The 72,089-nt window shown below is 42.4% G+C and overlaps 2 long non-coding RNA genes across 3 annotated transcripts; one reads left to right on the top strand and one right to left on the bottom strand.

Moving 5' to 3' along the window:
- Positions 1-13,580: 13,580 nt before the first annotated feature.
- LOC134299255 (uncharacterized) lies at positions 13,581-55,974 on the top strand. Its single transcript, XR_010006439.1, has 4 exons — positions 13,581-13,679; positions 14,655-14,755; positions 54,943-55,007; positions 55,822-55,974. It is a non-coding gene; the product is annotated as an uncharacterized LOC134299255 (long non-coding RNA).
- On the bottom strand, positions 18,129-21,996 carry LOC134299256 (uncharacterized). Of its 2 annotated transcripts, none has more exons than XR_010006440.1 (3): positions 21,331-21,996; positions 18,612-18,809; positions 18,129-18,212 (listed from the first exon to the last, which is right to left on the bottom strand). It is a non-coding gene; the product is annotated as an uncharacterized LOC134299256 (long non-coding RNA). The 2 variants fall into 2 exon arrangements; XR_010006443.1 differs by lacking the exon at positions 21,331-21,996 and adding an exon at positions 20,079-20,162.
- Positions 55,975-72,089: the final 16,115 nt, after the last annotated feature.

The raw sequence follows: 72,089 nt of genomic DNA, 5'->3' as shown, positions 1-72,089 counted from the left end.
CTACCTAAGGGAAACTTGCTAAGAAAACTCTCTGATATGTTCACCTTAGGGTCACTATATTACACTATGTTACACAAAGGCACACTAAAAAAAATGAACTACAGTATATTGATTTAAGAATTCCGTCCTTCTCTTTTCATTGTCAAGGTGAACACCTTCAACAAAGCCAGCTGTCCAAGAGTTTTATCTGTGGGTAGATATTGAGTAATTGTTAAATAGTCAAATAATTACTATTTTTATTTGTTGGCTATTGCCTCCCATGTTACTGCCTCCACTGTGCTTCTCCATGCACCAAACTCATTATATGTGACATGGAGTGGTGATACATTAACCCAAGATGATAATCTCTCTTTCTCTCACCTGCTGCTTGGTTCAGCGAGAATAGATGCCTTTCTTCTTCTTTTTTTCAGTCTTAATAGTCAAGATATTGTGAGTGTAAGCAGATCTTGTGATGATGGATCTTTGCAGCTAATTTCATCTCTGTTTTATGACTGTATGAACTTTAAAAGGTTGCAGTGTTTCCCAAAGTGGATCAGCATAATTTTTAAAATAAACCTGATTCCCTTTGTGCACCATTTTGAGAGTGAATGTGACATGGAAGTGGATGCATACTCCCTCATATACACACACACATTTTGGTCAGATGGACAAATGTTGAGTGTCTACCTTGCTGAGGAATATAACAGACAACAGGGAGACAATTGTGAGATGATACAAAAGTGACAAGAGAGTATTGCAAGCAAATGCCTTAGCACACCACATTCATTCATAGGCTTTTATCATTTTGAGTATGGCCAAATGTGAATACACAGCTCTGAGGCCCCTTCCATACAGTTGAATAAAATCCCACCTTATCTGCTTTGAACTGGGATATATGGCACTGTGTACTCAGGGGGCTTCCACACAGCAGAAAAGTCCACTTTGATTTGGGTTTAAAAAACCTGGGTCGGGGTGGACTGTAGTCCACACACCAGCCGCAAAAGCCCGCACTTTTGCGGCTGGGTCTCCAGAGGTTCTCCTTCTGGGAGAACACCCAAACACCATAACCCCCTCCCCAAACCCCTTTAAAAAGCATAAAAAAAGTAAAATAACTTACCCAGCTGGCATTTCCCTTCTGCCATCCCTCTCCTGGCACTTAGAAGTGACGATTAGCAATTTTCCTCCTCCTCCCCCCTTCTCCTGGCGCATCACTCCTAAGTGCCAAGAGAGGGATGGCAGAAGGGAAATGCTGGCCAGGTAAGTTATTTTACTTTTTTGATGCTTTTTAAGGGGGTTTGGGAAGAAGGTTGTTGTTCTGGCAGTTTTCTGGGCTAATTTAGCCTGGAAAATCGTGGGACAGCTGTCTGGACTGCAGTCCAGACAGTGGAAGTAATGGGTTTATCCCACACCTTCCTGGAAGGTGCGGAATAAACCCACTATCAAATTAATTCACCACAAACCAGGGTTTTCCTGGTTTGTGGTGAATTAATTTATGGCTTCCGGAAACGTCGTCTGGACAGTTCCCTTTTTGATGCAGGAAGTCCCGCATTAAAGGGGCTTTCTGGATGGACCCTCAGATAACCAATTTCAAAGCCGATATTGTGGGTTATTCTGCCTTTTTATTATTTATTTATTTATTTATTTAAAATATATTTTTATTTTAGGACATACATAAACATACACAACATTTACAATTTCCACCACCACCACGAGAATTATTTCTTTTGCATATTAATCCTGTTTGAGGCAATCCTTCTAGATTTACATACTGTATAACATTTGTATCATATTTATTATGGCCTGATCTCTAGACTTATTCAAAATATAATTCTTGACCCAGTTCCATTTTTCTTCTTGTATTCTATTTTCATTACCTTTTGAATCATTTAATTTTACATCCATAATTTCAAATTCCATTTGGTCCACCATATACTGATACCATTTATTTACTGTCCACCTTGATTTATCTTTCCATCCCAATACTATCAACGCTTGTGTGCACTCAATTATTAATTCCTTTATTTCCTTGTAATTTCCCATTCCCTCTCTTTGTACTAAGACTGCCATTTCTTTTGTTATAACCCAATCAGTTCTTAATATTTAGTTTGACACATTTTGTATAGTCTGTCAGAAGTATTTTACCTGCTTACATTCCCACATCATGTGCGTAAACCGCCCTTTCTTTTGACATCCATGCCAGCACTGACCAGCACTGCCTTGATATTCTGGGATATATGGCTGTGTGGAAGGGTCCTGAGGTTCCAGGAAAACTGAACATCATCATTACTGTCATCATAATTTTATTTCCCTCATCTCCCTGTAGCTCTTATCATAATTTTTCCTACTTTGGGGGTTTTAAAATGCTAAAGAGACTTATACTGAATGGCACATGCTAAAGATCTGTAGACCAACTTATTTCTTAACATAAGTTTATGTGAATGGCTTATAGCCAGTCTTCATATAATTGCCATTTTATACTTGCATTCTGTTACCACTTATTATAATATGCATATATACTCAAAATCTGAGAATAGTACTATATGTAACCAGAAAAATGGATTGTGATCCATGAAACTCCAAGTCAAAATAAACCTTACATCTGATGAAGTGGACTGAGTCCACAAAAGCTTATTCTAGACCAGTGATGGCCAACCTATGACACGCGTGTCATCACTGACATGCCTAGCCATTTTTGCTAACACACGCCGCATGCAGTTTGATTGGATGACTGTGTCTTTTGTGGCCAAATTTGGTGTGATTTGGTCCAGTGGTTTTGTTGTTTACTCCATGGGAATTATACACATTACATTGTAGTATATTATCATATTATTACTATTATATTATATTATTATATTATTCATTATTCATGACTACATTGAAACTAGAATAGAGAGAAATCAGCGTGGAAATGGCAAGAGGTACCATAGATTGTTGTAAATGGAAATAATGGTAGTAAATAGTTTTTGTTTTTTTAAGTACAGTTATATATTACAATTATACATTTTTGTTATTTAAACTATACATATTGCGAAATTATGGGTTTTTTCTTGAAGTGACACACCATCCAAGTCATGCTAGGTTTCTTGGTGAATTTTGACACACCAAGAGCAAAAGGTTGCCCATCATTGTTCTAGACATTTCTTCCTTCTCACTAGACTCAAAGGTGTTCCATCATTATGTTTTATGTCAAAATAAATCTGTTACTTTTAAGAACATTACAAGACCCTTTGTTGTTATATCTTGCTCTTTAGCTCAGGAAGCATGGCCACAAATCCTCTTTCATAGAAGACATTCTTCTATTGCAATGGTTCCTAACCTTTATTTCACCAGAAATTCCTGACTGTTGGCCAACCCAACTGGGGCTTCCGGTAGTTAACATCTTAAACACCTAGTGGATCAAAAGTTGGGAAACGTAACCCAGCCTTGAAGCCCAGTTGGAGGAAATGGCAAATCACTAAGGCCCTTCTACACTGCCAAATAAAATCCTGATTAATTGTTCTGAACTGAATTATATGGCTCTTAATGAGACATGCCGCATTATCACAGGATGTCTACACCTCACACCACTGGAGAAATTATACTGCTTAGCTGGCATTGCACCACCTGACATCTGCCGGGAAGTAGCAGCCAGTAATGAAAGGTCCAAGGCAGTGACATCTCTGGCTCATCCCCTGTTTGGATATTAGGCAGCACGCCAATGCCTTAAATTAAGAAACAGTTTTCTAAGATCAACAGAGATACTTGCAGGAATACCTCAGCAAGTGAGAGTCCAAAAGTGGCAGGCTAAAACCTGGAACCTCAAGCCAAAGCTGATACCGAATGAGAGACTCCCTCCTGGGTACACAGAAGACTGTGACTTGGAAGGTACTGAACAGACTGCACCCTGGCACCACAAGATGCAGAGCCAACCTTAGGAAATGGGGCCACAAAGCGGAGTCCATGACACTGAATGTAGAAAAGAGCAAACCACAGACCACCTATTACAATGCAGTCTGGGCCCTGCCACATGCACAATGGAGGACCTTCTTATAGCAACACCAGATGCACTCCAAGTGGCCAGCTACTGGTCAAAGGACATTTAGTATAATGCCAAGTTTGTAACTTTGTTTGCTTTTTTAAATACATTACAACTGTACCCTCAATTCGCTTCTGATACAATAAATAAATAAATAAATTAAAAAATCTGCCTTGAACTGGATTATATGGCAGCGTAGACTCAAATAATCCAGTTCAAAGCAGATAATGTGGATTATCTCCTTTGATAATCTGGATTATATGGTAGTGTAAAAGGGGCCTATATCTGAGTAAATAACTATTGCAAAAGATGACAGAGGATAGTTGAGTATTTGATTGTGTCCTCTGAAAAAATGACTTGTGTGGAACCATAGGAAGTGACAGCACAGTCTAGAAGTCTTTCTCCCTTTTAGCTATTTCTCTAATCTCTGAGGATGGGGGGACTCAGAGACAAAGCTTTAAGGCAATGTGAATGGGCAGTAGAGGTAGGTGGGTGTAACTACTGACCTAAAAGACATCTGTATTGAATTCTACATACCAGCATTGTATATATACACCTGGTGCCATGTTTAACAAAGCTGGTAAATGGTGAAACATAATCAAACCTAACAAAAACGAGAGGTCTCATATCTGTGAGACTAGTATCCATGGTTTCACATACCCACATTCAACAGAATATGGGAATTTTCTAGGTCTTTCAAATGATTTTATAGTATACCTCTGACAGAAATTACTATACATCTCTTGGAATTTTCGTGGTCCTCCCACAGGTGTTTATGGTAACTTTTCACAGAAGTCAATCATTTTGAAAGGTTTGCTGTTATTCCAGGTTTTCTGTTTCCACAGTAAGGTCAGAAACATATCCCCCACAACTAAAAATACAGTACACTGTTTTTGGAAATTATAGTACTTCTGTGCATCTATTTTTCCTCCATTACTGTTGAGAAAAGAAAATCAGTACTGTCTTGTTATCTGGGCAGAGACCACTAGGGGGTGCTAGAGAGAACAGGATAGTCCATTTTACGGGGTGGAGGGTGGACTGAGAGAGTTAACCATTTTCCCCTTTCCCTGTTATTTCCCCCACCCATGTCCCCATTGTAGAAACAACCCTTGTTTCTGATATAGGAAGTTGGGAGGAGGAATATCCTGCAAAAACAGGGGAAATGGTTTTCCTCCTTCAACTCCTCCCTTGTAAAATGGCACATCCTTCTTTCTCTAGCACCCTCTAGTGGCCTCCATCTGGATAATGTAACAGTACCAGAAAATCAAATCATTTTATTTGGTGCTACACTCAAAATCAAAATGACTTACATCCTTATTTGCTTAGATTATTTCATTAATCAATATAGCTGAGAACTTAACCCAGTCTTGAAATCCAGTCGAAGGAAATGCCAAATGACTCAGAGGATGATCTATCTGAATAAATAGCTATCTAAGAACCTTTGAAAAAGAATAATTATATGGCACTATTTCATCTGTTACTTTATGTTCATATGTTTCTATGCACTGCTATTTCTTAGAAAGACGCCCTTAGATTCAGTCAATGTGTGCATGGTATCCCACTGCATACTCGTATCATTATGAATCAGAAAGTTATACTTCTATCTGTTGCCTTTGATAAAGCTACATGCAAACAAACTTTGTTCAGTTACCTTTTTTTTTCCTTTTAATAATCCTACAATACTCGGTCCCGAAAAGGCTATACCCTGTTTCCCCTAAAATAAGACATCCCCAGAAAATAAGACCTAGTAGAGGTTTTGCTGAATTGCTAAATATAAGGCCTCCCCCGAAAGTAAGACCTAGCAAAGGTTTTGTTTGGAAGCATGCAGGATCGGTAAATGTATGTACCATAGAGTGGTGTACATGGAAATAATGGCAGTAACAAGAAATTCTTGATAGGATTCACAGTTGGTCTGGTTATGCTGGTTTGTGATGACAACTACTGTACAATATATAATAAATGTTTATTTTTTTGTTTAACAATAAATGTGAATTCTTCTTCATGGAAAAATAAGACATCCCCTGAAAATAAGACCTAGAGCATCTTTGGGACCAAAATTAATATAAGACACTGTCTTATATTATTTTTGAGAAAACATGGTAGGCTCTTTCATGCTGCAATTATGTCTCTACTGTAAATGTCATTGTAACATTCTATGGAGTTTGTAAGTAAGTAAGTGAGTAAAAGTTTATTTGTATACCGCCCTCTCTCCCAAAAGGGACTCAGGGCGGTTTCCAATATAAAATCAGCATAAAACATTGTACAATAAAACACTGAAAACACTATAAAAAGCTATAAGAATTTAAAAAAACAACATAACAATTGACTAAAACAATCACATAAACAGAAGCAATATAATCACTCAAATAACATATGAATCAGAAAAGAAGAAGAAAAAAAAGACCACTGGGATGGAGGAGAGGATGGCCTGGAGGGGCCACTAGAACTAAAGTGCAATGTTATATTCTAAGATGCTTTGGAGCAGAGGAATAAAGTGCAGTGTTTTGAGTCAAAGAGATGGCCTGTGCAACTATTATAGCTATGGGCTCGGTTATCCAAAAGCGCAGCAGAAGAGCCAGGTTTTAAGCAGCTTTTTGAAGGAAGCCAGGGTGGGTGCTTGCCGGATCTCCTCCGGAAGGGAATTCCAGATCCGGGGAGCAACAATAGAAAAGGCCCGCTCCCTCGTCCCCGGCAACCGAGCCTGGGATGGTGGCGGGAGCAATAGAAGGGCCCTACCGGATGAACGAAGAGGATGAGTGCGTTCATAGGGGGAGATGCAGTCACAAAGGTAGGCGGGTCCCAAACCGTTTAGGGTTTTATAGGTAATAACCTGCACCTTGAATTGGGACCAGAAAATAATCGGTAGCCAGTGGAGCTCCTTAAACAAAGGGAGTAGATCTCTCCCTGTAGCTTGCACCAGTTAACAACCTGGCAGCCGCACGTTGGACTAACTGAAGTTTCCGGGCCATCTTCAGGGGCAACCCCACGTAGAGTGCATTGCAATAATCCAGTCTAGAGGTGACTAAGGCATGGACCACCATGGCCAAGGTATAGTCGCAAGTTTTAATTGTGCAAAGGCCCTCCCGGCCACAGCCGACACCTGAGCATCAAGTGTCAGTGCGGAGTCCAGGAGGACCCCCAAGCTGCGGACCTGCGCCTTCAAGGGGAGTGTGACCCCGTCGAGCACAGGTTGCCACCCAATACCCCGATCAGACTTGCAACTGACATCGAGGACCTCTGTCTTGTCAGGATTGAGCTTCAGCTTGTTCGACCTCATCCAGGCCACTACAGTGACCAGGCATAGTATCTGAGGAGCTTCCTTGGAGTTAGGTGTAAATGAGTAGTAGAGTTGAGTGTCATCTGCATAGAGATGGCACCCAACTCCAAAACTCCGGATGACCTCTCCCAGCGGTTTCATGTAGATGTTAAATAGCATGGGGGATAAAATAGAACCTTGCGGGACCCCACAGGTCAAAGGCCAGGGGTCCGAGCAGGTATCACCCAGCTTCACCAACTGGGAACGGCCCTCCAGGAAGGACTGGAGCCACTGGAGCGCAGTGCCTCCAAAGCCCATCCCAGAGAGCTGTCCCAGAAAGATACCGTGACCGATGGTATCAAAAGCTGCTGAGATGTCCAGGAGAACCAGGAGGCACACACTCCCCCTGTCCAGTTCTCTGCGGAGGTCATCCATCAAGGCAACCAAAGCCATCTCAGTACTGTGACCAGGCCTGAAGCCAGACTGTGAATGGTCCAGAAAATCAGTGTCATCTAAGAATCCCTGGAGCTGAGAAGCAACCACCCTCTCCAGTATCTTGCCCAAGAAAGGGAGATTGGAAATTGGTCTATAGTTGTTAAGAGTAGAGGAATCCAGGTATGCCTTTTTTAGAAAGGCCCTAATTACTGCCTGTTTTAGGCTAGATGGAAAAATCCCTTGCTCCAGAGATGAGTTTATAATTTTCTCAAGACAAATTAACATATCACCCCTGGTCAGTTTGATTAACCAGGAGGGGCAAGGATCTAGGGAACAGGTGGTCGCTCTCATAGCTCCAAGGAACTTGTCCACAACATCAGGGCGAACAAGCCGAAACGAATACATCAAGACTGGACAGACAGATGCCTCAGGCACCTCACCTGGCATTGCACTAACCCCAGTGTCTAACTCAGAGCGTATCAGAGCGACTTTATCTGCAAAAAAAGTGTGCGAAATCGCTGCACTGGGTTGCTGGGTTGTCAGGGGTCTCCTCCCCCTGAGGAGGGTGGAGGAGCTCCCCAACAACCCCAAACAACTCCGTTGGTCTATTAATTGCAGATGCTATGCGGGCAGCCGAGAAAGCCTTTCTGGCTGCCCGCAAGGCCGCAGAATAGGCCTTAATAGCGGTTCTAGCCCGTGTTTGGTCGGATACCCTACGAGTTCTCCCCTTCTCGACCGCTTCATCACGGCTAGCTCCCTTGTGAACCAGGGAGCCCTGGTGCATCAGCGGGTTGAGAGGGGACGTTCGTGGGTGATCATGTCTATCGCCCTGGCCATCTCCCTGTTATAATGATCGACCAAGACGTCGACAGGATCATCAGCCTCAATGACAGGAAGATCCCTAAGAGACCTCAGGAAGCCATCTGGATCCATTAGTCTCCTGGGGCGGACCTTCTTAATGGGTCCACCACCCCTGCGGAGGTTAGTGGTCACGGTGAGTCTTAAAGTGACCAGGTGATGGTCGGACCATGACAATGGAAGAATATTTTGCTCTTCCACTCCAACCAATCCACTAGGTCAAGGGTGTGTCCTGCCTGGTGGGTGGGTCCAGAGATGACCTGGGACAGTCCCATGGTTGTCATGGCAGCCATGAAGTCCTGAGCTGGACCAGTTAAAGGGGCCTCCACGTGAATGTTGAAGTCCCCCAGCACCACCAGGCGCTGGGAGGCCAGCACCATGCCAGAGACCATTTCTGCAAGCTCAGGGAGGGAGACTGCTGTGTCGCGGGGTGGACGGTACACCAGCAGAATCACCAAACTGTCCCGGACACCTACCTTCAGGTGGACACACTCAAAACCCGAGGCTTGCGGAACAGCGCACCTGGCCACGGCGATGGATTGCCTAAAGACCACCGCAACCCCTCCTCCCCACCCCCCGGGCCTGGCCTGCTGATGCACCTCGAAACCAGGAGGACACAGCTGAGTGAGGTTAACCCCACCCAGCTCATCCAACCAGGTCTCAGTGATGCAGGCCAGGTCCGCCCTCTCATCCAGGAGTAAATCCTGGATGACGGAGGTCTTACCATTAACAAACCTGGCATTCAACAGCAGGACCTTAAGCCCGAGGGGACTGTCATGAGGACTACCATGCCTTTCCTTCTCCAGGGTCGCAATTGTTCTATTGCACTTCTCCCTGGGATTTTGGTGACCGCCTCTCCTTCTCCCCCACATGACCTCAATCTTCCCCCCCCCGGGACCTCCCACCCCCTCAGTAGGGTTATGCGAGATGAAACTGCCTTTTAACGGGCCTAGTCAGCTCTCCAGAGCAGGAGAGCCGTGTTGGGACCTATTGTGCGTAGTGGCTAGAGAGGTATCTTGTGAGAACAGTAGAAGAGAGTCCTCTAGGGTGTTAGGTGGAGTAATAGATGGACTATAACAAGGAAGCATTTGTAGGGGGAGTTGAGAACATGAATGAGCAGAGAGATGGGGAACTAGGGGGGTCCGTGGACATGTGGCTGAGATAGGGGGGGTCCAATCTAAAGGATTTGGGAGAGTATGGTTACTAATAGATGTTAACTCTAGGGGATGTAATTGTAGGTCAGGGAACAGGGGGCAAATCCAGGGGGCGAAGAAGACCCTCCTAATGTGGATGCCCCATGCTTCAAGACGATCTCTAGAGCTTAGTAACTCCTTAATGATGGAAATGTCTTTAAGTGTAATCAAAAGATGCGTAGAGCAGTTGAGAGATTGGAATTCTCTATGCAGCCAATTGAGAGATTGAATGTTAATATCTACAGGGTTCAAAATAGGATTTGGGCAAGAGACCTTAAAACCGCTATCCTTGATCCCCATTTACCCCTATTCTGCATCAAGTCTGCTACTTCAAACACCAGTTGGTTTGGAGATAACAGGCGGTGTGTGGTGGTAGGTGGTAAAGATGATGCAGACTCGGGTGGTACCAATGGATGGACCTTTGATTGACCTAGAACCTTATTCTCATGCCCAGGCTTCACTAGTCCCTGTACTTCTCTAGACAACTCTTCTTCTCTATTGTTCTCCCTAATTTCTAATGGGGTCACTATAGGGAGTAACTTTAGTTTCTCCTCTTCCTCGCCGTCTATATCTAATGCGCACGCCTCCACGGTGTGGTTAGAAGACCCAGTGGATTCTTTCTCAAGGGGTACATAATATGTCAGATGTTTCAGACTGAGAGATATTCCTTTAATCTTCTCATTGAATGTTTTCAGTTGTGATAGCACCAGATTGAAAGATTTCTCCAATAATTTGCACAGCTGTAGGAGGCCATTTACATTTTCATTTTTCCCATGGTGTAGTTTGGTGAAGGAAAAGAAACTCCCTGGCTGAGAATTCTAAACACTATGCCCTAAACTACAAACTGAGGAATTTCATAGGATGGGGCCATGACAATAAAAATAGAATCATAACATTATATTTGTATATAATGGAACGACAGGAAAGTGGAGGTGCTAGGACTATCTGTTTGGGAAAACTACCATTCAGATCTTTGAAATATTATGGTAAACCATGAGTGGGCAGCTGTAGAAAATGTGGGGGTTACATTGGTCGTCCTAAAAAATTGCTCATTTTGTTGTCCATACCTCTTGAATAATAGGCAAGATAACACATGAATAATGCTTTTGGGGAGGGATGCTAATGAATGTCTTTAAAATGTGTGCTGTCTTTGAAGGATCTCCCCTTACCATCTGCAGGATTATCCCCTGCATTGACAGGAGATAACCCAGTCTTTCCTTCCTTCCTTCCTTCCTTCCTTCCTTCCTTCCTTCCTTCCTTCCTTCCTTCCTTCCTTCCTTCCTTCCTTCCGTCCGTCTGTCTTTTCTTCCTTATTTCTTTGCTGTGCTTAGAATTTTCACTGACAAAGATTTCACTGAAAACAAGGTGCTTGGATGCTCCTAATGTATCACAAGCTGACCATATATCCCAAAAGATACTTGCTCCTAGCTGAGATCTTTAGAATACTGTACATTTTAAACTACTGAATAAGGGTTGGTCTGTATATATTTTTCTAAGATTGGAGTCTTTTGGCTATAGTAGCAGGATGCAGACTTCACTCACTCTGGTCATCAGTTGTAGTCTCAACAATAGGCACTAGTTCATCTATATCAGTACATATGTATTGTTTAAGAACACATGTACGTATGCATATATGCACCACATCTATCAAAGGTTTCTCAAAATATAAAATAATTATATTAAAATGTATCCAGCCAGACAGGAGTAGCCTCTTGGCATGCTCACAGCTCTGCAAAAACGAAGAATTATCCAGATTTATTTATTTATTTACATCAATTTTACCCCGCCTTTCTCCCCGAGGGGACTCAAAGCGGCTTACAATAAATAGGCAAAAATTCAATGCCTAAAAACAATGTAAAAACAACAATTCATATAAAACAATCTACAAAACAACAATTCATATAAAAACAGATACCATTATAAAATAAAATTACATTATATACAATTTTAAGCATGTCCACAATTAGAATCTATTCATCCAGAATCCTCAATAAGTCTTCGTACAGGTCATGTAAAGTCCATGTTCTTATTCATTAAAAGCTTGCATGCACAACCATGTCTTTAAGGCTTTCCTGAAGCCTAGGAGAGTTGGTATCTGCTGTATGTTGCTGGGGAGATTCTGTATTAATAAAAGTTACACATGTATAGGCATGTACATATTCTTTTATTTCCCCCAAATTTAGCATTCGGAAGTTTGTATGAGCAACTTACACTTTCCATTTTGATTTCTAATTTTTTTCTGAAAGCCGTATGTCTGTGAGTAAAGATTTAATGTCAGACCACCAGGAGAAGAGGCAGACAGCAGAAGCAGGAAGTTGAAGATGAAAAATCAATTTTTATGGAACTATTGCTTTTAACAACTCCCATCATTCATGTACCAAATAATAAATTATTTTCCTGCATTAGTCATCTGGTAAGGTAAAAATCACCACATCTATTCTGATCTATACCATTTTAGCTTTCTCTCCTGAAACTCAATGCTCTGTAGAACTACTGTACTTTAACATAGAAACAAATTGTGAAAGGATTTTTTTAAATATTCATTATGTGTGAATATAAATAACAGAACAATTATATGCATGTTTGCTCAGAAATGTCAGCAGGACTTCTTCCCTAACAGCTGAATATAAATTCTTAGTGCAAATATCACTAATGTAATATAGATTCATTTTATTTACTTTGATACATTGTCTTTTTCTATCTTTACATTTTCTATATGGACATAACTTCACCCGTATCTACTAGCTATGTGACAAGCAAAGGCAATAAACTAAACTCAAAGTCCCTCTGCAGCTAGCTCCAGCATTCGTTGTCAGGTGTCAAAAATTACTTCCAAAAGTTTCACAGGCAGTTTTGAAAACTGAGGCAAACAAGTTAAATCAAACAGAATTGACAGCCATGGCACTAAATACCTGAAGGCCAGTTGAGCAGACCATAAAAGTGAGGGAATACAGTTTGTTTAGAAGGGGATGTTGCTTGAATAGATGGAATCTGAAGACCTGCTCAGGACCTACTCAACACATTACCAAAGAGTGTGCTGAAAATAGAGGCAGTGGTGGTATAACTTACAGATTTATTCATGATAAATAGACAAATGTGGAGATCTAGTAACCTGATGTGGTCCCCAAACATCCACAGAATGTATTTGTCAGTTCTAATCTACCTTTTCTGTTCTTTCCTCTTTCCAAGGGTACATCTATGCTGTAGAATTAATGCACTTTGATGTCACTTTAACTGCTATGGTTAAATGCCATGGAATTATGGGGGTTAAATTTTTAAAGGTCTTTAGCTTTATCTGCCAGATAGGGCTGGTGCCTCTCCAGATTCCCATGATTCCATAACACTGAGCTATGGCAGTTAGAGTGATATTAGACTGCATTAATTCTACAGTGTTCACTGGTTCTTAACCTGAGGGTCCCCAGATGTTTTGGCCTACAACTCCCAGAAATCCCAGCCGGTTTACCAGCTGTTAGGATTTCTGGGAATTGAAGGCCAAAACATCTGGGAACCCACAGGTTGAGAACCACTGGTGTAGATGAACCCTTAGACTGGGAAAATAGTCTCCAATATTGGGTTTATATTGCATAACCTAGGAATATGGTCCTTCTACAAACTATAATAATGTTTGCACATGAGCCCCTCCTTTCTCCCTGTATCTGAAAAACAGATAAGATTCCTATTCTCAGAGATATCCTTATCCATAAGGGTGATGTAGCCTAGCATCAATTGTGTATTTGTTTACAGTTGCATCCGTGATATCAGAATGGGGTACCTGCAAGACCAGCAAGAAAGAGGGAGTGTATCTACCCCCTCCTTCTTGCTGGTGGCATGAACACCCCATTATGACATCCCAGATGCAACAGACAATGGTCAGGTACTCTTAAGAAGCTCCATGGATAGTAAGGAGTAACAGTAGTGACATGAAGAAAAAAGTGACATTGTGGTGAGGCCAATGCAATTTTTGTCTTGATGCCAACCCAGCATTACAGTGGGTTTTGGCCTGGTCTGTCTGGCTGCCATCACAAGACTGGTCCTGGCTTAAGTGGGCATGGCAGACTCATGCTTGCCAGTTCTCGTGGGATGTGAAAGACTTTTGACTGAAACATTGGAAAGCTGTTGGTATTCAATAAAATAGATTAAAATTAGGCAAATCAGTGGTGTGACTTGATATAATGGTGTGGCCTATGATTCAGAGAATTTCTTTCTATCAATAACTACACTATCCTTTTCCGAGAATGATGCAAAACTCAACTGCCAGCATAAACATGTGGCATATTTAATTTAATATATGCCAACCCTTAGACTTAAACCCCATTGTTAGTTCCAAATAGATTAGACTCATTAAATCAATGGGAAATAGGTAAGTAAATACTATGTAAATTCTACTGATGCAATGAGTCTCTTTTAGGCAAGGCTAAAGCTGGGATTTAGGCTGTTCCTATCCTAGGGGGCAAACTAGCTGCTAAATAACTTAGCTGAATCCCATTGTGTTCTCATCCCAAAATAAATGTATGGAGCAGATCTACCACCTGTGAATGATTTTCATCAATAATTTCTCCTTTCAATTTGTATTTTAAAAGTCAGATGGTAGCAATGAATATTCACCAGTTAAAGGGGGAAGATTTAAATGTTCCCTAGTCATGCAAGATATTCCCTATCTGAATCAGATTCATGTTTTGCTTATCTTGGAGTGAGAAGGAAAATCAAGACTCAGCTGCATGCCACACATTTGATATGGCCCATAGTTTAGCCCTAGGGCTGCAAATCTGTCATGGTGACTGCTTGTCCTGCTTCATATCCTATGAAAATACCTAATAAAATGGGGAGATGTTATCATTGTCATCTTGTCAGACAATTGTTTAAACTTTATTACCTGCCAGAATTGCAAAATGTTCTCCTTTTCCATCTCTGTTCACAGCTCAGCTGTCAAGCACAGCTCACTATAGGATATTAACCTGTTCAAGGAAGGATATGGACTACTAGACTGAAATATTAGTTCAGGACTATTGATCATGGAAAGTAAGTGAGTTATTTCACGGTTTGAATACTGGGAAGGTAGAATTGTTTAATTGGTTCTTCAGTTAATTGCTGTATGACTTCCTGTATCTATGGGGATCAAGACATCGTGGATATCTGAAATGGTAGATAATAGCAAACCTATATTTTGACTAGCATGTGGGCTGGAAGCATACCATAGACATGCACTGGAAGACTTACCAAAACCTACAAAAATAGGACGGGGGTATTTTTTGGAATGTGGATATGTGAAGCTGTGGATATTGAATTTGTTGATAAGAGAATTGTTCTATAGTTTCAAATTGAATTCACAAAGAATGCTTTGTTAGATTATCACTGTTGGTCCCATTTGGGCACTGGTTTTTGGGCAGTGGTATTAACGGTCAGAAGCAGCATCATGAAGACATCAGGTAAGTCATTCTATTAAGACTATTTCACAACTGCTGTGCTCACTAAGAAGGTGCTTTTATTAGCAGCTAACTGACCCACTTTATTTGGCAATTGTACATGGAACAGGATCTATGTAAAATGAGGATCTGAAGGTTTGGTGAAATAATAGACTAAAGTCAGCCATTTAGGATACACCTAAATTGTTGAATTAATGCAATTTGGAAACACATTAACTGCCATGGCTCAGTGCTGCAGTATCTCAGGTTTCCATAGTTTGGCAAGGCACCAGCAATCTTGTGCAGAGAAGGCTAAATATCTTGTAAAACTATACTCCCATGATTCCATGGCATGGCAATTAAAGTCATGTCAAACTGCATTAATTCAACAGTGTAGGTGCCTCCTTAAACTGGATCCAAGTGCAGCAGGTAAAACACTGCCATAATATGATCAAAGCACTCCATCTAAGTTATTCATCTTGTGGCTCTGTTACGAACCAACTGGATCACTCTTAAAGACAACATCATGGTCAATTAATTGCCCTAATTTAAATGGGACAGTGTCTTGTTTGATGTCTTTATGCTAATGTGTCTATAACCATTTGCAGTGTGCAAAGGAAGGAATTTTCCTTCTGGGTGACAGCTCCCTCTGCAAGCAATGAATGTGTTGCACCCCATTTATTCAGTTTGTTTTCATCCTGAAAGTTATTACTTCCAACCTGCCTGGGTGTGTTTGCGTTGTGCTTTGATTTCTCCCACATGTTAGACAGCGACGTGTGTCCTGACAATTATGTAGTTTGTTGATTTTTCCAGTCTAATGAATTTCCAGTCTAATGAATTTCCTGTTCATTGTTTCTTTGAATGGCAGGTTGCTAGTTCAGCTGCCAAAAGAGTTTAAAACGATCTGTTATAGGAAAGAAACTGTCTTTTTATTTGCATCATTTGCTTGCTGTTTCCTGTTTACTAGGCTGCTCTCTTGAAGTCTGTAACTTTGGAAATCCAAACTTGGATTACTTTCTTCTCGCCCACATCTCTTGAAAGAAATGCATTTACCATTTCCAGTTTCCAAAAGGCCAGCGCTTAGAATCTGAGCATAGGTTCTGTCCACAATTTAATTCCTCTTTTTTCAATTTAAAAGGGATTTCCAGCATTACAGCCAGGGGGAAATGACATCTGCACCAAATCTTTGTGATTTTCTACCAGGCAGCAAGCCCAGGCAGCAAGGCTAAATTAGCTGTACTGATGGCATGTTGACTTTTTCTAGGGGAATTTAGGTCTGTAATAGCTGTGCATTTTAAAGGGGATAGAGGCTGAACAAAATCAGAGAAAGAATTAAAGGTTATCTACTTCCTGTGGAAAAAAATGATACAAAATGTACAGATGGGAAAGAATTCTTTCAGAGTTCAAGAGCAGCCAGCCCTTTGTATCCAGAGATTCTGCATCTGCAGATTCAATCAGACATGACTTGAAAATATTTTTAAAGCAAACCTTATTTTTTTTAGTCTATATAAGGGATGTGACTTTACTCCATCATTGTATATAATGGGACTTGAGCATCCATGGATTTTGGTATCCATTGGGGATCCAGAAACCGAACATCAGTGGATACCAAGGTTGTCACTGATGTTGCTCCTTTCTACTCATTGAGCTCCAGAGGAACACCTGTAATATCACGCACCTCCAGTTAGAAGGAGCCAACTGGAGGGCTGGAGGGGAGCAATTGAATCCCCCTGCGAAGGACCAGTTGGTTCTGGCTGGCATTCCCGCCAGTTGGCAAAGAGGAGGGGCTAAAGAAATCTTGCTTCAGGTAGCCCCCTCCTCTCTGCATTCACTTCCCTGCAGCACAACCCACCCTCCCGCCCTCAGTTCAATATGAGTTAAGCTGGTTGCATTAGGGCCGGGTAGGAATTTTTTCCCTCCTTATAGAAGAGGGTTTTTTGCCTACCCCATATTGAAGCTGCTGGGAGTAAGGAATTTAAATGAGTGGGGGCTGTATAAATAGGTGTCACTGGTAGGAAGTGGGGAAGAACTTGGATCAGCGGGGTCAGGTGTTTCGCCCAATGGTTGGCTTGGCAGGTGGTCCCAAAAGATACCTGGCCTCACCATTACCCATGTTGCAGTGCTCTCCTCCACAACTAGTCAATTATCTCAATTACCAGTTTTATAATTAGGTCAATAAATGGCCCATTTATTTCTCCACATTTTGTGTCTGGTCTCTTTATTTTGCGGTGGGGATTCAAAAGAGTTCCTTTATACCAGAACCTACTATTTCTCTTTACAGAATATTGAGCAATGTGTTGTGCCTTCTTCTGACAGCAGACACGGCCAAGCCTCATGTTTGGGGGTTATGGCAATGACCCAAGACAAAGGCAAACAGCTGTAGCACATTTGGAGCGGTCTAGCCATCCCTACCTTAGCAGAAAAGACTGAACCCTTTTCTCAAAAGGTGAAGTACAAGTACAAGAAACAAGAAACAAGAAACTACAGACCCCTTGACAAGCATGCTGCCATCCTGCACTTTATCTCTGGACCCACCCCATCCTACCCCTAACGTTATCTTGGAAATTTTTGGAATACTCGATCTGGCACTTTATGGAATAACCCAGTTACTATGCACTTTACTTCGACCCCCTTTTATTCCTTTGTCCCTTGGGGGTGAAATTGATATGGTTTTAAAATTTCTTATCTTGTTTTATGTATTTATATTTAATTGTGCTTGAATTCGTTTTTGCTTTTATTCTGCTTGTTATTTTATTGTTTGGTTTTATATTTTAACTTGTTTATACTTTGTCTTTTCTGGGCTTGGCCCCATGTTAGCCACCCCGAGTCCCTTTGGGGAGATAGTGGCGGGATACAAAAATAAAGTATTATTATTATTATTATTATTATTATTATTATTATTATTATTATTATTAAGTAGAACACAGGATTGCTGGTGGAAGCAATGTCAGATACCACTCATGAAAGACATCACTCTGAGATCTGGAACCTTAGCCTTAATACTTGTGATTTCATCCAAAAGTTCTGAAGATATATTTCTCCACAGGGTTTGTTTCACCGATACTTTGAGTTTCCTGCAGGAGAGATAAAGTGGTGTATAAATAAATATAACAACAACACTATCAGCTTTTTGACCTCTGATTTGTTTAGACTCGTAGCTACATTGCCTGCAGAGTTATTTTCAACACAATAGAGAAGTCTAGAAATTTTGGCTAGAAATTGACCCAAAAGCTGAGTTGACTTATCCATGGGTCAATGTAAATGCTGTACCTTAACTTTTATCCCAAAAGGAACCATCTCCTTCTCTGAGTAGAGCAGGGGAATGTGAGTACTAACTCCACCCTGGAAGAACCAAAAATAACCACCAACCACTTCTACTCTCTCTGCTGTAGTGCTGCTTCTGGTTGGAAAAACAGTGGCGGCAGCAATACAGCTGTCTTACCCATGTATTTGATATCCACAGTCTCACTTACCTACGCTCCAAAAATATTTTCTCCAGCAAGTGTTTGTGGGTTTTTGTAGGTCCTCCAGTGTGATTCTATGGTATGCTTCCAATGCGTGTATAATCAAATCATTGGGTTCACTATCATCCACAGTTTCAGGAATCTATGAGGTGTCTTGGAACCTATCCCCCAGAGATACAGGGGTCGTGATTTAATTTTTTTTTAAACCTGGCAATACAAAATCTATGGTGAGACAAACAACAAAAAACATACAAACATAATTATGAAAACAGTTAGTAAATACTATCCACAGAAAAAGCAGCTATAAATAACACGAATGAATGTTCTACTAACAAATTAGTATATTTCCGCAAACAATGTAATTTGAAATAAAAAATAACAATAGAGTCAATAGGAGCTGGATGGTGTCTCTTGATTAAGTCAAAAGCAAGGAATCCCATGGATGGAATGAATATTGGTAAAAATCCATGTGTAAAGGGCAAGTGTCATGATCCAAATGCAATTTAGTCTGTGACAAAAGAAATCTGCTAATTCCTTTCAAATGTCTAAAAGTGCTCCATCAGAGAACTGGCATATGATTTCATATACATTTCTGATTAAATCCTATGCAAATTTTCTTGGAAATAATCCTACTAAGTTTCGCTAGGCTTTCTTCTAGATATGACCGGTAAAAAAGAAATGCAATATTTAATACCTTTCCAATGGTCTAGACTACCAAGCTGCTTGATAAATGAGCTGCACAAAAATGTTATTTATTTAACCCCAATAGATATTGATGGCCACAGAATTTCTTCTAGGGTTTGGGGAAGGGTAAAAATAAAAATATGGGAGCACAAATTGTGCGTATGCTACAGGTTGTTGTAGCCTACATGTGCATTTTCTTTTTGAGTGTTTATACATGCTTTGCTTCAATAATACAAAGGACTGCGCACATTTGGAAAATAATGTTCAGGACCTGGAACTGGCACCAAGGACCCTGGCCACTGTTATTATTATTTATTTATTAGCGACATTTATATCATGACCTTTTCACCCCAAAGGGGACTCAGGGCGGTTTACAAGTATATATACATACAATATATTATATTATATAACTATATTGCAATATTATTAGTAATATTAAATGTAATATAAATATACAATTATAATAGTGAATTATAATAATTACTACATTGTATTACATCAAAATATTATTATTAATATTACATGTATATATAATATATTATAATATTAGTATAGTATAATATTATTATATATTACTATAGTGTTAAATTGATACAGGAAACATGGTGAAAAGATGTTTTCCTGGCCCCGCCTACTTCATTCTGGTGCAGAATGGCAATCAGACCTTTGGGGGGGAGTGCTGCCATCTGATGGTAAAGGAGACATGGGGGAAAGATGTGTTCCTGGCCCCGCCTTCTTCATTCCGGTCTAGAATGGCAGTTAGACCTTGGGGGGGGGGGGGAGTGCTCCCACCTGATGGTAAAGGAGACATGGTGGAATGATGTTTTCCTGGCCCTGCCTTCTTTATTCTGGTCTAGAATGGCAGTTAGACCTTGGGGGGGGGGGGGGGGGGGAAGTGCTCCCATCTGATGGTCAAGGAAACATGGTGGAAAGATGTCATCTTGGCCCCGCCTTCTTCATTCCGGTCTAGAATGGCAGTTAGACCTTGGGGGGAGGAGTGCTCCCATCTGATGGTAAAGGAGACATGGTAGAAAGATGTCTTCCTGGCCCCGCCTTCTTCATTCTGGTCTAGAATGGCAGTTAGTCCTGGGGGGGGGGGGGGGATGCTCCCATCTGAAGGTAAAGGAGACATGGTGGAAATATGTCTTCTTGGCCCCGCTTTCTTCATTCTGGTCTAGAATGGCAGTTAGACCTGGGGGGGGGGGGGGGACTGCTCCCATCTGATGGTAAAGGAGACATGGGGGAAAGATATCTTACTGGCCCCGCCTTCTTCAATCTGGTCTAGAATGGCAGTTAGACCTGGTTGGGGGGGGGGGGGAATGCTTCCATCTGATGGTAAAGGAGACATGGTGGAAAGATGTCTTCCTGGCTCGCCTTCTTGATTCTGGTCTAGAATGGCAGTTAGTCCTTGGGGGGGGGGGGGGGGATGCTCCCATCTGATGGTAAAGGAGACATGGTGGAAAGATATCTTCCTGGCCTCGCCTTCTTCATTCTGTTGCCATCATATTCCTGCCTAGTCATTCAGAAAAGAGGATTGGTCCTTTTTAAAATAAAAAATAAGTACGATATTAACTTTTATCAAAAACATAACCATGCCCTTCTTTGAGTACAGTGACAAGAGGTGAGAGTTGAGTACACCCTGGAAAAACTTTAAAGAAGCATTGACCCATTATCAAAATTGGAAGAGAAGTGTCCATGTAACTAGTAAGAAGGAGGTAGCCAATTGCCTCACCTTCTTCCTGGTCAAGTAGGTACCTCAGTATGAGGTGCACACAACAACAAGAATCATCACTGCTCCTAGCCAGCTCAGTGATCTGCATGAGATGGTCACAATCTTTTCCCTTTTCCCTATGCTGATGACTGCAGGAAAAAGGGAATGGCAGCCATGCCCTGTGTGGATAGTGGACCAGTCCAAATCAGACCTGACCCTACTGTCCACACTGCTCCAAAATCACAGGGGTGCTCTGGAGTTTCAATCAAACTCAAGAGCTTCTCCTAAATGTTCATAACATGGGGTTAAAATAGATTAACACATGATACCTACCAGAAGTATAAGAATGTCATGGAGAGAGTCAGGATCAAATTCAAGGTGATTCCAGGTCATGTTGCCACATACAAAGGATTCAAATCTTGTCTCCAGTTTAGTCCTCTTGAATGACTTTAAACAAGCCATACACCTTGGCTTTATTAACAATTTGTTGTTGTAAGCCTTCAAATTGTGACCTAAAGGCAAAGCTACCCCAGCTTTTTTCAGCAAGGTTAGTTCAGGTGGGATTTACCCTTGACTTCCTCTGATGCTAAAAGGTTTCCATAGTGTAACAAACATGTGAACCTTAGCCTTCCACAGTCCTCATCCAACAGTGAAACGATTCCATCATATTGACTCTCTTCATCAACAAATCTATTGAAAAGATTAGTGAAATATTGATGGAGTTTTGAGTTTCTCCAGGAATTCGAACACATATTAAATGTAATAAATGTATTAAATGGATTCTTCAGGAATGGACACAACTTGTTTGAGCAGGACTGTGACCACATCTTGCACCTTGAGCATTTAACTCTAAAAATAAGAAAAATATTGTCATTTCACAGGTTTTTTAAAGAATATAAAGCACATCACTCATTAAGACTATGATATAAATCAATAACCATCATGGTCACCACAACTCCTAACATGGCAAAATCTTCAGTTTCATTATAAAATACCCCACTTTCATCCTAATATGTGGTGTTCATTCCTTTTTGCTCTTGTGTTGTGTTAGTTGCTATAGTTACTAGGTACAGCACTATTCTAGTGACTTTTTTGTAGACTGTCATCTGAATTATATTTGTCAGGCTTTTTTTGCCCCTTTGTGACATTTCCATAACTGCTAGGCACCCAGCATGGTAACTGGTACAGTTCCAATGAACTGAGTTATTTTAGCAGCATGACATTCATAGACTTTAATGGGAATCTGAAGGTTGAAATGTTGCTTTGATAAATAGGATAAATGTTAAAGTCTATATTAACAATAACACAGCAAGGCATACCACTTGTTAAATATATTTTTCATAAGTAATCATTTCAACGTCCACTCTTTCAAACTACTACAGTGATCCTTTCCTACACAGAACATGTAACATCTCTGCCAGGCAAGGGAGAACCGGGGAAAAATTCTACATCTTTTGTTCTGAAAATGGACAATATGTGAAGTTTGGATCAGTCAGGAATGCCTGCATTCTTTCCTTATTGGTCTTTGTTTGTGGGGACAATTGTAAAGGTCTTTTTGATTTATTTAATAGATTTCTGGTTGCATGTAATCATTAGGTTGCACTGAACATTCATTATATCTCCCTTAATCTATACATACATATATTCGAAGGTGATTGTAGTTTGAATACCGGTTCATTGGGGGGGGGGGGGGGATCCAAGAGATTTTATCTTTCTGGGGCTGACCAGTTACATATCAAACAAATTTAGAAATCTATCACTAAAAATATACAATACTATCGATGTTGTGAAATTTCTTCCCATGCTTGCATATTGGAGTCAAAACCTTTTTAAAAAATAAACTCAAGCAAAATGGCAGCCCTCCATCGAATGGCTGCAATTTATGTTGTAAGCCACCCCAAGTAACCAAGGGGAGATGGGACGGGGTATAAATAAAGTTGACTTGACTCCATGGTCTACTAGAAGTTCAGTGCATCTACTAATCCCCAACACTTGCTCATTCTGATATAGACTGAAATTTACAGATAATTTCTATAATTAAAATATAAATTGACCATGTCCTGTCTCAGGGAAGCCTCCTTAGTGGAAATAGGGAGTGAAAGAGGAGGGCGACAGCTGCCTTGGAACCAACAGGCACTTGAAGTGGATGTTGAGGTTTGGCCATCTCATGTAAGCCTTGGTTTAGAAGAACATGGTAGACTGAAATAACAACAACAAAATCATAGGTATGGCCTTTCCCTGACTTGAAAGGGAAATACTGAGATAATTAATCTATCTGTGCTATTTTATAAGAGACTATACATTGGCACAGCCACAGATGCTTCTTTGCTGCCAAACAATCACTATCAGACATCATGTGACATTCCCTGTTTTGGTGTCTCCTGAACTCCCGTTTATTCCCAGAATGACTTACTCTCTTAAGTAACTCCCTGTTTGGCATTTGACCTTTCTCAGACTGCCATTTTAAAAAACTTAACTTTTGAATTGCTTCCACTAGACTTCTTCTCTTGTACATCCTCTGTGTATGAATCTGGACAAATTTAGTTTGCATTCTTTGTTCTCCTAAATTGTAAGTGCATTTCATTGTGTACTTGCCAACCTAAACCTGGACAGAAATAAGAATCTGAGATCAATGACAAAAGATACCACCATCCTAAAAGTTAGGTGGTTGAGTACACATGATGGAGATGTATCTGTATCAGTACCAACATTATTCAGGCTTCATCCTTGCTGGGCTTCTGTTGTAGTTCAGCCTGAGCCTGAGATTGGGCCCATTCAGCAAGCAATTGTCCCTGCACCTGCTTTACCAGAGGACTCACAGGTTGGGCCTGACATTTAGCCAGACTTTGGCCCTAAAATGCAGCCAGAGTTTGTTCCAGTGGATTCTGGGACCACAGAGAGAATGGTTGCAAGCAGGCATTCTGAACCACATTCCTCTCCACAGTCAAGGCCAGTTCCCCAGCCCGGGCTGTGGCGCAGGTGGGAGAGCAAGCCAGTGCAATTAACTGCAATGAATCACTCTGACCAGGAGGTCATGAGTTCGAGCCCCACTCGGAGCCTATGTTTGTTTGTCTTTGTTCTATGTTAAAAAGGCATTGAATGTTTGCCTATATGTGTAATGTGATCCACCCTGAGTCCCCTTCAGAGTGAGAAGGGCGGAATATAAATCCTGTAAATGAATGAATAAATAAATAAATAAATAAATAAGATGGACATTCAAGTTTAGAGGAGGATAATGTGTTTGACAGCAGGGAAGCGATCTCTCATCGAAGAAGGGAGCACGAATGTTTATGAAGGAGTAAACAACTGCTTTTGAAGCACGCTAATGAGTAGTTTTCTCATGAGAGAAATAGTCTTCCCATGGAAGAGAGACCTTGGGTTTTCCTTAAATGCCTGGTCCTTTCTCTGCACGGCAAAGGTGTCAACTTTGCAATTCAAGAGAGAAAGATCTTTGCTCCGTGTTCTTGTATGCCTTGCAGACGTGGATTTTGATTCAAGTTCCCACCTTTGTTTCTGCCTTTGAATCCAGTTGAATACTCTTGTGACTTTGCCATATACCTTGAATTAGAAATCCTAATTAGTCCTAATCTTTTTTTTACTGGTTTTGAACCACTTCATTGGATGTGTTGCAGTAGCGGATTCCCAGATTGGCTTAGTGTTTACACCTTATTTTATTTTTTTGGTTATTTAATATTTAATGTTTATTTTACTTGAGTGATGTTTGTCTTTACTGTTCTAGTGTAGCACAAATCCTATGTAAAATCATACTACTTTTTTGACATTAATGTTGAAGTCTGAGATATATACAGAAAGTCTTTACTTTGCTATTGAGATGGATCCTGCACTATAGCCTTGTTTACCTTGGATTATACTGGAGATTGATCCTGAATTCTAGCCTTGTTTCCTGTGGTTTCTAGTTTGTTTCATGCCTTGGAATTGAATCCTGTTTAGACTATTCTTGATACTTCTCATGGGATTAAGTTCGAGTTCGTGTCTGGACTATAACATTTGAGTTACTTTCTTGGACTCTTGCTTATAGACTTTCAAGTACACTGCTCTTGTGGGTTTAACCCATTCTATTAACTCTGAACTTTATTTGCTTGTGCTTACTTGTAATCTTCAATAAACAGCTTGATTGCTTATATTCTGGGCTCAAGTGTGGTTTCAAAGTGCCCATGCAGCCTAGGGGTGCAACAGCTTCTGGTGAGCAACCACAAAAGCTTTGTTTGGATTTTGGTCTTTATGAAATTGATTTTCTAAATGAGTCTAACCTGCTTTTAATATGCTTTTAATCTACATCATTGTATCTTACTTTGGGGCCCATGGTGGCTGAAGAACAGTAAATCCAACACAATGCAAACATTCAGTGCAATGGGGACTTGTATGTATAAAATCAAGATTCAAATGGTTGATGAGCAATTTCAGGGTCTCTGCTGTCCTTTTAGAGGATTCTTCATTGTGAAACTAGCACTGGACTAGATAAATCGAAACCTATCTTTTAAATGCAGGGCACACAAGCAATCTCCTGTACAAAGAGCAGGGCTTTCCAACCATTTCAGTTCTGCTGCCCTGTTACTTCCTCCGAGAGAGGACTCTCTGAAATAGCTCTTGAAAGTTCAAACCATCTCAACCAACAGATGCATGAAAGAACACTTCAGGCTCGCTTAGAGTTCTTTGAATATCTTCAACTGGTCTCTCCTTAAGAGTTGAATGCTTTGCTGCTTTAAAAACAAGAAAGCCAATTTTTAAAAAATCGGAATTTCTCCAGGCAATAGAGGGACATGAAGCAACTGCCCATTACTTTTGTAAAAGCAAAACGGAGGGGGAGATGCTCTCTCATCAGCCCTACTAAGTAAAAAAAAAACCCCAAAAAACCTAAGTGAACATATAAAATAGCTCTTCAAGACAGTTAAAACAATAGCAAAGCAAGAAGAAAATTAAAATAGAATTACAGGGAAAATAGTAAGCTGTCTAGGTCAAGCACCTGTTTAAACAAAATATTTTTGCTTGCTTGTAAAAACCCATGTGAGGGAATACAGGTGCTTCCCTCTGCTTTCCATTAAAAATATATTGTAACCAAATGGAAGTGGTCATTGTTAATTGGACTGTGTTTCAATGGAGACGAAGGGCCCTTCTACACATGAGTAAAACCCACACAAAGCAGATTAAAGTAACCAGCTTCAGTGTGAGTTCTAGTCTCCACTCACACACCAAAACCCTTTCCCGGGGGGTGTACATGCCATCTCGATTGATATCAGGATGGCATGAAGCCAATCCAAAGCCCCCCAATTTCCCCCTAAAACTTACTTACTTTACCCCCATACACTTACTTTAAAAGGTCCCTGGCCACCATAAATCTTCTTGCATCCTCCTGGTGCGAAAAAAATGACGCCTGAGAAGATGGGAGGGGTAAGGAGGAACCCCGCCCCCCCCCTCTTTCAGGCATCATTTTCTCGCACCAGGAGGATACGAGGAGAGGATTTAAGTAAGTGAATGTGGTAAGTGTGGGTTAGGGGGAGAGGGGTAGACCTCCTCCCACATCCTTGGGGATCCAGTAGCCCAAAAGTGTGGGATGGCTATGGAGACTGACACTTGGTGTCATGACCCTGGGAGTCAGTCCCCACAGGCCCAATATCTCCTTAGACCTTCTTATGAAAGCCCAGATCTAATGAGGTATTTAATTAATTTGGAATAACTTGGTTTATTCAGAATTAATTCATTTTTACCGAAGATGTCGTTTGGAACATTTCATTGGTTTAGTCTCAATATGCCCTGGAAGAAATTCAAAGATTGATGAATCCAAGAAAGGCCTATACAGTTTGAAGGAAATTCTGGAATTATATCAAACGCTTCATATGTTCTCCTACTGGAAAGTCTCCATAGTTGCACAACTGATACAACTAAGAAGTAGAATTTGGGTTTTATCTCATGAGGCTTTCTCCCCACCACAGTAGCATTGATTGTAGAAATGGTATTCAGTTGGGATTACTATCTTCCCTTGGGCACTTTAAGAACCATTCCAGGATTTCAGCATCCATTTACATTAATACCTTATCACACAAATTTTTGGGACTGCCCACCCACAGAGCCGGTCCAACAATGAGGCGAATTAAGCGGTCGCTTCGGGCGCCAAACATACGGGGGCGCAACCGAGACTGCTTTTTCTGTTGATTTGTTGTAAAACATGATGTTTTGGTGCTTAATTTGTAAAATCTTAATGTAATTTGATGTTTAATAGGCTTTTCCTTAATCCCTCCTTCTTATCCAACATTTTCACGTATCCAACGCTTTTATTTTTCAGTGATTGTTGGGGGGGGGGGGCGCCAAAATTTTGTTCGCCTACACTTGAAAAATACCTAGGGCTGGCTCTGCCCACCCACTACCTCATCCAAGACATTTTCCCCACAAACATACAGTTCCTCAGCCCTGAAATATACATGAATTAATCTCACCTTTTAAAATGCCTTTTTTTCTTGGGTGGGGGGAGAGGTTGGGAGTTGAATGGGGAGGACTTCCTGACCAGAATAGATCAGACTTCTCAAATGTAAATAATTGCTGACAAAGGAAAGTCAGCAGCTACTATATCTGTCTGATCTATCCCCATGACAGCGATTAGTGTATCTCAAGAAAGAAACAGAAAGAAGAAATGTTTCCAGCATTTCCTTTTACATTTCCAGGAGATTGTATGTGTATTAAAGGAGGGAGGAGGAGAGGGAGGAAGGAAGGAAAGGAAGAAGAAAATAAATGAAGCATTGGCATGCCATAGTACAGTAGCAAGAGAGGGATGTCAGAACAGAACTAGAAAAGGAGCCGGGAAAGGTAATTTTTTTGGCTTCTTTGACAATCCTCAAGGAGAGCAATTGATTTTTTTTCTGTAGAGAAAAAAAGTTGAAAAGTTTCTCAGTTTCTTTGCCAATTGAAGGAAAATCACATTTAAATGTATCCACTGTTTCTACCTTAACATTTCCCCATTCAAATGATGCCAAATGATGACCCAAAATCAGCATTAAGGCATAATTGAACTATTGCACAGAAAGTCATAGCACAATAGAAGCTGAAGATATAATTAACAGATGTGTGTGTGTGTGTTAATAAAAAGAAATACTTTTGTAATGGTTTTACATGAGAGACCAACACCAAAACAGCAACACCATGCAATAAGCCCCAAGTGAATGCAATTGTAATTTGCCTGTCTCATGTGATAAGGCTCTTAGTTTATGAAAGCTTATAAAATAGACTCTCATTTAAATGGCACCCACGAGGATTGGTAGATACCGAAAAAATTTTGTTTCTGATTGCTTGCAAGTAACTATTAAAAATAGTCCTAATACTATACCCCATAGTATACCATGCCATAAACTCTGTATTGACTTGATATTAATATTGAAATGCAGTAATTAAAAGCAAATAAAGACATATTTAACTTACATTTCTGCTAAAAATATTTTATTTAAAAATATTTCATTTTAAAATATATATATTAATATTTATTTTGAGTATTATTGCTTTGATTTTTCCTGGTTTCTTGAGAGTTCCAGTGGCTTGTGTTCCAGCTAATTGAGAATCTGCTATACTGTGTACTACCAACTTCATTCTCTCAATCTCTAGGCTACAACAAGATCCCTCTGCAAACTGATATCCTGTAAAGGACATTTAACCTTGGCACACAATTGAGGGATGCAACATGCCAGGATTTGAGAGAAATACAGAAATAAGGAGCCCGGTTTATTCCAGTCATTCTCCAGAAACCACATTCTTGAGAATGGGCATCATTTTGTTTCTTTCAAGACAATGGGTCACCCATCTGATTTTGTAAAGCTCAAGTTTTCTTTTTCTGCAGTCATCTCATCTTGGGGGAAAGGTTATAGTGTCTTAGCAGAGTACTGTGTGACTTTACTGAGTAGGTTATAAATTGCTGCTCTGCTTTTCCTATCAGCATTTTGAATAGCCCTTCCCCCTCTTAAGCTTAGGTGGGGAGATAGTCTCTACTGGAATTAAGATAATGTTGTATTGTTTATTTTCACTAGCATACCGTAGTAGTGTAGTTTCTGTGCATAATCTTTAAATATCAAAAGTGTAAATGTGACAATAAAAACAAAGAAAGATTAACCCCCTCCTTGTCCTTCACTTCCTTCTTCATCATTTTCCCCAATAAAGACATACAATTTGTTCCAAATCTGTATTTAATTTTCAATTTTCAATACATCATTTAAAAAAATTAAAAGACACCAACAGTGTTTGATTTTTAAAAAATGTTATGCAACAACCTATAAAATTAAAACCATTTAAAAATTTATTCAAAGCCAGAAGATAAAAATCAATAAAACTACACACCATTAAAAATCCATTATGGTTAATTCCTAAAAGCCTGTTGGAATAAAATAGCGTAGCATAAATATATGGTACTATAGCTACAATGGATCCTAGCTGCCCAGCCAATTGTGTTTTAGAGTCTGGCACTCATTATTTGTACAAGAGTTCATTAGCTCCTTACCTAGCATGTCGCCAGTTTGAGAGAGGACAGTATGTAAGCTTGCAATCCACACCTGCACAACCTTGGAGAAAATGCACCTGTTTGTGTAACTATTTTTATGTTAGTGTAGTGCCCCAATGGGATTCTGACCACAATGGGCTGCATGTGAGAAAGTGTGACAAAAGGGAACATTAAAAATAATGAGAAGAAAACTAATTTAATTTCAGTTGGTGTTGGAAATGAAGGCACTTCTCTGGTTTTGAAGAGAAAATGAATTTAATAGCTCAACAGAGGATGACCCTTCTTTACTGGAAATTGGTCCCAGTGACTGATAACTGTACAAAGGAGAACAAGGAGCAAATTATTGCTGGATTCCATTTCACTGAAGTCAGTGATGCACAAAACTTGCAGCTTAATCCTTTAAGAACTTCTATTACACTAGCAGCTGAAATGCTAAGATCATGGAAACTGTACAAAATCCAACATTTTATTTTTGTTTTCCCTCCATTCCTTCCTCACTTTTTTCCATTCTGGAGTGTGTCGTGAGCACAATGTGTGTCAACTGCCTTGTTGGTTGATTGTTTGTTTGCATGCTGGCTTTTAAGGCTAAGGGAATAGAAACATTCCTTGAATCTGCAACAGCTCAGGGGAAGGTCCCAGGGGCTTACATGTCTTTACACTAATGCACAGAGCATGGGGAATAAACAAGATGAACTCCAACTTTTAGCACAACACCACACTTACGATGTCATAGGCATCACTGAAACATGGTAGAATAATTCCCATCACTGGAATGTAGCCATTGAAGCCTATAACCTCTTTCACAGAAACAGAACAAAGAGGAGAGGAGGGGGAGTAGCCCTATATGTCAAAAACATTTTTGTTGCAGAAGAGATGCAAGATGGCAAGCCGGGAAACCAGCTTGAAAGCCTCTGGATAAGAATCAAGGGAACCAGGACTCAAAAAGATCTCGTCGTGGGTGTCTACTACAGATCTCTGAACCAGGATGAAGAACTTGATGAAGCCTTCTGTCAGCAGCTGACCAAACAGGCACAAAGAAGAGCTATAGTAGTCATGGGCGATTTCAACTATCCTGATATCTGCTGGAAAACAAACTCGGCCAAGAGTACAAAGTCCAACAAATTCCTCGCTTGCCTTGCAGACAATTTTATGGTCCAGAAGGTAGAAGACACGACAAGGGGATCGGCTACTCTTGATCTCATCCTAACAAACACGGAGGACCAGATCAATGCAGTTGAAGTGGTTGGATCCTTAGGGGCAAGTGACCATGTCCTCCTGTAGTTTGCGATATACAAAGGAAGGCCGAAATGAAAAAAAGTCAAACACGCATTCTGGACTTTAGGAGAGTTGACTTCCGAAAAATGAAGGAAATACTGAGCAGCATTCCATGGATGCCAATACTAAAAGACAAGGGAGTCAAGGATGAATGGGAGTTTTTCAAAAGTAAAATACTCAAGGCGCAAATGCAAACAGTGCCAACAAAGAATAAAAACAAGACAAGTGCAAAGAAGCCAGAATGGATGTCCAAAGAACTTCTAACTGGTCTAAGACTCAAAAAAGACATGCACAAGAAGTGGAAAAAGGGAGAAATCACCAAAGAAGAATTCAAACATATAGCCAACTTCTGTAGGGAAAAGGTTTGCAAGGCTAAAGCGCAAAACGAGCTCAGACTTGCAGAGACATTAAAAACAACCAAAAGGGCTTCTTTGCTTACGTTGGTAGGAAAAGGAAGAACAAGGAGGTGATAGGGCCTCTGCGAGAAAAAGATGGGGTGATGGCGACAGGGGATAGGGAAAAGGCAGAACTGCTTAATGCCTTCTTTGCCTCGGTCTTCTCACAAAAAGAAAGCCAGCCTCAACCTCAGCAACATGGAGTGGATGAAGGATTGGGGGAAATCCAACCCCAAATAGGGAAAGAAGCTATCCAGGAATACCTGGCCGCTCTAAATGAATTTAAGTCTCCAGGGCCGGACCAACTTCACCCAAGAGTATTGAAGGAACTAGCAGAAGTTATTTCGGAAGCACTAGCAATCATTTTTGAGAGTTCTTGGAGAATGGGAGAAGTCCCAGCAGATTGGAGGAGGGCGAATGTGGTCCCTATCTTCAAGAAGGGAAAAAAGGACAACCCAAACAATTACCGGCAACACGGATTTACCAAAAACAAATCATGCCAGACAAATCTGATCTCTTTTTTTGATAAAGTTACAAGCTGGGTAGATGCGGGGAATGCTGTGGATGTAGCCTATCTGGATTTCAGTAAGGCCTTCAACAAGGTTCTCCATGACCTTCTGGCAAACAAGCTAGTCAAATGTGGGCTAGACAAAACTACGGTTAGGTGGATCTGTAATTGATCTGTAATACGTCGTCTTCATCTTGGAAAGAAGTCACGAGTGCAGTGCCGCAGGGTTCTCACCTGGGCCCGGTTCTGTTCAACATCTTTATTAACGACTTAGATGAAGGGTTAGAAGGCACGATCATCAAGTTTGGAGACGACACCAAACTGGGAGGGATAGCTAATACTCCAGAAGACAGGAGCAGAATTCAAAACGATCTTGACAGATTAGAGAGATGGGCCAAAATTAACAAAATGAAGTTCAACAGGGACAAATGCAAGATACTTCACTTACACAGAAAAAATGAAATGCAAAGATACAGAATGGGGGACACCTGGCTCAACAGCAGTACATGTGAAAAAGACCTTGGAGTCCTCGTCAACAACAAGTTAAACATGAGCCAACAATGCGATGCGGCGGTGAAAAACGCCAATGGGATTTTGGCCTGCATCAATAGAGGTATAGCATCTAGATCCAGGGAAGTCATGCTACCCCTCTATTCTACCTTGGTCAGGCCACACCTGGAATACTGTGTCCACTTCTGGGCACCGCAGTTGAAGGGAGATGTTGACAAGCTGGAAAGCATCCAGAGTAGGGCGACTAAAATTATCAAGGGTCTGGAGAACAAGCCCTATGAGGAGCAGCTTAAAGAACTGGGCATGTTTAGCCTGCAGAAGAGAAGGCTGAGAGGAGACATGATAGCCATAGGGAGGAGGGAGCAAGCTAGTTTTCTGCTGCCCTGCAGACTAGGACACAGAACAATGGCTTCAAACTACAGGAAAGGAGATTCCACCTGAACATCAGGAAGAACTTCCTCACTGTGAGAGCTGTTTGGCAGTGGAATTCTCTCCCCTGGAGGGTGGTGGAGGCTCCTTCTTTGGAGGTTTTTAAGCAGAGGTTGGATGGCCATCTGTCGGGGGTGCTTTGAATGAGATTTTCCTGCTTCTTGCAGGGGATTGGACTGGATGGCCCGTGATGTCTCTTCCAACTCTACGATTCTATGGTTCTATGATCCTATTCTAAGGTGGTATGACACTTTCCTAAGTTATGGTCTGGAATCTAAGAAACCCTCAAACAAATTAATTAAAGATAGCTAGATCACTTATAGGGTTGTTGTATGTCTTTCGGGCTGTGTGGCCATGTTCCAGAAGCATTCTCTCCTGACGTTTCGCCCACATCTATGGCAGGCATCCTCAGAGGTTGTGAGGTATGGATAAACTAAGTCAGGAAAGGAAAGAATATATATCTGTGTAGAGTCCAAGGTGTGGCAAGAGTTCTTTGTCACTGGGAGCCAGCATTAATGTTTCAGTTAATCACCCTAATTGGCACTGGAAATGTTTTGTCCCTTGCCTGGGGGCATCCTTTGTTCAGTCAAGTCCTCATTGTGCTGGTTCCCATCTACTGTTTTGATTTTGGAGTTTTGTAATACTGGTAGCCAGATTTTGTTCATTTTCATGGTTTCTTCCTTTCTGTTGAAGTTGTCCACATGCTTGTGGATTTCAATGGCTTCTCTGTGTAGTCTGACATGATAGTTGTTAGAATGGTCCAGCATTTTTGTGTTCTCAAATAGTATTCTGTGTCCAGGCTGGTTCATCAAATGCTCTGCTATGGCTGATTTCTCTGGTTGAATTAGTCTGCAGTGCCTTTCATGTTCTTTGACTCTTGTTTGGGCGCTGCGTTTGGTGGTCCCTATGTAGACTTGTCCACAGCTGCATGGTATCCGATAGACTCCTGCAGAAGAGAGAGGATCCCTCTTGTCCTTCGCTGACCGTAGCATTTGTTGGATTTTCTTCGTGGGTCTGTAGATAGTTTGTAGGTTGTGCTTCTTCATCAGCTTCCCTATGCGGTCAGTAGTTCCCTTGATGTATGGTAAGAACACCTTTCCTCTGGGTTGATCTTTGTCTTGACTCTCATGGCTTGTTCTTGGCCTTGCAGCTCTTCTGATGTCTGTGGTGGAACATGAAAGGCACTGCAGACTAATTCAACCAGAGAAATCAGCCATAGCAGAGCATTTGATGAACCAGCCTGGACACAGAATACTATTTGAGAACACAAAAATGCTGGACCATTCTAACAACTATCATGTCAGACTACACAGAGAAGCCATTGAAATCCACAAGCATGTGGACAACTTCAACAGAAAGGAAGAAACCATGAAAATGAACAAAATCTGGCTACCAGTATTACAAAACTCCAAAATCAAAACAGTAGATGGGAACCAGCACAATGAGGACTTGACTGAACAAAGGATGCCCCCAGGCAAGGGACAAAACATTTCCAGTGCCAATTAGGGTGATTAACTGAAACATTAATGCTGGCTCCCAGTGACAAAGAACTCTTGCCACACCTTGGACTCTACACAGATATATATTCTTTCCTTTCCTGACTTAGTTTATCCATACCTCACAACCTCTGAGGATGCCTGCCATAGATGTGGGCGAAACGTCAGGAGAGAATGCTTCTGGAACATGGCCACACAGCCCGAAAGACATACAACAACCCTGTGATTCTGGCCATGAAAGCCTTCGACAACACATAGATCACTTATATTTCTCCAAATCCCAATAAATTCCAGAACCAAGGAAAGACACTTGTTCTGATACAACTCTGCACTTTTGTGGCTCAATCAAGAGTGCCATGGAAGTCTCTGTTCTACAGAAGGGTTAAGAGATTATGTACGCATGTATTTTCTGTTGGTTTATTTTGGGTGTAAGGATGAAATGATGAATCAAGTGTTTTCTACTGTTTGCAACTTGTGTTCCAGCATCTTAACTGTTAACAGCAGGCCAGTTTGAGTGATAGCCTGCTGCAGCCAATAGGTCGTGACTTCCGGTCTGACAGGACGTTTGTCATTCTGCTGAGGAATGTGCTGTTATCAGTAGTGTGTGTGAGCTGATCGGCAAGGAGAAAGCATGTCCGCAACGAGCAATGGACTTTGTATCTTGTAAATATCTTAGAACCGCTGCCTTCAGCTGATTTGCGACTGAAGTGTCATTTTTCGGTACTGCTTCTCTGGACGGGAAGCAGTCTGACCGGGGAGGAATTGGTGAGAGTCAAAGGATCACCAATAAATCAGGGTGCTGTGGAGCTGATGCTTTTAAAACTCACCCTGACATTTTCTATGGAAGCTGGTCTATCAAACCTGCCTAGCTCACATACTATAGCTCACATGTCTGAGCAAGAGATGTGGCAGGAGAGAAATTGCACAGGCACTTGAACATGTGCCTAAGACAGTCATTGGTATGCCAAGAGCAGAGAGCTAAGGTAAATAAAGAAACCTTTATACAAGATTTTGAAACCCTCAAGAGGTCAATGGGAAGTCATCCAAAATTTTTTTTTATTTTTTTTCCTTTTCTTTTCTTTTCACACCTATTTTTTTAAGTTTATTATTTATTTATCTTTCCTCTCCTGGTTTTATCTTCTTTTGCTTTTTGGTCTCTGGTCTCTACTTTCACCCCACTGTCTACACACAATTGTTTTCCTCGCTTTCACTGTAATTATAGATAAAAGCACAATAAAAACTATTATTAAAAAAAAAAAAAGAAACCTTTATATGGAGCACCAAGTTTCTACAGTCTGGAAGCCGTCCAAGGGCTCTACATGCCACAGTGATCATGATGACTGGTATATTCTGCAAGTTATAGTCAAAAAAGTAACTTTTTTGAGCTCTGCTTTTATACACAAACAATGTAATCTTGCTGAAATGTGTTGATTCCAACTAAACTACCATTGAGAAGCAGAGAGGTATACCTGGCTATAGAAGGTGGAGAAAGTGGAAAGAGTCAGGGCTTCATGTTATCTTTCATTCCTCACCGTTATGGCTCATTCTATTTTCCTGGAACTAGGCAGAGATGGGTTTTAGGAACAAGGAGAGGCAAGTAGCAGTAATTTCCAACCAAGATTCTTTAGCAACCCTTTCCTTGATAGCCAAGCTAGTGGAACAAATGGGAGAAAAAGATGCAGAAATCAGAATCTCAATGAAACAAAGAATAGTCAAAAATAGGAGAAAGTATGGAGTTATTTGACAGCCTCACATGTCCTATATGTTATGGGATTTTTTCATTGCCTTTGGTCTTTATTCTCTCATGTTTCCATTAAAATAGATGTTTCATTTATCCAACATCTAAGGGAAGGTAAAGTCCTTGCTGGACCTTCCTAGGCTATTCAGAGCAAAGTTGTTTCAAGGATAGGAGAATGCTCTACAACTTGTTTCCACCTTCCTGATTTGTGCAAAAACTGCTCTGAAACAGAAACAGTAAATCCTAAGTGAGATGTTTATGGTGATCCAGGTGTTATTGATTTACAATTGTATTTTTTTTTGAAGGAGAAGTCGTCTCAGAGTCCAAATTCTCTCCTAATCCCATGCAATGATGAAAATTCCTGCTTTTTAGCAGGAACCATTAGCGAACCAAGGTCCTATTGGATAAAATTGGCGTTCTGTGTCTGGCCATAAGGATATAGCCAGGCTATGCTTTTGAGATTCTTTCTCTCCACCAGTCACTAAATGGCTATGGAGCAAGGACAGCAGAAGCTAAAGGGTGTTCCTGGAGGAAATGAGAGGGAAACAACTGCAATTACACCCATGAAGTGCATGATCTTGAACATTATTGAAGATCTCATTGGTCTGAGATATTGTAGCAGTCCCCAGTCCTGTGCTGAAAAAAACATGAACAATATTTGGTATACAGACACTGAAGGACATTCAGCAGCCATCTGAATTCTAAGCAAATGACATTCCTTAATTGTGGGACATGTTCTTCCCAGTACAGCAATGTCAGTAGCTAAGGAAGCATTATATTCAGTAGAAAAGCTATTAGCAAAGCTTCAGATTATTCATTACTTGAGATTACACTGTATCCGCCTCCACACAACCGCCCCTTTGAACATAACCCTGTATCAAATGGTGCACATGAATATCTAAACTAATTTTGTGTATTCCAACTCCCAACCCACCCTGAGTTTATTCATAAAGATTGGCATATCTGTAAAGGATTTAAAAATGCATTAAATTGTGGTGATACAGAATTGCCTCTCAACTACAGAGTATTGTTTTGATCATGAATGTTCAAATAAAACTGAACATTGGCATTTCAGCTCTAATTCCCGAGGACCCGTGGCAGCACATGTCATTGTCACTTTTAAATGGCGCTGCTTACCATTTTATTGCAACCTCACCAGAGTGTTTTATGTAGTGCAGAAACTACTTCCCATGGGGAAGTTTGTTTCAGCTTTTTGTGTGACTCACATTGATTCTCTTATTATTTTTGGTTCTCCCTTTATTCCAAGTGCCTTTTAGATCAACATAGTGCTGTTAATAATAATTGGGAAGTGTTATGTAAGGATTTTAATGCAAGCATAATACCAGCTTCATAAAAAGAATTGCCTAATTAAGCCAGTCACAACACTTCTCTAAAAGTATATTTATAGAGGATCATTTCACCCACCACTGAAATCAAGTTACACAGAGGGTCAAACAAGGTAGTACAGGGTAGTTTCACACAGTAGCGTGTGAAGATAATGCAGTGTAGCAGAGGAAAAGTGCAATTAGTAAATGGTGAATCACTGTCCCTGGTCTGTTTGTTATCATCCATGTGTATGTGTTCTTATGTTGAATTTGTTAGTAAAGTGGTACAGGTACATTTTAAAGTGTGACTCTAGGTGTGTGTGTATACATACAAGGGATATCCAGAAAGTTAGGCTACAAGATTCTTTTAAAATACAAAGAATGAATATATTTCAACAAAACGTACATGGATCATAGCATAGGCACTACTCCACTTTTCCACATTATCACCACTCTGCTCAACACACTCTGTCACCCGTGGGACAGGTTCCCTATGCCTGTATCATAGAAGTCTCCACTGGAGGAAGCAGCAGCAACAGAGCCAGAGGCCAGGAGGATGGACAGTGTTTCCTCCTCTTCCTCCCCATCACTTTCCTCCTCCTCCTCTTCCTCCCATCCTCACCATGGTGCAGCTTGTTTGGGGGGGCTCGGCAGATTGGGGAGCCCTTCCAGCCAGGAGGCAGCCTCGGCCTCATCTCTGCCACCCATTCCCAGCTCCAGCTCTGTTGCTGCTGCTTCCTCCAGTGGGAGACTTCTATGATACAATAATAGGGAACTCATCCCACAAGTGACAGCGTGTGTTGAGCAGAGTGGTGATTATGTGGGAAAGTGGTGTGGTGCCTGTTCTATGATCCATGTACGTTTTGCTCAAATATATTCATTCTTTCTATTTTAAGAGAGTCTTGTAAACTTACTTTCTGGATATCCCTTGTATACATATATGCATTGGATAGCATAGGGGAGGGTTAACATCACTGTGGTGATTGCTTTGCTGTCTGAGCCCCTGTTCAGAAGGTTTTGCCTTACCTTCTGTCCCTGTGACAATTGGATTTTGAAAAATGTGGCTTGTTTTGGAAACAAGGATTGGTGATAAAGCTTCAGTGGAGACATTTTTTTCCCATGATCACTCTTTCAGAAGTGAATTAGTAAGTTGATTGTTTGTAACCTGGGGACTGCCTGTAAGGATCACTGTGCACATGATGACTGGCAGCTGAATGAGGGACCTGACATTTCTAAAAACTATTATCTTTGACAGGGAAGCATTTTTGTGGCATCATATCAGAGATGGTCCCTTCATAGCTGCTAGTCCTCCCTTGATGTGACAATCATCACTGATTGACACACACACACACACACACACACACACACACACACACACACATGTTAATCAGCCTTTCAGGAGGTTAATTCATGGGCAGCTCACAGACCAAGTGGAAGACTTCTTCCCCTCTACCATTTCAGTGTGAGGCATCCCCTCCCCACTTGTTCAGTACATGAGCAGCTGCTGAGATAAATCAATAAGTGCTTCAGGCAAGTTCTATCTTCCTTTTGATACTGGGCTACATTCAAATTGGGCTCTATAGCAGAGGATACAGTATAATCTCAAACAAGTGATATCTGAAACTTGGATAACAGCTTTTTTGTTGAATGTAATGTTTTCTTGGGTGTTGATGTCTCAAACTGGAGGAAGCATTTTCCCCAGGATAAAAACAGTTGCAAAGGCTAGCTCCCGGCATATTTCGTGCCTTCGCAGATACACAGTTATTTAAATTCAGCAAAGAACTTCATCTGCTGTTATAGTTTAAGATTTTGGATTGTCTACTGGTTGTTACCAATACAAGTATGATGACTATAATTTAAAATGTATCATTCACCTACTGTGCAATGCTCTGTATAATATATCACATTACAAGTGTTCAAAGAATATATATTATTTCTATAACCTGTAATGATTCTGAATGGTGGGCTAGGATTACAAATAAATTCTAAGACTAATGATGTTGGGTGCACCAGCTAATTGTATTTGGGTATGAAAATATGTATTCAAAACTTCTTCAGAGTTGTGTATTACAAAAGATAGCATGATTAACTATATTATTATGAAGATTTTTACTTTTGTTTAGTTAGTTGTTCATTAACAGAATACATCCATCTTATAATATTGCAGTTTATAATAATCTATGTCCAAATCTTGGCTCAAGGCAAGACTCAAGTAATCTCTTTGATACAAGATGTGACTTCGACTTTTTATCCCCTGGAAGCACCTGAGAAGTCTTCCTCATTTTTGGGGAGAAAAGAATTATTAAAAACCTGTATAGTATCAGTTCCTCTGTTCAGCTTTGCTATTCTTCCACCTTATACATCTCTCAGATGCAGGGGCGGTTCAACTGTTAGGTGAACTACAGAGCTGCTGAAGGTGCCATGAGTCAGGAGGATGCGCCTGCCTCCCTCCCCCTCCCTGGCTCCCCTGCCCTCTTAATCTCCTCCCCCTACCCCTACCCCTCCTCCTGGGCGGCAGGGACAAAGCAGCAGAAGGAGAGGAAGGCTGTGCCTGGGCCTCCCTCCTAGTCCTCCACCCAGGCGTGGCCTTCTTCTCCTTCCGCTGCATCCTCAGAGGTCACGCTGCCAAATCCTTAAATCCTCCACTGCCGTCTCAATGGTCCTCCTGGATACTCTTCATCTCGTCTATCTCCTCTTCTTCCCTCCGATGATTGTCCCCAATCTTATCTCTTTTCCTCTTTCCCTTCCAAGGTCTTAGTTAGTTAAACCGCCACTTTCCCCCTTCTGTTTTAATCAAGCCTCACTATTTTGAGTTGTTTACCTGTCCGGAGCTTTGCCCTTAATAAAGATGTCCTCTTAGGCACATTTGCCCACTTCCTCTTGTGAAGTAACTTCTGCCCTTACTTTGCCCTTGAGTCTTTTTCCTGGGTAAATCGTCACTTCCTCCGTGGGCAAAGCTCTGAGAATGTTTATGAAGATAGTTTACACAGGCTTCTCTTGTAGACTAAACAATATGTCACCAAGGTCATGCACCAATACTTGAAGGTAATTAAGTTTTATTTTTCTTGAGTTGTTTTGGGTTATCTGAGTCCACACTTCTATATAATCCAGTTCAAAGGGCTCTTCCACACAGCCATATAACCCAGAATATCAAGGCAGAATAACCCACAATATCTGCTTTGAACTGGGTTATCTGAGTCCACACTGCCCTATATTCCAGTTCAATGTTTGGTGCTAAATTCACAAATATAGTAATTCCTACATAACATTACCATGTATTGAACTGCTTTTTCTGTTGATTTGTTGTAAAACATGATGTTTTGGTGCTTAATTTGTAAAATCATAATGTAATTTGATGTTTAATAGGCTTTTCCTTAATCTCTCATTATCCAACATTTTCGCTTATCCAATGATTTTATTTTTCAGTGATTGGTTTGGGGGGGGGGGGTACGCCAAAATTCTGTTCACTTACACTTGAAAATTACCTAGGGCCGGCCCTGCTCAAATGTTACAGATAATATGAAGAAGAAAATTTTGTGATTTGTCCAGTCAATGTGCATCACTACATTTTTTCAAGGAAATAGCATACATCTATGAATATTGACTTGACAATGTGCAGAGTGTCCTCTTTTTATACCATCTGCTTCCCTGTGTTTAGCAACATTTGGGAGACTATCTGTCAGGACCCAGGCTGCAGGGCACCAATAACCATACACAGAGGCCAGAATCTATCTAATATCTTTATTGAAGGAGTATATAAAGTTAATAAAAACAAGTGTAGAAAATAGTCCAGAATTAGACCTTTCAGGAAAGGTCAAAATTAGTCCAAAGAAACAATGTCCAATATGAAATATTAAGGTCCAAAGTTGTAATCCAATAACCGAAACACTCACTTTGCCAGGCAAAGTGAGGGGAGATGACAAGGTCCTTTAGTCCATGAACTTGAACGAGGCTAGGAAGTAACTTGACTCTCGGAATAACAAGGCTTGAATACAAGGCAGCAAGGAACGAGGAACAAGAACAAGATCCGTGGTATTTACTTGGCAAAATCCGGGAAACAAGGCAAGGCTGGGTCTTGGAAAGCAAGGCAAAATCCGTGGAAGAACAAGGCTGGAAAACGAAGGCTTGAATCAGGAACAAAGGCTTGGAAGCGGAGTAGCTGTCCACACACACTACTCCAGTTGCTGACGAATTGACTCCGCAAGATCCCTCCGGGAGCAAGGAACCTAAATAGGCCTTGTTTTCTCCACCAGAGAACACTTCTCTGGGGAACCAGAAACGAAAGTCAATCTCTGTGTCCAGATGTATGACTCCCTAAATTTTCTCATGGGAACAGGCTTAATCATCTGAATGCTTTGCTGCTATTCTCAAACTCCTGCGATTAGCCTGTTGCACTCCTTTCTGCTGGAGAATGTAATTACGGCGCGAAAAAGGGGGAGAACTCGACTCCGGGCTTGTTTGGGAGATTTCTGGAAGACAAGCCTCCTGCAGGTGCAAAGGCTCAATTTCTGGCTGAAATGGTTCCCTTTCTGGCTGAAATGGAGGAAAACCCAAGTTCTCCTCTTCGTCAGTCACAACAGCACTAGGAATGGGACTACATGGCCCATGAGTCATCACACTATCCCCCTCCTCAAGCCCCCTCTCAAACCGGGACTCTCTCCCCGAGGCGCGAGGCCGCGGCTTGGCGGGATAGGTCTGATGGAAGCGGCGGGTTAGATCAGGAGCATGAACCGTGGAAGCGTCTTCCCAAGAGCGCTCTTCGGGGCCAAAACCCACCCAGTCAATGAGATATTGTAGGCGGCGGCGGTGAAAGCGAGAATCCAAAATGTCCTGAACCTCGAACTCTTCTTCTCCGTCCACCAAAACAGGGGCGGGGGCCGGCCGGTCTGCATCAGGGCGCACACCATCCGCCGGAAGGAGCAGGGAGCGATGGAACACTGGATGAATGCGCATAGAGCGCGGAAGTTGGAGTTTGAAAGTCACGGGGTTAAGTTGCGCCACCACTGGATAGGGACCAATGAAACGGGCATCTAGCTTCCGGCAGGGACGGTGGGAGGGCAAAAAGCGAGTGGACAGAAGAACCCGGTCTCCTACCTTGATTTCGGGGCCCGGCTGGCGATGCTTGTCAGCGTGGCGTTTATAGTCCTCCTTGGCTTGGTCCAGTTGCTGGAGCAAAAGTTGCTGCACTGCTGTGAGTTCCTGCAGCCAGTCCTCTGCTGCGGGAACTTCTGAGGTTTCAATGACAGGAGGAAAGAAACGTGGATGGAAGCCATAGTTTGCAAAGAACGGGGTTTCCTTAATTGAAGCCTGGACCCCATTATTGTAGGCAAACTCCGACAGTGGTAACAGAGAAGCCCAATTGTCCTGTTGGTAGTTTACATAACAGCGAAGGTACTGTTCCAAAGTGGCATTGGTGCGCTCAGTTTGCCCATCTGTTTGAGGATGATGAGCCGAAGATAAACGAGAGTCTATGCCCAATAGTTTTTGTAGTGCCTTCCAGAAGCGAGAGGTGAATTGGGACCCACGGTCAGTGACCAAACTCTTGGGCAATCCATGCAATCTGAAAACATGTTGGAGAAATAGATCTGCAGTCTCTTTGGCCGTGGGAAGGCCATCACAGGGAATAAAATGGGCTAACTTGGTAAAAAGGTCCACCACCACTAGGATCGTGGTGAATCCACAGGAAGGTGGTAGATCAGTTATAAAATCCGCAGAGATTATTTCCCATGGGCGAGATGGGGTAGGAAGGGGATGCAGAAGCCCTGAGGGCTTTTCCCTTCTTGTCTTGGAGCGCTGGCATACTGGGCAGGTGTTGACATATTTTTCTACATCCTTGCGGATCTTGGGCCACCAGAAATCTCTTAGGATCAAATGCATAGTTTTGAATAGCCCGAAATGCCCTGCTGGCTTGCAGTCATGACACAAACGAAGTGCCTTTTCCCTGCCCGGTCCTGGGGGGATGTAAACATGATTTCTATAGCAAAGCAGCCCATCCTTAAGCGAAAAGGGGAAATGTAGTCCTTGGCGAAGTTGATCCTGCGCCCAGGCATCTGCTTGCTGACTAGCCCTGATTTCTTGAGCACAAAGGGGCCCTGGAGTAGAGGGAGTTGATTCAATGGGAGTGGATTTGGTGTTCCCCACTGTGAGCGTGGCAAAGTTCCCGGGTTGTAGCAGCTGGGACTCAAAGGTCTCCTTGCGTCCTGCAGCGTATTCTGGTTTCCGTGACAGAGCATCTGCTTGCTTGGTCTGGGCTGGGGTTACATAATGAATTTGGAAGTTAAAACGTTCAAAGAATAAGGCCCAGCGTTGTTGTCTCTGAATTAGCTTGCGGGCAGTTCTTAGATGCTCTAGATTCCGATGATCAGTATGGACTTCAATGGGAAATTTGGCCCCTTCTAACCAATGTCTCCAAGTTTCAAAGGCTGCCTTTATGGCCAATAGTTCCTTTTCCCAAATGGTGTAGTTTCTCTCTGGTGCGGTCAATTGACGGGAATAAAAGGCACAAGGATGAAGATGATCTCCCACCGGTTGTAGGAGTACAGCCCCAATTGCTACATCGGAGGCGTCCGCCTGCACAACAAAAGGGGTTTCAGGATCTGGGTGCTGAAGGATTGGCTGGGACGTGAATAATTTCTTTAGTTGCTGGAACCCTTTCTCTGCTTGATCTGTCCAGCGGAAGGGCTGTTTCCCACGGATGCAGCTGGTGATTGGATCAGACCAGCGGGCAAAATCTGGAATGAACTTGCGGTAATAGTTCGCGAACCCCAAGAATCGTTGCACCTCTTTTTTGTTGGTTGGCGCCCGCCATTCCAATACTGCTGAAACCTTTGCCGGGTCCATGGAGAGCCCTAGTGGCGAGACGCGGTACCCCAGGAAATCTACCTCTTGTAGATCAAAAGCACATTTTTCCAGCTTGGCATAAAGTCCATGATCCCGCAATCGTTGTAACACCATTCTGACGTGGTTCTCATGTTCTGATTGTGATCTAGAAAACACCAAAAAATCGTCCAGGTAGATGATCAAGAACCGATCTAGATAATCCTGAAAGATGTCATTGACAAAATGCTGGAACGTTGCGGGAGCTCCACATAATCCATAATTCATAACTCGGGACTCGAATAATCCGAATTTAGTCTGGAAGGCGGTCTTCCACTCGTCCCCTTCTCTGATGCGAACTAGATTATACGCTCCCCGAAGATCCAGCTTGGTGTAGACCTTGGCTCCTCGAAGTCGGTCTAGTAGGTCCGAGATTAAGGGCAGGGGATAGCTGTTCCGCTTAGTGATATTGTTCAATGCTCTATAGTCCACCACCAAGCGTAATTCCCCTGACTTCTTTTTCACAAACATCACTGGGGAAGCGGCTGGGGATTGAGAGGGTCTGATGAATCCCTTGCGAAGGTTTGACTCTATGAACTCCCTGAGAGCTTCTTGCTCTGGTTCAGTCAGGGAGTAGAGATGTCCTCGCGGGATCGGGGCCCCCTCCACCAAGTCAATGGCACAGTCATAAGGTCTATGTGGGGGTAATCTCTCGGCCTCTTTTTCATTGAATACATCCCAATATTCTGAGTACTTCTTGGGCAAGGTGATAATGGGTTCAGTGTCTGTGGCATGGCAGATCTTGGCTACAAGGCAATGGTTTTGGCAATATTTTGAAGCAAACTGCAGTTCTCTGTTGGACCAGGAGATGTTTGGGTCGTGAAGTGTCAGCCATGGAATACCCAAAATCACAGGGAAATGGGGAACCTCGGTAACAAAGAAGGAAATCTCTTCCATATGTTCCCTTATCCACATTCTGGTGGGTTCCGACCACTGACTTACGGGACCCGTCTTGAGGGGGCGGCCATCGATGGCTTGCACCACACGGGCGTTCTTGAAGTCATGATATTGTAATCCCAGAGAGTCGGCATACTCTCTATCAATGAAATTGTTTGTGGCTCCTGAGTCTATCATGGCATGGACCATGACGGGTCCTTTTTTTGCTGACCACAAGGTGACCACTAGGAGAAACAGGACCCCAGTTGGTGGCTCTTGAGTGGGTTTTTTGACCGGGTTGGCGAGCCTCTCTACGCCCGGTCGCTGGCTTCCCCCGCCGGCTGTGCGCCAGCCGCCTCAGACGTCTTCGTCTCCGTGGAGGACGCCGCCGCCAGACGGGCGGCGGGCTTCCCTTTGGCTGGGCACTCTCTGGCGAAGTGGCCCCCGTTTCCGCAGTACCAACAGAGATTTAGGCGTTGGCGGCGGGCCTTCTCGGCGGCGTCTAACCTGGGACGCACATTGCCCAACTGCTGTCACGACCCAGGCTGCAGAGCACCAATAACCATACACAGAGGCCAGAATCTATCTAATATCTTTATTGAAGGAATATATAAAGTTAATAAAAACAAGTGTAGAAAATAGTTCAGAATTAGACCTTTCAGGAAAGGTCAGAATTAGTCCAAAAAAGCAATGTCCAATAAGAAATATTAAGGTCCAAAGTTGTAATCCAATAACCGAAACACTCACTTTGCCAGGCAAAGTGAGGGGAGATGACAAGGTCCTTTAGTCCATGAAACTTGAGCGAGGCTAGGAAATAACTTGATACTTGAAACAAGGCTTGAACGTGGAACAAGGTAACTAAGAACAAGAACAAGGTCCGTGGAATAACTTGATAAATCCGTGGAACAAGGCAAGGATTGATCCTGGGAAACAAGGCAAAGTCCGTAGGTAAACAAGGCTGGGAAGCAAGGCGAAGGCTGGATAGCAAGGCAAGGCTTGAGCAGGAGCGAGGCTTGAATCGGAGCGCGCTGTCCAGACACAACTCGCTCCGAAGGCTGACGAATTGACTCCGCGAAGTTACTACACGGGTAAAACACCTAAATAGAGTCTAGCTTTCCCGCCGAAGCAGTTCTCTGGGAATCAGAACCGAAAGCTAACTCTGAGACCAGATGTGAGACTCCCCAAAGATTCTCACGAGAAGCAGTCTTAATTGGCCACATTCTTAGCTGCAATCCTCGCACTCCTGCGCGAAGCTGAATCCAAACTTCTCTGTTGTTTACAAAACTCCCGGCGCAAGAATACGGGAGAAGTAGGCTCTGGGCTTGTTTGACATACTTCTGGGAGACAACTTTCTTGCAGGTGCAAGGTTCCCAGATCTGCCTGGGAAAGATCTGGCTGAGAGGAATCCAGTTCAGACTGGGAAGGTAAAAAACCCAAGTTTTCACCTTCATCAGGAATTACAATGTCCTGAGCAGGACTACAAGGCCCATGGGTCATCACACTATCCCCCTCCTCAAGGCCCCTCCCAAACTGGGGCCCTCTCCCCGAGGCGCGAGGTCGTGGTTTGGTGGGATAGGTCTGATGAAAGCGACGGGTTAGATCAGGAGCATGGACTGTGGAGGCGTCTTCCCAAGAGCGTTCCTCAGGGCCAAAACCCACCCAGTCAATGAGATATTGTAGGCGGCGGCGGTGAAAGCGAGAATCCAAAATGTCCTCAACCTCGAACTCCTCCTCCCCATTCATCAAAACAGGAGGGGGGGCCGGTTGGTCTGTATCAGGTCGCACACCATCCGCCGGAAGGAGCAGGGAACGGTGAAACACTGGGTGAATGCGCATTGAACGCGGAAGTTGGAGTTTGAAAGTCACGGGGTTTAATTGCGCCACCACTGGATAGGGACCAATGAAACGGGCATCTAACTTCCGGCAAGGGCGGTGGGAGGGCAGAAAGCGAGTGGACAGGAAAACCCGATCTCCTACCTTGATTTCGGGGCCCGGCTGGCGATGTTTGTCAGCGTGGCGTTTATAGTCCTCCTTGGCTTGATCCAGTTGCTGGAGCAAAAGTTGTTGCACCGCTGTGAGTTCCTGCAGCCAATCCTCTGCTGCGGGAACCTCTGAAGTTTCAATGACAGGGGGGAAGAAACGTGGATGGAAGCCGTAGTTTGCAAAGAACGGCGTTTCTTTTGTAGAAGCTTGAACTCCATTGTTGTAGGCAAACTCAGACAGTGGTAACAGAGAAGCCCAATTGTCCTGTTGATAGTTTACATAACAGCGAAGATACTGCTCCAAAGTGGCATTGGTGCGCTCCGTTTGCCCATCTGTTTGGGGATGATGAGCTGAAGATAAGCGAGAGTCTATGCCCAATAGCTTTTGTAGTGCCTTCCAAAAACGAGAGGTGAATTGAGATCCACGGTCTGTGACTAAACTCTTGGGCAATCCATGTAGTCTGAAAACATGTTGAAGAAATAGATCCGCAGTTTCCTTGGCCGTGGGGAGGCCTTCGCAGGGAATGAAATGGGCTAACTTGGTGAATAGGTCCACCACCACTAAGATCGTGGTGAATCCACAGGAAGGTGGTAGGTCAGTGATGAAATCCGCGGAAATTATTTCCCATGGGCGAGATGGGGTAGGAAGGGGGTGTAAAAGCCCTGAGGGCTTCTCCCTTCGTATCTTGGAGCGCTGGCATACTGGGCAGGTGTTGACATATTTTTCCACATCCTTGCGGATCTTGGGCCACCAAAAATCCCTTAGGATCAAATGCATAGTTTTAAATAGTCCGAAGTGTCCTGCTGGTTTGCAGTCATGACACAGACGAAGCGCTTTTTCCCTGCCCGGTCCGGGTGGGATATAAACATGATTTCTATAGCAGAGCAGCCCATCTTTAAGCGAAAAGGGGAAATGCAGACCTTGGCGAAGTTGGTCCTGCGCCCAGGCATCTGCTTGCTGACTAGCCCTGATTTCTTGAGCACAGATGGGTCCTGGAGTAGGGGAAGTTGAACCAATGGGAATGGATTTGGTGTTCCCCACCGTGAGCGTGGCAAAGTTCTCAGGTTGTAGCAGTTGGGATTCAAAGGTCTCCTTGCGTCCTGCAGCGTATTCCGGTTTACGTGACAGGGCGTCTGCTTGCTTGGTTTGGGCTGGGGTCACATAATGGATCTGGAAGTTGAAACGTTCAAAGAATAAAGCCCAACGTTGCTGCCTCTGATTTAGTTTGCGGGCAGTTCTTAGATGTTCTAGATTACGATGATCAGTGTGGACTTCAATGGGAAATTTGGCCCCTTCTAGCCAATGTCTCCAAGTTTCAAAGGCTGCCTTTATGGCCAGTAGTTCTTTTTCCCAAATGGTGTAATTCCTCTCTGGTGTGGTTAGTTGACGAGAATAAAAGGCACAGGGGTGGAGGTGATCTCCCACCGGTTGTAAGAGTACAGCCCCAATTGCCACATCAGAGGCGTCCGCTTGCACCACAAAAGGGGTTCCAGGATTTGGGTGCTGTAGAATTGGCTGGGAGGTGAATAGTTTCTTTAGTTGCTGGAACCCTTTCTCTGCTTGATCAGTCCAGCGGAAAGGCTGCTTTCCACGGATGCAGCTAGTGATGGGGTCGGACCAGCGGGCAAAATCTGGAATGAACTTGCGGTAGTAGTTCGCGAACCCCAAGAAACGCTGCACCTCTTTCTTGTTAGTTGGCGCCCGCCATTCCAATACTGCTGAAACTTTGGCTGGATCCATGGAAAGCCCTAGAGGTGAGATGCGGTAACCAAGGAAATCTACCTCTTGTAGATCAAAAGCGCATTTTTCCAGCTTGGCATAAAGTCCATGATCCCGCAATCGTTGTAACACCATTTTGACGTGGTTCTCATGTTCTGATTGTGATCTGGAAAACACCAAAAAATCGTCCAGGTAGATTATCAAGAACCTGTCTAGATAGTCCTGAAAAATGTCATTGACAAAATGCTGGAACGTTGCGGGGGCTCCGCATAAACCGAAATTCATAACTCGGGACTCAAATAATCCGAATTTGGTCTGGAAGGCGGTCTTCCACTCGTCCCCTTCCCTGATGCGAACTAAGTTGTAAGCCCCCCGAAGATCCAGCTTGGTGTAAACCTTGGCTCCTCGAAGCCGATCCAGTAGATCCGAGATTAAGGGCAGGGGATAGCTGTTCCGCTTGGTGATATTGTTCAATGCTCTGTAGTCCACCACCAAGCGTAGTTCCCCTGACTTCTTCTTCACAAACATCACTGGGGAGGCGGCTGGGGATTGAGAGGGTCTGATGAATCCCTTGCGAAGGTTTGTCTCTAGGAATTCCCTGAGAGCTTCTTGCTCTGGTTCAGTCAGGGAGTAGAGATGCCCTCGCGGGATCGGGGCCCCCTCCACCAAGTCAATGGCACAGTCATAAGGTCTATGTGGGGGTAATTTTTCGGCTTCTTTCTCATTGAATACATCCCAATACTCGGAGTACTTCTTTGGCAAGGTGATGATGGGCTCGGTGTCTGTGGCATGGCATACCTTGGCTACGAGGCAATGGTTTTGGCAATACGGTGAAGCAAACTGCAGTTCTCTGTTGGACCAGGAGATGTTAGGGTCGTGGAGAGTCAGCCATGGAATTCCCAAAATCACAGGGAAATGGGGGACCTCGGTAACAAAGAAGGAAATCTCTTCCATATGTTCCCTTATCCACATCCTGGTGGGTTCCGACCACTGACTTACGGGGCCCGTCTTGAGGGGACGGCCGTCTATGGCTTGCACCACACGGGCATTCTTGAAATCATGATATTGTAATCCCAGAGAGTCGGCATACTCTCTATCGATGAAATTGTTGGTAGCTCCAGAGTCTATCATGGCGTGGATCATGACGGGTCCCCTTTTTGCTGACCATAATGTGACCACGAGAAGGAACAGGACCCCGGTTGGCGGCTCTTGGATGGATTTTTTGACCGGGTTGGCGAGCCTCTCTACACCCGGTCGTTGGCTTCCCCCGCCGGCTGTGTGCCAGTCGGCTCAGACGCCTTCGTCTCCGTGGAGGACGCCGCCGCAAGACGGGCGGCAGGCTTCCCTTTGGCTGGGCACTCTCTGGCGAAGTGGCCCCCGTTCCCGCAGTACCAGCAGAGGTTTAAGCGTTGACGACGGGCCTTCTCGGCGGCATCTAGTCTGGGACGCACATTGCCCAACTGCATCGGCACCTCCTCGCCTCCTCTGGGGTATGGGGTTGGCGGTGGGGGTCTCCACACCGGACGTGGCTGAACGCTGGCGGGAGCGGGGGGTTTTGCCCCGGCTCTACTGCCCTGGCCTCGAACCCACTGTTTCCTGTTGGCAATCATGACTTCAGCCCGTAAACATTGATCAATGAGTGCCTCGAGGGTCTGGGGAGGATCCACCTTGGAGATTTCTTCCAGCATTTCAATGTTGAGACCCTCCCGGAATTGTCCCCTGAGGGCTACATCGTTCCAGCCGGTGTTGTGGGCCAGCACTCGGAACTCGGCTATATACTGAGACATAGGTCTGTCTCCTTGGAAAAGGCGACGGAGTTTGTGACCGGCTGCCTCCAAATTGTCCTCGATTCCCCAAGTCTCCTTGAGGTGGTCCAAGAAGTGTTGCGCTGATCTTAGGTGTGGAGAGGCTTGGTCGAACAGTGCCGTCGCCCAGCTGGCCGCTGGCCCGTCTAGAAGACTGTAAACCCATGCCACTTTGATGTCTTCTTGGGGAAACTCGGCAGCACGGGCCTCCAGATAAGCTTGACATTGGCGACGGAAGACATGAACCTTAGAAGCTTCTCCAGTAAACTTGGTTGGCAACGCCATGGCCGGAAGACGAACTCCGCGTTCCTTCAAACCCCTTATTTCTCCATCCTGTGCATTGAGCTTATCACGGATTCGGTCCACCTCTTCCTTGTCGATGGTGTAGGTAATCGGCTGGCCGCTCGGCCCAGGTACGACTCCGGTAGACATTCTGGCCGAGGTTAATTGGTGCTTAGGGTGGCGGAGTCAAACTGTCACGACCCAGGCTGCAGAGCACCAATAACCATACACAGAGGCCAGAATCTATCTAATATCTTTATTGAAGGAATATATAAAGTTAATAAAAACAAGTGTAGAAAATAGTTCAGAATTAGACCTTTCAGGAAAGGTCAGAATTAGTCCAAAAAAGCAATGTCCAATAAGAAATATTAAGGTCCAAAGTTGTAATCCAATAACCGAAACACTCACTTTGCCAGGCAAAGTGAGGGGAGATGACAAGGTCCTTTAGTCCATGAAACTTGAGCGAGGCTAGGAAATAACTTGATACTTGAAACAAGGCTTGAACGTGGAACAAGGTAACTAAGAACAAGAACAAGGTCCGTGGAATAACTTGATAAATCCGTGGAACAAGGCAAGGATTGATCCTGGGAAACAAGGCAAAGTCCGTAGGTAAACAAGGCTGGGAAGCAAGGCGAAGGCTGGATAGCAAGGCAAGGCTTGAGCAGGAGCGAGGCTTGAATCGGAGCGCGCTGTCCAGACACAACTCGCTCCGAAGGCTGACGAATTGACTCCGCGAAGTTACTACACGGGTAAAACACCTAAATAGAGTCTAGCTTTCCCGCCGAAGCAGTTCTCTGGGAATCAGAACCGAAAGCTAACTCTGAGACCAGATGTGAGACTCCCCAAAGATTCTCACGAGAAGCAGTCTTAATTGGCCACATTCTTAGCTGCAATCCTCGCACTCCTGCGCGAAGCTGAATCCAAACTTCTCTGTTGTTTACAAAACTCCCGGCGCAAGAATACGGGAGAAGTAGGCTCTGGGCTTGTTTGACATACTTCTGGGAGACAACTTTCTTGCAGGTGCAAGGTTCCCAGATCTGCCTGGGAAAGATCTGGCTGAGAGGAATCCAGTTCAGACTGGGAAGGTAAAAAACCCAAGTTTTCACCTTCATCAGGAATTACAATGTCCTGAGCAGGACTACAAGGCCCATGGGTCATCACACTATCCCCCTCCTCAAGGCCCCTCCCAAACTGGGGCCCTCTCCCCGAGGCGCGAGGTCGTGGTTTGGTGGGATAGGTCTGATGAAAGCGACGGGTTAGATCAGGAGCATGGACTGTGGAGGCGTCTTCCCAAGAGCGTTCCTCAGGGCCAAAACCCACCCAGTCAATGAGATATTGTAGGCGGCGGCGGTGAAAGCGAGAATCCAAAATGTCCTCAACCTCGAACTCCTCCTCCCCATTCATCAAAACAGGAGGGGGGGCCGGTTGGTCTGTATCAGGTCGCACACCATCCGCCGGAAGGAGCAGGGAACGGTGAAACACTGGGTGAATGCGCATTGAACGCGGAAGTTGGAGTTTGAAAGTGCATCGGCACCTCCTCGCTCCCTCTGGGGTATGGGGCTGGTGGTGGGGGTCTCCATGCTGGACGTGGCTGGACGCTGGTGGGAGCGGGAGGTTTCACCCCAGCTCTACCGCTCTGGCCTCGGACCCATTGTTTTCTGTTGGCCAGCATGACTTCAGCCCGTAAACATTGATCAATGAGTGCTTCAAGAGAGTGAGGGGGATCCACTTTGGAAATTTCTTCCAACATCTCGATGTTGAGACCCTCCCGAAATTGTCCTCTGAGGGCTATATCATTCCATCCGGTGCTGTGGGCCAGCACTCGGAACTCGGCTATGTACTGGGACAGGGGTCTGTCCCCCTGAGAGAGGCGCCGGAGTTTATGGCCGGCTGCCTCCAAATTGTCTTCGATCCCCCAAGTCGCCTTAATGTGATCCAAGAAGTGTTGCGCTGATCTTAGGTGTGGGGAAACTTGGTCGAACAGTGCCGTCGCCCAGTTGGCCGCTGGCCCGTCTAAAAGGCTATAGATCCACGCCACTTTGATGTCTTCTTGGGGAAACTCGGCATTGCGGGCCTCTAGATAAGCTTGGCATTGGCGACGGAAAACATGAACCTTAGAAGCTTCTCCAGAAAACTTGGTTGGCAATGCCAGGGCCGGGAGTCGGATTCCGCGTTCCTTCAATCCCTTTATTTCTCCCTCCTGCGCATTGAGCTTATCACGGATGCGGTCCACTTCCTCCTTGTCGATGGTGTAGCTGAGCGGCTGGCCTCCCGGTCCGGCTCCGGTAGACATTCTGGCCTAGGTTAATTGGTGCTTAGGGTGGCGGAGTCAAACTGTCAGGACCCAGGCTGCAGGGCACCAATAACCATACACAGAGGCCAGAATCTATCTAATATCTTTATTGAAGGAGTATATAAAGTTAATAAAAACAAGTGTAGAAAATAGTCCAGAATTAGACCTTTCAGGAAAGGTCAAAATTAGTCCAAAGAAACAATGTCCAATATGAAATATTAAGGTCCAAAGTTGTAATCCAATAACCGAAACACTCACTTTGCCAGGCAAAGTGAGGGGAGATGACAAGGTCCTTTAGTCCATGAACTTGAACGAGGCTAGGAAGTAACTTGACTCTCGGAATAACAAGGCTTGAATACAAGGCAGCAAGGAACGAGGAACAAGAACAAGATCCGTGGTATTTACTTGGCAAAATCCGGGAAACAAGGCAAGGCTGGGTCTTGGAAAGCAAGGCAAAATCCGTGGAAGAACAAGGCTGGAAAACGAAGGCTTGAATCAGGAACAAAGGCTTGGAAGCGGAGTAGCTGTCCACACACACTACTCCAGTTGCTGACGAATTGACTCCGCAAGATCCCTCCGGGAGCAAGGAACCTAAATAGGCCTTGTTTTCTCCACCAGAGAACACTTCTCTGGGGAACCAGAAACGAAAGTCAATCTCTGTGTCCAGATGTATGACTCCCTAAATTTTCTCATGGGAACAGGCTTAATCATCTGAATGCTTTGCTGCTATTCTCAAACTCCTGCGATTAGCCTGTTGCACTCCTTTCTGCTGGAGAATGTAATTACGGCGCGAAAAAGGGGGAGAACTCGACTCCGGGCTTGTTTGGGAGATTTCTGGAAGACAAGCCTCCTGCAGGTGCAAAGGCTCAATTTCTGGCTGAAATGGTTCCCTTTCTGGCTGAAATGGAGGAAAACCCAAGTTCTCTTCTTCGTCAGTCACAACAGCACTAGGAATGGGACTACATGGCCCATGAGTCATCACACTATCCCTGCTCAAAGAGCAGAAGGATTTAAAAGACAGGCTTAAATTGAATAGAGGAACACAGGAGATGATTCTGAAGGATTCTGATAGGGTGGTGACTTGCTGATTTTTGACAGTTGCGTGTCTGCAAATCTGATGGCCATTCTTGCCCACTAACCCGTAACACTCCATATCAGGGCTTTCAAGTTCATTAGTGCTCAGAAAAACCCTCAGCATTTGCCACCACTGGTACAGACAGCACCCTGCATTACAAATGTGCTAGTATACACACAGAACATTACACAAATGATGCCTGTGTTGAGGTAGAATACCTGCTGCTAACTCTTGGTCTACCTACCCAGGTAATTTTTAACTATGCATTTTATACTCATGCCTTGTGTTTACTGTTTTAATCTTTGTCACAGAAGTACATTTTGATATATATCTTTTACATAATGTTTTACAATGATGTGTTTTTAACTGTGTCATGCACCACCTTGAGCATCGAGGAGAGGCGGGTAAGAAATAAAAATCATCATCATCATTATCAGGAATAGGGAGATGGATGCAGAAAGATTATGAGAAAGCCCTAATGAATACAAAAGTCAAGTATTTGGAAAGAGCTGGGGCAGAGGCAGAAAATAAGAATATCTCTCTTAGATGCATTTGCACTGTGTAATTAATGCAGCTTGACATCATTGCAATGTAGATGTAATTCTACATTCGACCCATAGTTGTTGCTGCTCTTATTGTTTAAAGCATGGGAAAGATTTGTTCTTATGTATTTTACCTCAATCTGCTCTGTATTACTTCAATGTCTTTTAATTTTTGTATTATACTTTTCTAAATGATTACCAAAGTGTGGGATTGTTAACCGCCTTGAGTCCCCACGGGGATAAAGTCGGGGTATAAATAAAGTAAATACAAAATTAAAATAAATAACATAAGAAATAAATTTTTATATTTTTACCTTTCCACAGGGTTTCCTGAACCAAACCACAGGCAGATGCTGAAGTTCCACCAAACTGATTACAGAAGAAACTTTGTAGGTTTCAAAATAATAATAACGATAATTCTTAAAATAATTGGAAATAATGAAACAAGTAATTAACATTTTAAAATCTAAGATTAAATATATTTGCTGGGGAGAAATAGAATAGCAGATATTAAAATAGTTGGGAATACAGTTATTTGATGAGCTTGAATCTCAAACTGTGCACAATTCTAATGTATTCACAATGTAATCCTACTCAAAAGTAAGCCTCATTGGTTTCAGTGCAGCATAGTCCCAGGGAAGTGTCAATAAGATTGCAACTTAGACATGTCTACCCAAAAGCAAATCCCATTGCGTTGCACTAAGATTTCTTCTAGGTAAGTGACCAAAATTCAGATGACTCTCAAGTAGAGCTGAAATCTCAATTATTATGCTGTAAATGGGATGATCAAGCACACTGTGCTGAATCTTGCCTCAACCCATTTTACAGCACTATAATAGTGGGTACTTTTGACATGCAGAAAATGACAGTCCATCATATACATGAAGAAGAGACCTTCCAAGTATTTTCTTTAACTGAAGATTATGCATATATTCTTTGCACTCTTCCAAATGAGACACTGGTAGAATTGTGTGGAAGCAAAACCAAGGAACAAATAAAAAATACTCAAACAACAAAATTAAGTATTAATAAGTCAGCATATTAAAAAGTTATATTGTACAAAGAGCTAATTAACTTTATTGCATACTGATCTTCCTGAGAGTTATTCAGCAGGAAATATGTGGTGCTTACATTTTGTAGAGAGTGTATATGCCTCAATATCAATCAAAACTGTTTGCTAAAACCAATGTTTCTGAATTGCAGCATCAACTACTAGGTCATTAATCAGAGAAAGACTTGAAGTCAAGAAACCAGAAGAAGACTAGCATTTAGAAGGGCAGCTGTGAAAGAACTAGACAAGATCCTGAAGTGTGCGGATACATCATTTCATATTAAACTTGAGAGTCCATGCCATCATATTATTTCCCAGTCTTGTATATAGTTGTGAAAGGTAGATAGCGAAGAAAGCTGATAAGAAAAAAAATCAACTCATTTGAAATGTAATGCTGGAGAGAAGTTCTATAGATACTGTGAAGTGTTATGAAAAATAAATTGGCTCTAGAGCAAATCAAGCCTGAATTCTCCCTATAAGCCAAAACTACTAAACAAAAACAGCTTCCTTTGGCCGTATCATAAGACAGGACTCACTAGAAAAGACAATAAAGGCTCAAAATGTTCTACATGCTTTAGGTGACATATACATGTATGTGTGTTTCTGTTGTTGCTGTGTGTCCTCAAGTCATTTCTAACTTATGGTGACCCTAAGGTGATCCTACCATGGGGTTGTCTGAGGACTTGCCCAAGGTCACCCAGTGAGTTTTCATAGCTGAATGGGGATTAGAACCCTATTCTGTTGAATCATAGTCCAAGATTCAAATTACTCCAGCATGTTGGCTACCTGGTATAGAGCATATATGTGTATGTCTATATATATTGATAACTTCCACGTAATTCTAACTGCATAGCAGAAGATTATGCAAAATGAAATCTATTTCTAGGTATTCTTTGCAAAGAAACAAACAATAGAAGCCAATGTGTTTGTGCATATGCATATGTGAGGTGAAAAACATCACATCAAGATCTGTCATCTAAAGAAAAGTGCAGAGTGGAACTCATAATGTTCTTTATAAGAAAAATAAATATAATGACATACTCAAACCATCCATACTTGAACAGTGTTATGTGACTGTGGGGCACAAAAGAGTTAACTGCTTGGGCAGAAATAGCTTCAGCATGTTATGCACGATTTTAAGATGAAGCTTCCAAGCTCTAGATGTCCTCAGTCAGGGAAGGTCACATTGAATCATTTCTATAGTTTATTTTGGAAAAGGAGGCAGAGAAAAAAAGAAGAAATGCAAAACTGTCCGAGGAAGGGTGGGAGGGAACCAAAGATCCTGATATTTTAAAAATAACTTTTATTCCCTCACTATGATTTAGTGTAGACAATATGGCATTAATTTGGATCGTTATTGGTTTTTTTCCTCTACATGTTTGCATTCTTACTGATATGCTAGATTATAAACAGGTTATTATTTTTTTTTTAAAACGAACAAACGTCAAATTTAAAAATTGAAGTCCTAGGGTACTTAATGCAATATACTAAACTGCTGACTGTGAAGAACGTTCTAATGATTATATCATTTGAAATCAGTTTGAAATATGGTTTATAGCAAATTGCTAAATTACAATAAACATTTTGCTTGGTTGCTTTTTTAATTCATGCAATGGGTGATACATCACATAATTCTGCTATTCTTCAGGAAATAAGTTATGTTCACATAACTGAGTGAATCTTTTGTACATATAACATTTAACAATTGTGCAGATATTATGGACATTAAACCGACACATGTTTAAAACATCCAAGTGTTGATAATGAGAACAGAAAATGTTAAGCAAATGGAAATAGCTCAAACGGAAGTTAACAAAACAACATTTGTCCTGGAAAGCTTATAAAATTCGTACAGCTGAGTTGTTTTACCATCCATGTTGCACCATGTTGTGACAGTGAAATCAATGACATGGATCAGTTGAGGCGGAAAGTCCAGTTGTGTTATGAGCAAAGCAGATGGCAGACTAGTTTCTGTGAAGGAAGAAAAAACTATTGGGTGAACTGGTTGGAATTAAAACTTCACGGCAGATACATTTGTGTATATATGCCTTCAAGTTGCCTGTCAACTTACAGCCACCCCATGAATTTCACAGGATTTTCTTAGGCAAGGAATGCTCAGTGGTGGTTTTGCACGTTCCTTCCTCTGAAATATAGTCTACAGCACTTGGTATTCATTAGCAAATAAAAACAAGTCTCAAGAAATAAAGCTTAAATCCAATTATTGATCCCAAGTAGGAGATCTATAAAAGCTGACATACCCATGTGTTTCTGACATAGTGTACATATGGTACGTTATGCAAGCAGAGGGAACTATTTGCCACAATACTACAATGTATTCTTCTGTAAAGAGAAATGACTAGAAGTTCACTCCCACTTTTCACATGTATTTCTGCGAAGATGCAACCACCAAAGATTCAGAGATGAGACCTTTTTAAAAAAAATCTTTCTTCTTCTTATTCACTTTAGATGGTAACGCAACTTGGTTTATAATATATGCGACAGAGGCTTAGATGTTGGAGGAACAATAACAAGTTTATTCAGGCACAGAGCTTAGTGGTTACAATGTTGTTTCTCACTTAGAGGCACTTTTATTAACAGTTACAATACTAGAATAAGGTGAGTCAAACTCCCTAAAGTGTCACTTCTTTTACTTAAGGTACAGTAGAGTCTCACTTATCCAAGCCTCGCTTATCCAAGCTTCTGGATAATCCAAGCCATTTTGTAGTCAATGTTTTCAATATATCGTGATATTTTGGTGCTAAATTCGTAAATACAATAATTACAACATAACATTACTACGTATTGATCTATTTTTTCTGTCCAATTTGTTGTATAACATGATGTTTTGGTGCTTAATTTGTAAAATCATAACCTAATTTGATGTTTAATAGGCTTTTCCTTAATCCCTCCTTATTATCCAAGATATTCGCTTATCCAAGCTTCTGCCAGCCCATTTAGCTTGGATAAGTGAGACTCTACTGTAGTTAGAACTTCTTCCTCTGCTACTTTTAAACCGCAGTCACCCTGTGATATACAATCACAGATTCTCTGTTCCTTACCAGGACACAGACTACATTAAATAAGTCACCAAACTTATTTTAAACCGATTCAAAAATAGACAATTGAATCTCCTTGATCCCCTCAACCTAGGATCAATCTTCCCTGTGCCTCATCAGAGCACAGACTGAATCCCTTTTTCAAACTCTGCACTTCTTCAACAAAACAGCAGTTGGTTCCTCCTACTTCTCTATGGCAACCAGCCTCTGAGTGCTGAGATGCAATAACTGTAATACATACCCTTTTAAAACACAAACACACATTTAAACATAACATCTGTAAACCAAAAATTCATACTTCATTACAATTTCCAATAAGCATGGCTGTACACTTTGCTTTAGGGGAACCTCATACTTCCAATAGTGTGATCTTTCTTGTTTTTGGTGGCAGTAGGTGCTTGAGGACTGCGAAATGAGTGGAGATTTGTATGGTGCTGACCCTTATATGGGATTTCTGCCTATTACTATACCTTCCATATCTATTGAACCTTATGAATGGAAATGGCAAGCCAAGCAAATGGTGGAGCAGTCAGAAAGAGCCAGAAATTGTTGAGAAGGAAGCTGAATTTCACATATTGCTTTGATCTAAACAGATTTTTTTTTTCATGCCAGGAGCGACTTGAGAAACTGCTAGTTGCTTCTGGTATGAGAGAATTGGCTTTCTGCAAGGACGTTGCCCAGGGGATGCCCAGATGTTTTAACCATCCTTGTGGAAGGCTTCTCTCATGTCCCTGCATGGAGCTGGAGCTCATCCGCACTCTCCCCGGTTTGGATTCGAACCGGAAACCTTCAGGTCAGCAACCCAACCTTCAAGTCATCAGTCCTGCTAGCACAAGGGTTTAATCCCCTGCACCACTGGGGCTTCATCTAACCAGATAATACTTACACAATACGCTTCTAGTTAGCTTCCTGGATCACGAGTAAGAAAAGATTTCATTTATTTCTCTTAACACTATGGACAATATAGTGCTTTGAAACATGGAAAGCTAGGGTTTGTTATGAAGAGACCAATAAGATGTGAGGAGTGTATCTGTGGATTATCAAACAGTGTATCTGAGAGGCTGGTATCTGTGTGATAAATGAGAGTTCTATAAAAGAAAAGAAAATATTGTTTCAAATTCCTGCTCTGTTTACTTTTTTATTTTATAAAAATAGCTTCTTTGAATATATCTTCTATCACCAGGAGAAAGAAAATGGGTGAGACTACAGCCTTGAAAACTTACGCATTAATAAAAGAGCCAGTTTAACAATCCCTTAGCATCCTAGGAGTTCTTCTGAGTGGCACCTTAGCATCTGAAGGATATAATTATTATAACATCATGCAACTAAAGATGCATTAAGATCCAGCTGAAAAAAGGACTCCCGCACACCTTGTCCAACAAATTTTCACAGAAATTTCAGTGGCAAGTTCAGATCACTTCCCAATTCCATCTCACTCTTGTTATTGTCCTCTTGTAACATTCCGACAATCTTTTTGACTAAAGGTGACAAAGCAAATGATTTTTAACACAGATTCTATTTTTCCAGAGGAAGTATTTTATAATATAACAGTTGGTTATGGTTTGCATATGGCATTAGCAGTAGCAAAAAGAAATTCTGTATGCACTAGGTGAAACACCTGATTGTCACAAAGGGAGTTTACAATTTTGAATATTATATGTCCAAAAAAGACAAAGAACAGAAAAATTCCACAAACGTCAGCTGCTTTATTGTTCAGATCACCAGTTTTATGAAATATATTGACTCTCTGGACAGACCAATAAGGAGCATTGGAAGGCACAAAAGCCTTTTTAGGTTCTAATGGGTTTCTCAAAAATTGAAGCTTTTCACCAAAACACTTAAATGCTTCTTTCTTCTCTTGTTCCCAGCTATCATCCAGTTCTGGGATTATTCTGGGGTTTTTTTCCCCTCTGTTTTCTCCAGTCTGTGGCATCCCTTATGTCTCCATACTAATGTCTCCTTTGTTTATGTTTAATAGTCTAGGAGGTCATTTCTGAACTGGTGGCTTATTTGTTTTTGCTTACTAGTCCAGTTCATTCCAATCAGTTCTGGTCCATTTCTGACAAGCCTCATAACCCTTCCTGATTGGGTTTTCTTCCAAAGTCCAATAACAAAGCTTTCAGTTCATGAAAAAGAAATGCTCCCAAAAAAGGAATCTCTGAAACTCTGTCTCAGCTAAGACAGAAATAATAATAATTATTATTATTGACACAACGACGTTGTATGACACAGCAAACAAGATAGACATGCTGGATTTCGTTTCACAAAACCACAAGTCGAACACTTCCCAAGTGTCTAGGACTGTGTGATGTATTTTCGGATGATGCGTGCAGATCCCAGCAGGGTGGCCTTTTGTAGTTGGCAATGTCTATTGTTTCCAAATGCCGGCTGAGATCTTTTGGCACGACACCCAGTGTGCCCATCACCACCGGGACCACCTGCACTGGTTTCTGCCAGAGTCTTTGAAGTTCAATCTTGAGGTCCTGATAGCGGCTGAGTTTTTCCTGTTGTTTTTCGTCAATGCGACTGTCACCTGGGATGGCAACATCAATTATCCAAACCTTGTTCTTTTCCACAACTGTGATGTCTGGTGTGTTGTGTTCCAGAACTTTGTCAGTCTGGATTCGGAAGTCCCACAGTATCTTTGCGTGTTCATTTTCCACGATCTTTGCTGGTTTGTGATCCCACCAGTTCTTTGCTGCTGGCAGGTGTTACTTGACGTGGTGGGGGGGCCTAACTGCTCCAATGATGACTGAGGGCTGTACTGGTGGTAGTGTAACTACCAGCAGGTCCAACCAAGCCAGAGAGACCTCAGCTGAGGAGCAGAACCAAGAGCACCTAACCCATTAGCATTATGGAGAATCAAACCCAAACGAAGTCTATACTGGCTCGGTCGTCGCCCAGGATAAAAAGGACCGCGGTGGATGCTGCTGATTCTGGACATCCATCGACAAGTGGGCTACGGAATCATCAAAACCCAAATGAACAGTCACAGAAGCGGCAGAAATATACAATGCCAGAAAACCGCATTATTATTATTATTATTATTATTATTATTGTTGTTGTTGTTGTTGTTGTTGTTGTACCCAAAAAGACTTGCACTAAAACAATTTCAATACAATTTAAAATAAAAATATACAAACAGAATTAAACACCAATGGTATTTTAAAAATAACAGTTAAAATCCATAATTTCAGATGTAATTTTTGCAATGTCACCATTCCCAGTGCTTCAGTAAAACTTCTTCCGAGATTAAGAGTACTCTGTTTCAGTGTGGGATACAATAGTACTTCTGTAGTAAAGAATTGGCTTTTTTACTCTAACATCCACTGCATTGTATGGGAATATCAGTACTGTAAACTGACCTTACAGGCTATTGGTAGAATCTCCTTTTCTGGAGATTTTAAAGCAGAGGCTGGATGACCATCTGTTGGGGGTTCTTTGTGCTTTTCCTGCATGGCAGGGAGTTGGACTGGATGGCCCTTGGTGTCTCTTCCAACTCTAGGATTCTCAGGTTCTATGTCACATATTTTATCAAACATTACTCAAGTCTTGTCTTGAGCCATAAAAAAGTAATAAAGTATGCCCCTTTCCCCATGTGCTAAGATTTGAACATATGGAAGATTATTTATTTATTTATTTATTTATTTACAGTATTTATATTCGCCCTTCTCACACCGAAGGGGACTCAGGGCGGATCACATTATATACATATAGGGCAAACATTCAATGCCCATATACACATAGAACCGAGACAGAAACAGAGGCAGAGGCAATTTAACCTTCTCCTGAGGGGATGTTCGATTCTGGCCACAGGGGGGAGCAGCTGCTTCATCATCCACTGTGACGGCACTTCCTCATTCCAACGTCGTAAATTAGTTAAATTTGCCTCCCCACTTTATAAGTGGTACCTTATTTCCTACTTGATAGATGCAACTATCTTTCGGGTTGCTAGGTCAGCAACGCGCAGGGGCTATTTTTTAATTTTTTTAATTGACGGGTGCTCAACCCGCCATGGGCTGGCCTCGTACTCATGACCTCATAGTCAGAGTGATTTATTGCAGCAGGCTGCTCACCAGCCTATACCACATTTTAAAGTAAGATTGTAAGGAGTAGTAAAGGTAAAGGTAAAGGTTTCCCCTGACGTTAAGTCTAGTTGTGTCCTACTCTGGGGGTTGGTGCTCATCTCCATTTCTAAGTTGTCTGTAGACACCTCCAAAGTCATGTGGCTGGCATGACTGCATGGAGTGCTGTTACCTTCCTGCCAGAGCTGTAACTATTGATCTATTCACATTTGCCAGAGCAGTACCTATTGATCTACTCACATTTGCATGTTTTCAAACTGCTGGGTTGGCATAAGCTGGGCCTAACAGCGGGAGCTCACTCTGCTCCTTGGATTCTAACTGCTGATCTTTCGGTCAGCCAGTTCAGCAGCTCAGCAGTGTAACCCACTGAGCCATCAGGGGGCCCATTGTAAGGGGTGTTTTTTTCTTAAAGAATAGCTACCTAAGCAACAATAAGTATATTCATAATAGTGTAGTTAATTGTGTTAACATTTATAATACTCAAATCAGAAGAAGTTTTGCATATATCAGTTTGTTTTTGTTCATTTGAAAGGACTCAGACCCAAAGAGAATCAGCTGGTTCACCCACTTTCATCAGAATATATATAAATACTAGCTGTGCCCGGCTACGCGTTGCTGTGGCGAAGTATGGTGGTATGGGAAATAAAGTATTGAGGAATTGGTGGTAGTTAAGGTAAAGGGTAAAGGTTTTCTCGTGACATTAAGTCCAGTCGTGTCTGACTCTGGGGGTTGGTGCGCCGTTACCTTCCCGCCAGAGCAGTACCTATTCATCTACTCCCATTTGCATGTTTTCGAACTTCTGCCTTGGCAGAAGCTGGGGCTAACTGTGGGGGCTCTCTCCGCTCCCCCAATTCAAACCTGTGGCCTTTCGGTCCAGAAGTTCAGCAGCTCAGCGTTTTAACATGCTGCGCAATCAGGGGATATTATTTACTAAAGGTTGTGAATATACAATATTTCTGATTTTTTTTGTCTGTTGGAGGCAAGTATGAATGCTGCAATTAGGGAAAATGATTAGCATGTAATGGCCTTGCAGCTTTAAAGCCTGGCTGCTTCCTCCCTGGGTGATTTTTTTGTTGGAAGGTGTTAGCTGGCCCTGATTGTTTCCTGTCTGGAATTCCTTTGTTTTCAGAGTGGTGTTGTTTGTGATATTATATGTGCTTCTACTGTCTATGGCCCTCAGAAAACAGAGGATTTGCCAGACTTTGGTGATGGGAATACTTTGTTGGGAGGTGTTAGCTGGCCCTGATTGTTTCCTGTGTGGAATTCCCCTGTTTTCAGAGTGTTGTTCTTTATTTAGTGTTCTGATTTTAGAGATTGTATTGTTCTGTTTTATTATACCACAGTAATTTTTATATATTCTGATTTCACTGTTTTTGAATACTTGGAACCAGACTGTATTCATTTTCATGGTTCACAGCAACACAATAATAATAATAATAATAATAATAATAATAATAATAATAATAGTAATAATAATGACTTTGGTAATATACACTACTTCACTCCCTTCTCAGCTTCCTTTCTGGAAGAATCCTTTCTTGGGAGATGTTAGCTGGCCCTGATTGTTTCCTTTGTGGAATTTCCAATTTCCCTGCTTTCAGAGTGTTGTTCTTTATTTACTGTCCTGGTTTTAGAGATTATATTGTTCTGTATTATTCTATCACAGTAATTATTTCATATTACAGTAGAATCTCACTTATCCAACATTCGCTTATTCAATGTTCTGGATTATCCAACGCAGTCTGCCTTTTAGTACTCAGTGTTTTAGGATTCACTCAGCACTTTAAGTATTACTCCTGCTGTGTAATTATCCCTCCCTGATAATTCGACATTGCTTTGCACCTTGGCCTGGATCTTTTGACCCACATCGTGATTTTAATATTATTTTGAATATTGATTTTCTATGACTGTTTTTAATCATGTTGTAGTTTTATTGTTTGGTGATTTGTTTAATATTTTTATTTGACTTGTATTGTCGTACCCGGGCATGGCCCCATGTAAGCCGCCCCGAGTCCCTTCGGGGAGATGGGGCGGGATATAAGAATAAAATAATAATAATAATAATAATAATAATAATAATAATAATTATTATTATTATTATTATTATTATTATTAATGTTTTTGTAGTAAGTGTTTTAAATTCATTGTGATATTTTGGTGGTAAATTTGTAAATACAGTATAGTAGAGTCTCACTTATCCAACATAAACGGGCCGGCAGAATGTTGGAGAAGCGAATATGTTTGATAATAAGGAGAGATTAAGAAAAAGCCTATTAAACATCAAAATACGTTATGATTTTACAAATTAAGCACCAAAACATCATGTTATACAACACATTTGACAGAAAAAGTAGTTCAATACACAGTAATGTTATGTTGTAATTACTGTATTTACAAAATTAGCACCAAAATATCACGTTATATTGAAAACATTGACTACAAAAATGCGTTGGATAATCCAGAATGTTGGATAAGCGAGTGTTGGATAAGTGAGACTACTGTAATACTACATAGCATTACTGCACATGGAACTACTTTTTCTGTCAAATTTATTGTATATCATGATGTTTTGGTGCTTAATTTGTATAATGATGACATAATTTGGTGTTTAATCGGCTTTTCCTGAATCCCTTCTTATTATCCAACATATTCACTTATCCAACGTTCTGCCGGCCTGTTTATGTTGGATAAGTGAGACTCTACTGTATATTGATAATGTTATCTGCTTCGAACTGGATTACATGAGGCTCCTTCTACACAGCTGGATAAAATGCACACTGAAGTGGATTATATGGCATTGTTGAGTCAAGATAATCCAGTTCAAAGCAGATAATATAAGATTCTAAATGGGTTATATAGCTGTGTGGAAGGGCCTTGAGTCTACACTGCCATATATTCCAGTTAAAATCTAATAATCTGTGGAAGAGGCCTAAAAGTGAGGCCTAACTGTGCCTGTCCCCTGGGTTGAGTAGGTTGCTAAGAGACCAAGTGGGCGGAATTTAGCCTTCAAACTGGCAGCAATTGGATAAAAACTATTATTCCTTTCCCTGTAATTAGGACTTTATTTTTCTTTTCTTTTTGTTGTATCAACCTAAAGCTGTGGATGATGGGTTGTGTTGTCAAATTTCGAGGTTGGGGGGCCGGTAGTTTTGTTGTTTTGTCCGCTGCCCTGATGCCATCAATCTTTTATATATAGAGATTAGAATGCAAATCTCACTGCAACATTAGCCAAAGAACTACTGTGCTGACATCAGGTCATCCTAAACACCAACCCCTCTCATCCTGGGAGTGTTAGAAATTAGGTAGTAGTGCCCTCTCTCTGACCTAACTGGGGTTGGACTGGATGGCCCTTGTGGTCTCCTCCCATTCTAAGATTCTAACCGTTAATCAAGTCAGGCATATACTCTTGGATGGAATTCACATCACATAATGTGATCTCTTTACCAAATGCTTGAGGGACTGAAGACCGAGGAATCTTAAATATGCAAAGGTAAAGCATCTGCCGCGTTTAACTTTGGCCTTTCGGTTAAAATAGGTTTTGATTTTAAATAGCTCACTCTAATTCCTCCACCAGGAACTGCTTCTAAAGAAAGCATTACTCTTGGCATTCAACAGTAAAGGTTAAAGGAATTGCATTGGTAAGCAGTTGGAAAACAAATGAATAACATTTGCACTTCATAATATAGTGCTAGTGGTCGAAAATAAATGATTGAAAATATTCTTGTGTTATTCGATTCAGTTTTGTGGTATGCATGTTTTTTTCCTGTGTTTTCACATTTATCACTGCCTAGTTAAGGCTTCTTTGAGCAGAGGTGGTGAAAATGAATTCTGTTCAGTTGCGGCATGTACATATGGATAGGGAATTGGATGAAATGTGTTTCTCACATACTTTCTAAAAGCAAGATTCAATAGCTGTTACTTTATTTTAACAGAAACTGAATTTCACTAGTCATTTGCTTTTGGTACAGCACTCAAAACCAAAAGGAGAGTGATTTTGGAAACTAAGCATTATGAGCAATGGCTGGGTATTTTTAGCTTGGGGAAGACCGAGAGGTGACATGATAATCACTGGCAAATATCTAAAAGGATGTCACATAGAAGACAGAGCCAGATTGTTTTTTGCTCTTCCAGGGAGTAGAGTATGAACCAATAGAATTAAATTAGAAGGAAGGAGATTCCACCTAAAAATACACAGAGCCATATTATTGTGGAATGGCTGATTCAGAAGATGGTGGGGTCTCTTTCATTAAAGGTGTTTAAAGAAAGGTCGGATAGCCATCTTCTGGAGTATTTAGTGATGGGGAATTTTTAAAATCCATTTTAATATCTGGGAAAGGCTTGCAACTATTATGCTGTCATTTCACAGCTACTTATTGAAGAGTGACTATAGTGTCAACATGTAACTCTTAAAAGTACAACAACACTCAAACTGTGTATCTTTGTAATTCCAGTAATCATGTGTTTCTCTTTTTTGGTGCAGTTCCACAAATCTGCAGGAACAATTATCTCTCTACACTGCCACACAAAAAGGGTATCGATGCCCTTGACCCTCAACATGAAGGCTAGGGAGCCAAAATAGCAGACCTTTCCAAACTGTATTGTGAAACATTAGTGTCTTGGCTGCAGTGTGTAGGTGTGTCAGGAACTTTGGGGGGGGGGACAATTTATATCCCCATACCCAAAAAGGGAAATGCTAAAGAATGCTCAAACTTCCGTACAGTGGCATTTATTTCCCATGCCAGCAAGGTAATGCTCAACGTCCTGGAAGGCAGACTCCAGAAATACATGGAGCGAGAGTTGCCAGATGTACAAGCTGGGTTTAGAAAAGGCAGAGGAACGAGAGACCAAATTGCCAATATCCGCTGGATAATGGAGGAAGCCAGGGAGTTTCAGAAAAATATCTATTTCTGCTTTATTGACTACTCTAAAGCCTTCGACTGTGTGGATTATAATAAACTGTGGAATGTTCTTGGTGGTATGGCGATACCAAGTCACCTTGCCTGTCTCCTGAGAAATCTGTATAAAGCCCAAATAGCCACAGTAAGAACAGACCACAGAACAACAGACTGGTTCAAGATTGGGAAAGGAGTACGGCAGGGCTATATACTTTCACCCTACCTATTCAACTTGTATGCAGAACACATCATGCGACATGCAGGGCTTGACAAATCCAAGGCTGGAGTTAAAATTTCTGGAAGAAACATTAACAACCTTAGGTATGCAGATGATACCACTCTGATGGCTGAAAGTGAAAAAGAGCTGAAGAGCCTTATCACCAAGGTGAAAGAAGAAAGTGCAAAAGCTGGGTTGCAGTTAAACGTCAAGAAAACCAAGATCATGGCAACCACACCTATTGATAACTGGCAAATAGAGGGAGAAAACATGGAGGCAGTGACAGATTTTATATTTCTAGACACGAAGATCATTGCAGATGCAGATTGCAGCCAGGAAATCAGAAGACGTTTATTTCTTGAGAGAAGAGCAATGGCCAACCTCGGTAAAATAGTGAAGAGCAGAGACCTCACACTGGCAACGAAGGTCTGCATAGTGAAAGCAACGATATCCCCCATAGTAACCTATGGATGCGAGAGCTGGACCATAAGGAAGGCTGAGCGAAGGAAGATAGATGTTTTTGAACTTTGGTGCGGGAGGAAAAATCCTGAGTGCCTTGGACCATAAGAAGATCCAACCAGTCCATCCTCCAGGAAATAATGCCTGGCTGCTCACTGGAGGGAAGGATATTAAAGGCAAAGCTGAAGTATTTTGGCCACATCATGAGGAGACAGGAAAGCTTGGAAAAGATCATGATGCTGGGGAAAATGGAAGGAAAAAGGAAGAGAGGCCAACCAAGGGCGAGATGGATGGATGGTATCCTTGAAGTGACTGGCTTGACCTTGAGGGAACTGAGGGCAGCAACGGCCGGCAGGGAGCTCTGGCGTGGACTGTCCATGAGGTCACGAAGAGTCGGAAACGACTGTGTGATTGAAAAAGATGCAATAAATAATATTTTTTTAAAAATGCTAATACAATAAAAGATTTTCATGAGATTTGTGGTGTCTCTATACATATTGTTATTACCATTTATGTATGTGTCTGTATCTCTTATAAGGGGTTGGTGTAACCTATGGTTTGCTAACAAAATCGCAAAATGATGCAGGCATAAAAAATTTATTACCGACATGAAATGTTCAGAAAATTCTGCAGAACAGTGCCATCATTTTAGCATTGGACTACTCACCTAACTCAGGCACTGGAGCTCTGGAGACCAGGGTCTGAATCCTCACTCAGTCAAGAAAACTCATTGTGTGATCTAATGAAGGACCTGAGTTCCCAGCAAAGCTTGGAAAATTTACAATTTTGGCCAAAACTCCAAGAATAGTTGGAGGTGGAGATACTGAAAACAGTAATCCTCCAGAAGTGATAGCCAGCATGGTATAGTGGTGGTTTGAGCGTTGGAAAATAACTCTTGGAAAGCAGGATTCAAATCCCTACTCAGTCATGGAAACCCATTGATGGATTCATTTTGGCTTGTGCAACCCGATGCCATGGACAGGGTCCTTGGAGCGGTGAGAGCGACCACCTGTATTCTTGGCCCTTGCCCCTCTTGGTTAATCAAACTGACCAAGGGAGATCTGGTAATTTGGTTTGAGAAAATAATAAATTCCTCGTTGGAACAAGGGATTTTTCCATCTAGCCTGAAACAGGCAATAATGAGGCCCATTTTTTAAAAAAGGCATCCCTGGATTCCTCCATTCTTAATAACTGTAGTTATAACTCCAATCTCCCTTTTTTGGGCAAGGTGTTGGAGCGGGTGGTTGCTTCTCAGCTCTAGGGATTCTTGGAAGATACCAATTTTCTAGACCATTCGCAATCTGGTTTCAGGCTTGGTCACAGTACTGAAACGGCTCTGGTCGCCTTGGTGGATGACCTCCGTGGAGAGCTAGATAGGGTGAGTGTGTCCCTTCTAGTTCTCTTGGACATCTCAGCGGCTTTCGATACCATCGACCATGGTATCCTTCTGGGACGGCTTTCTGGGATGGGCTTCGGGGGCACTGCGCTCCAGTGGCCCCAGTCCTTCTTGGAGGGCCATTCCCAGTTGGTGAAGCTGGGGGAGACCTGCTCGAACCCCTGGCCATTGACCCGTGGGTGTGATGACTCATGGGCCTTGTAGTCCTGTTCCTAGTACTATTGTGGCAGATGAAGATGAAAACATGGGGTTTTCGCCGGTTCAACAAGAGCTGGAGTCTCTTCACCTGCCGGATGTTGACGTTTGCCCTCAAGAATTCAGTAAACCAGGCCTTGGGCAGTACTCCCCTCTGGCTGCTCAGGAAGGAATCTTATTCTAAAGACAGAGGAGTCCGAGAAGCTAATCGGAGAAGTCTAAGAATCGCTGCCAAACAAACAGGCTGATTAGGCCTGCTTCCCTTGGGAAAATCTAAGGAGTCTTGCATCTGGACAGAGTTGGGTTTCGCTTCTTGTTCTCTAGGGAAAGAGATTGTTGGCGGGAAAACGAGACCCAATATAGGGGTTTGGCGCGAGAGTTTCTTTGCGGAGTCAATTGATCACCTTCAGGAGAGAGATCGTGTGTGGACTTCGTAAACCCAGTTCCTTGCTTCCCGGATCAAGCTTCAAGCATTGCCCTGCCTTGCGTTTTTACCACGGACCCTGCTTCATGCTTCATGTTTTGCCTTGTCTCCAGTCACAGATCTAGTCAAGAATCAAGTTTATTTCCAGCCTTGTTGTCAAGCTTCATTGGACTCTAAGACTCTGTTATTTCCCCACACTATTGCTTGGCAAGGTGTGTGTTTCGGTCAAGTGGATTAAAACTTTGAACTCTAATATCATTTATTGGACAATACATTTTTGGACTATATTTGACCTCATTTGAAAGGTCTGCTTCTGAACTATATTCTTCACTTGTTTTTATTGCTTTTATATATTTCCTTAATAAAGATATTAGATAGAGACTGGCCTCTGTGTAAGGTTATTGGTGCCCAGCAGCCAGGGACCTGACAGTGGGGTCCTGCAAGGTTCTATTTTATCCTCCATACTTTTCAACATCTACATGAAAACACTGGGCGAGGTCATCTGGAGTTTTGGAGTTGGGTGCCATCTCTACGCAGATGACACTCAACTCTACTACTCATTTCCACCCAACTCCAAGGAAGCTCCTCGGATACTGAACCAGTGCCTGGCCTCTGTAATGACCTGGATGAGGACGAACAAGCTGAAACTTAATCGTGACAAGACAGAAGTCCTTGAGGTCAGTCATAAGTCTGATCGTGGCATAGGGTAGCAACCTGTGCTTGATGGGGTTGCACTCCCCCTGAAGGCGCAGGTTCGCAGCTTGGGAGTCCTCCAGGATTCGGCGCTGACACTTGATGCTCAGGTGTCAGCGGTGGCCGGGAGGGCCTTTGCACAACTAAAACTTGTGCGCCAGCTGCGACCGTATCTCGTGAAGTCTGACTTGGCCACGGTGGTCCATGCCTTAGTCACCACTAGACTGGATTATTGCAATTCACTCTACGTTGCCCTTGAAGATGGCCCAGAAACTACAATTAGTACAACATTCGGCAGCCAGGCTGTTAATGGGAGCGAATTACAGGGAGATATCTACTCCCCTGTTTAAGGAGCTCCACTGGCTGCGAATTATTTTCTGGTCCCAATTCAAGGTGCAGGTTCTTACCTATAAAACCCTAAATGGTTTGGGACCCGCCTACCTTCATGACCGTATTTTCCCCTATTAACCTGCACAATCTCTTCGTTCATCCAGAGAGGCCCTTCTCTCGCTCCCGCCACCATCGCTGGCTCGGTTGGTGGGGATGAGGGAGCGGGCCTTCTCAGTAGTCGCCCCCCCAGATCTGGAACTCCCTCCCGGGGGAGATCAGGCAGGCCCCCACCCTTGCTTCTTTTAAAAAGCAGCTTAAAACTTGGCTTTTTTCGCTGCGCCTTTGAATAACTGAGTCCCCTTGTCTAAGAGTCAGATTAATACACCTTCTTTCGCACAGGTCCCTCTTCTCATAACAAATTGGCCAACCGTCTCCCACCCCTTCGGTCCAGAAACGTTTACACTTTGTCCTTTGGCCTCAAGACCTGTATTATTGCACCTTAGTTTAAGTGGCCCCTCCATGCCATCCCCTCCACCAACCTGGTGGTCCATTTTATCCTACTTTATTTTTAACTGATTTACATGTTAACTGAGTTTTATGGTTTGATGTATTGTTTTGTTTAAAGTAACTGTTTTGTATAAATGCTGTTTTTACTGTGTTTTTATTGGAA

The sequence above is a fragment of the Anolis carolinensis genome, chromosome 1 (genome assembly GCF_035594765.1).
Source record: "Anolis carolinensis isolate JA03-04 chromosome 1, rAnoCar3.1.pri, whole genome shotgun sequence".
Classification (NCBI taxonomy): Eukaryota; Metazoa; Chordata; class Lepidosauria; order Squamata; family Dactyloidae; genus Anolis; species Anolis carolinensis.
Note: the sequence above shows the minus strand (reverse complement) of the source record. Positions and strands in the feature narration are given on the sequence as shown.